Source organism: Cricetulus griseus, chromosome 2 (assembly GCF_003668045.3).
Source record: "Cricetulus griseus strain 17A/GY chromosome 2, alternate assembly CriGri-PICRH-1.0, whole genome shotgun sequence".
Classification (NCBI taxonomy): domain Eukaryota; kingdom Metazoa; phylum Chordata; class Mammalia; order Rodentia; family Cricetidae; genus Cricetulus; species Cricetulus griseus.
Genome location: NC_048595.1, coordinates 106,702,707 through 106,774,795, shown reverse-complemented (window position 1 = coordinate 106,774,795; position 72,089 = coordinate 106,702,707).

Sequence of the window (72,089 nt, the reverse complement as noted above, 5' to 3'; positions counted from 1 at the left end):
CTCAAGAAATGAGTTCTTTAGGCACTGTGAAAGGAAGACTCAGAAACAGATCATCAATATATTATGTTACACAAGCTTTGTCACAGAACTTCAGGTGACTTCCTAAGGTACCTGCAGGTATCTGGCTGATACCACTAATGGAAAAGGGACTTGTAGACCCTGAATGCAAGGAACTTGGATTAGCATGAGGCAGAAAGATGACCAATGCATTTTCTCATTGGTTAGTTAGAAGCAACAAACTTTCCAGGGATGAGGTCATGACTCCTAATGATAATCAAGTCATCTTAACCATTTCTTGTTCATTCACTTGATGGATTGCTTTGACGCCTCAAAAATGGTAAGGAACTATGCAAGTGATCTGCTATACAGAGCACACTGAAGGCCTGCTATTAAACACCTGGGGAAAAAACACATTAAACACTTGGGCAAAAAACATGTCAGAAGTAGAACCTCTGAAGCCAAAGAGCCCAGATGAAACTTAAAAGAAACCCCAGGACAATCCCTGAAAGGAAAGTAGGCCAGCAGAAACATGAATCCATAGCTTTCTTAGTTAGGGTTTCTTTTGTTATGAAAAGACACCATGATCACGGTAATTCTTATAAAGGAAAACATTTCATTGGGACTGACTTACAATTTCAAAGGTCTAGTCCATTGTCATCATGGTGGGAAGCTTGGGAGCATGCAGGTAGACATGGTGCTGGAGGAGGAGCTGAGAGTTCTATACTTTGATTCTCAGGCAGCAGTAGGAGACTGTGTGCCATACTGGATATAGCTTGAGCATATGAGAGCTCAAAGTCTGCCTCCACCATGATATACTTCTTCCAACAAGGCCACACCTCCTAATAGTGCCACTCCCTGTGGGACAGGTATTCAAGCACATGAGCCTATGGGAAGGCATACCTATTCAAGCCACCACATTCCACTTCCTGGCCCCCATAGGCTTGTAGCCATAACATAATGTGGAAATACATTCAGTCTAACGTCAAAAGTCCCCATAGTTTATAACAGAACCAACCCTGTTTAAAAGTCCAAAATTCAAAGTCTAAGATTCATGCAATCTATTAACTGTAATCTCTGTCAAATCAAAATGAAAAAGCAGATCACATAATTCCACCATACAATGGTAAACATGATATATTTTACTATTCCAAAATGGAGGAAAGGGAGCATAGTGAAGAAATACTGGACCAAAACAGACCAAAACCTAGATGCACAAATTCCAACTCTGCATGTCAATGTCTGTTATCAAAATGTTCTTCAGATCGCCAACTCCTTTCAGCTTTGTTGACTACAACATACTCTGTCTCTTGGGTGGGTTCCACTCCCTGTTACCAGCTTTCCTTGACAGGTATCCCGCAACTCTGGAATCTTCAACATTTTGGGCTCTCCAAGGCAATCCAGGCTTCACCTTCACAGCTTCACATAATGGCCTCTCTAGGCCTCCATGCAGGGACATCCTTGGCTTCAGTGGCTTTCTGTAGTCACAGATGAAGATGCCATAACCTCTTTCTTGTATCCCCAACTCTAAATCCAGAACTCCTTTGCTGTAGCTGCCAAGCTCAGCTGCTTGTTGCTGCTTGTTGGGGCTGAAACATGGTCCCCTTGTTCAATTACTTCTTCACAAGCTTTCTGTTTTCAATGACTTTCTTCACGACCTAAGTTTCACTACCCTGGAACTTGATATGTAGACCATGCTGGCTTCAAACTCAGAGACCCACCTGCTTCTGCCTCTGGAGTGTTGGGATTAAAGGAGTATACCACCATACCCAGACCTAAACTGTTTTTAATTCCTTTTCACAACTTGGAAGCCTAGTTGGGTAGAGTCTTACCCTGAGGTAAGACTTTATTCCATTTAATATCTTTAATCTGTTTATCTCCTTGAACACAGGACTTAGATCCATTCCACTTCCTGGAGCCCTTTTTCTCTTTGAACTGTAGATTTTGTAGTTTTCCTTGCTCATCTTATTCCTTTTCATTATAGATCTTATCAAAAATGAACACTAATAACTACACAATAGAGTCAATACTAGGCTGTTTTGAAATTTTTCTCTGTCACTGGAATTAATCCAAAACTCTTCACTTTAGCCTCACTCAGACTTTTCAGACAAGGGCAAAAAGCAGCCAGCCACATTCTTTGCCAAAGTATCACAAGAAGTCTCTAGGACACATACTAACATTTTTCTCCTCTGAAACATTTTGAGCCAGGCCCCCAGAGTTCAAATTATCCTCAGCATCACACCACTGTCTTCCATGCTCCTACTAGTATGGCTCATTAAGCAGCGCTTTAAGCATTCCCCTGCTGTCCTAACACTGTAGTGGGAAGCTTTTCTCTCTCTGGCCAGCTGCTCCCTGCAGCTGCTTATAAAATAATCACTCTGAGACTTAATATGAATTACACACTGTTTGGCCTATTATCTCAGGCTTATTATTAACTAGCTCTTACATCTGGAATCAACCCATTTCTATTAGTTTGTATTTTACCACGAGGCTCACCGCACATGTTGCTTCCACGTTGGCTGCTGACCTCTCCCTGTGTCTCTGCTTGGATTTCCCACCTGGCTCTATTCTGCCTGGCTATTGGCCAAATCAGCTTCTTTATTAACCAATGGTAATAAAACATATTCACAGCATATAGAGAGATAGCCCACATCATAACCCAAAGTCCCAAAGTCCAAATTCCTCCAATAAAAAACAACAAAACAAAACAAAACAAAACAAAAAACCACAAAACTATGGTCAGGCCCATCACAACAAAACCCCAGTCCCTGGCACCAACTTCTGTTTTAGTTAATGTTTCTATTGCTGTGAAGAGACATCATGACCATAGCAACTCTTGTAAAGGAAAACATTTAATTGGTGATGGCTTACACTTCAGAGATTTAGTCCAGTATTGTCATGGTAGTGTGTAGGCAAACATGTTGCTGGGGTAGGAGCTGAGCATTTTCCATATGGATATACATACAGGCAACAGGAAAAGACTGGGACATTGGGTGTGGCTTGAGCATCTGAGATCTCAAATCCTGCTTCCACAGTGACACTCTTCCTCCAATAAGACCACACCTTCTAAAAGTGCCATTCCCTATGGTCCAAGCATTCAAACACATGAACCTCTGGGGGAGGGGCATATCTATTCAAGTCACCCCATACATATATCCAGAACTTGAAAGGACCACAGATACTAGAAGCATATTCTTCACCATGCCATGGTGAAGTTGGCATGGCTGTCTCCTAATGCATTTTTGGAATGCTCATGTGATTCTGAGAGTGAGAACTTCACTTATTGTTGTCATTGCAGCAGAGCATCATCATGTTAGTGAGATGAATTATAATTGGAAAATGATACTTCATTTTTTAACTTTCTTTTTATTTGTGCTTCAAAATGTCTTTCACATCATACATTTTAATTCCATTCATTTTCCTGTCCCTCATGTCTATCTGCCCTCTGCCCTGAACCACGCTACCCACAATAGAATAAAATTTAAAACAAAAAAAAAGAAAAGAAAAAAAGGAAAAAAAAATCTTGTCATGGAAGTTACAGTGTGACAAAGTGAGTCATGCAGTAAATCCTTTTATCCATACATCTTTACTTGCAAATGGTCATTGCAAAGAGTCACTGGTCTGGTTTGAGGCCCCTGGTTTCTGCTACACTATCAATGCTGGGCCCTCACTGGGCCTCTTCTTGGTTATCCTGCTGTTGCCCTGTGTTGTGGAGACCCTGTAGCTTTGGGTCTGCAGGACCAGCCCCTTCACACACTCCAGCAGATCACACAGATGGGGTGAATGTTGGAGTGGGCCAACTCATAAACCTGTTCCCATCCTGGGTTGGTCAGCCCACCGGCTCTCTCCTGTCCTCACCACCAGTGTGAGCTCTCCAACATTGCCCTGGCTAGTTCACCCCTTGCAGAGAGGAGCGGGCCAGTTCTCCTGCTTTCATGTCCTCAGTGTCAGCTCTCCCACACCTGGACCATCAGGGACAGCTCTACCGTGTTACCCAGGAGAGGTGCAGGGGCCACTCTGCTGAGTGCTGTGGCTGGTGAGGCACAGGGACAGCCCTCTGGCTCTTATGACCTCAGGGCTGATCTCTCCCACATGCTACAGTTGGTGAGGGGTGCGAGTGTGGGGGGAGGGCATCTGGCCCTTGCCCACACCACCATATGGTAGATGAGAGGCGGGACCAGATCTCCTACACTCATGTTTTCGTGGCAGTTCAGAGTCAGCTTTGCTGCGCTTCCCAGGTGAGGTGCAGGGCCCACTTTACGGAGTGCTGCAGCTAGAAAGGGGAGAGTCAGCCCCTTTGCCCATCATAGGTAGCAGGGGTTGCGGGAGTGGGGGTGGAGGGTGGGGAGGGAGGGCATCTTTCCCTTGTCCTCACCACCACATGACAGACAGAGAGTGTGGTCTGCTATCCCACTCTCACACCCTCAGGGCCAGCTCACCTGTGCCTCTAGAAGGATTAGCTGTGAAAATGATACTTTAAGAAACTGAATAACATGCTAGTGTTTTATTGTAGTTATTATTTATGGTGTCCTATTCAGGAGATGGGAGATGGGGGCCTTGTAGGGTTCACCTCTGTCATTACTGTACTTTGATCATTAGAATCCCTTTGATATTGTGATTGATTTTACAAGTCTCAAAACATTCATTTACACTCATTGTTCTAATATATTATGCCATCCACTGTTGATCTCTTTCCATGAACAATAAGACTCGAGCGTCTGTGCCAAACCTTGTAGTTTCTTTTAGTGCCATTTTCTACTATATCCCATTCTTATTATAGAACCATTTCATACTCCTGGATACTGACTATCAATGCACTACAAGGAGACTGTATTTAAAAGCAACCATCAAAGCAAGGAGAGTTACAGGTGAGAGCCCAGCCTCTCAAAATATCCTAAGTTTGTCCCTTTCAGGGTGCTTCATCAGTGAGAATTTATTATTCCCAATTATAATGCTCTCAGCGTTTATGATCAGCTCTGGTCCCAAGCCAGGTGCAGCAAAAGTTTCACTTTGCAAAGGAATTTGAGACTACTTTCTCTGTAAACTGGGTTCTGTATCATCTTTATGTATGGGTTACGGTTTAATGTAAATAAATCTGGTCAGTAATAAAATGCAGAAATTCAACTAGCATCATGGATTTGTGCCTGCTAAGCAGCCACTGTACCCCTAAGGTATACCTATTGCCATAGAAATTTAACTTGAAATAGTTGATTCACACACATTAGTTGTGGAATCCTCTCTTTAAGCCAAATGTTATGTATTAAGCCAATGTAGGAGACATGAAAATGGAATCAGTTAGATTAAAACGAGGGTTGGAGGCAGGACCTTTGGAAGTGCTTCAAGGATTCTCAGAATATATAAGTCATGAAGCCACCCTCAGACCTGTGATTACCAAATCATATAATTAGTGAGTCTTTATGGCAGGAGACCCTTCCAAAGATCCCTTGTGGAAGGATAATTTTCATAAGAAAACAATGTAAGTTGTTATAGGTTTTAGTATTTCCCTCATATATAAAACAGCTCGGGCGTTGGTGGCTCACACCTTTAATCCCAGCACTCGGGAGGCAGAGGCAGGTGGATCTCTGTGAGTCCGAGGCCAGCTTGGTCTCCAGAGCGAGTGCCAGGATAGGCTCCAAAGCTACACAGAGAAACCCTGTCTCTAAAAACCAAAACCAAACCAAAACAAACCAAACCAAAACAAACAAACCAAAAAACAACCAACCTACCAAACAAACAAAAAGCCAGCTACTTGCTCTTGATGATGTGTTGTTGTGGGACACAGAGCTTTTGTACCAGGTACCTGTTGTTTTTGTCTTTCATCATCATCATCATCACCATCAACATTGCTGTAGTTATTATTTTAAAGCATTGAATTTTTCCTTTATTGGAATATGGAGCATAAGCACAGGTAGAAGAGTCAGAGGTTTTGATTGTTTGCTTGTTCACTTGAATGAGTCATTGGGGGGGGCGATAGTTTGACAAGCTTCCCCTTCAAACTATATTCAATTTCCTCCCTGTCCAGTCTCAGCAATAAATAGACAAATGAGCAAATTTTCATTCCAGCACACTTTATTTCCTCTGGCCACCTTCTGATGGAGGTTTGAAAAGCCAAGTTGTGTGTAGAAGGGAAAGGTAGAAATGCAACAAAGGACCCCACTCACAGAAGGAGCCATATGTGAAAGGCTCCAAGATGCTGAGAGCACAGACACAGTGTGGCCGTTTATTACTGTTACCAGACACCAGAATGTGTAAATTTAAAAACAGCAGGATGTCACTGCTCCATCTCTGCCTATCTCTCAGCTTCTGCCATTCTTCCTCTTCCATAACTGAAGCCTTCCTGGCTCCTGTGTACAGACTGTGCCCCGAGCCAAGCCAGCAGGGACATGCAGCAGCCTCGTGTTCTGATGTCTGCATTACATTTTTCTTCAAATTCCTGTCCTGCTTTGCTGAAGAGCCCAGGTGAGGCTGTCTAGGGTCCTGTTATTCTAAGCACGGCTTAGGGACCAGCGTGTTGGCATGCACTGCTATCTTGTTAGAAATGTACAATCTTAACCCTCAACCCGTACTTCCTAATTAGAATTTGCATTCCTTTTAGATTCCCATGCACAATGAATAGAGAAACATTGCTACAGAAGCAGCTTCCTGTTCTTCCCACCCTAGTGACTGCCACTAGCCCAAATTAGTCCCTTGGGGTAAATGCTTTCTTGATGGTAGCTGACCTTTGCCCGTCCACTTGTGTCTTTGGTCTTGTTTTACTGCCTGTTCCCAGGTTGGTCATCACTGTGCTGGTTTAACTCTTTCCAACTGTCATGTCATCTCAGATGGCCCCAAGCTGGAGTATCTCCTCCCATGCCTTCCATGTGTCTTCCTAAATGCTCTTTGGAAATTATGTATCTACTATGGCTTGAAGTGCTTCCCTGGGTCACATGAGAAGGTGGAACTTTTAGGATTGGGGCTTGGTGGAAGGAAGTTAGGTCATTGAAAGTGTGCCTTTGAAGAGGATGTTAGGAGTTCAACCTGTTCTGGTTTCTTTCTTTGCTTCCTTCCAGCCATGAGAATGAATGGCACCCATCGGCCACACACTCCTATTATTATACACTGTATTGCCACAGACCCAAAGGAACAGGACCACGTGACCCGAATTGAGACCCCTTAAAATTGTGATAACTGTACTTCTAAATAAGACTGCTTGTATCCTCTTTCTCTTTTATAGTCACACTGTTAGGAAGCCACACTAAAGAAATACACATGCACATGGTAAAAAATGCCCAAGGATGGGTGCTAATCATAGAATGGCTTTACATCATTTCAAAGGATTTATTTGTTTTTATTTTGTGTGTGTGTGATTATTTGCCCATACATATGTATGTGCACCACATGCATGCCTGGTATCTGCAAAGGTCAGGAGAGAGTGTTGAATGAGAACAGAGCTGGTGTTGCAGATGATTGTGAACTCACACATAGGTTCTGGGAACAACCCCAGTCCTCTGCATGATCAGCTAATGCAATTAACTGATGATCCATCTCTTCAGACCTCAGCATTTAAATTATTAAAAGGCAGGGAAAAAACAGCAGCCAGTAAAGATAAAAGCATCAGTTCTCACACTTTCATGTTCTCAGGGTCGGTTCTTCCACACCTACACCTTCAGGGCCAGCTCTGCTGTGTTGCCCAGTCATGGCATAGGGGCCACTCTCCTGAGAGCTGCAGCTAATGAAGTGCAGGACCAGCTCTTCTACTCCCATAACCCCAGGGCCAGCTCTCCCACTTGCCCCTGGCATTGATAGGGGAGGGCATTTCTTCCTCACCCATGCCACTACACAACAGATGACTAATGGGGACATCCCTCCCATGCTCACAATTTCAGAGCTGGCTCACCCTCCCATCCAACAAGATTGGTTCTATTGTGCTGCCCAGTGAGATGCAAGGCCTGCTTTCCTGAGTACCTCAGCCAGCTGGGGACAGGGGCAGCTCTCTCACTCTTAGGGCCTCAGGACCAACTCTCCCTCCTGCCTCACTGCAAGGGGAGAACTAGCCAGGGAAGTACTGGAAAACCATGCAACTATCCAGGCAAGAAACATTGGCCCACCCCAACATCTACCTCAGTAATGACCTGCTGGAGCATGTGAAGGGGCTAGTCCTGCAGACCCAAAACTGCAGGATCTCCAAGACACAGGGCAATAACAGGATATCCAAGAAGAGCCCCAGTGAGAGCCCAATGTTGATAGTGTAGCAGAGACCAGAGGCCTCGAACCAGACCAGTGACTCTGCAATGCACACTTGCAAATAAAGATACATGGATAAAAGGGTTTACTCCATGACTCAATGTGTCACACTACAGCTTCCATGACGAGATTGATTTTTCCTTTCATTTCTTTTTTTTTCTTTTAAATTTTATTTTATTTGGGGGGGAGGAGGTGGATATGAAGGGACAGGGAACTGAATGGAATAGAAATGCATGATGTGAAAGACACAAAGTATATATTAAAAAAGTTAAAGATAAAGGGAATAAATTAGCCCATTCATAGTTCAGTGTACTCTGAAAAATTTATAGTATAATAAGTTTTCTGAATATATTAAAAAGAAAGGTATATTAGAGGTGGCAGACATCAAGTCATCTTATATATAAATATATCTTTCTAAGACATGCATTGGTTGAGAAGCAAGTGATAGAAAAATTACCACAATGCAATTTCATTCACTCTTTTTAAAACTACATGTCTATACCTGTATAGTTTTCTACATATGTATGTATATATAAACATTCACATGGGTTCAAAACATTGAGCAAGACCAAGATCTTTGAGAAAGAGTAGCTGGGTATGATGGTAGACACCTGTCTCTTATTCCAAAAACTAAGGGATGTTAAGAGTGGAGCCCACCTGGTCTACATAGTAAGATCATATCTTAAAAATAATAAAAAAAGAATCAAAAAGAGCTGTAAGAATGCCAATGAGCTAAAGTGAGGAGACGGGGTTGGAGAGTGCAAGAATGAAGGGGCTCACACTTTCATGAGTTCTTGTATCATTTTTGTGTTGCTTACATGTTTACAGTGAGAATACATATGTGTAATAATTGTTTAATAATAGAAGGCAATAAAGAGAGAAAAATGAAGAGAAAAGCAGTAACACTAGACAGCTGATAATCAAGAGCCAATGTATTATTGCTTGGATAATAATTGTCATGGGAAAACTTTAAGGGGACACAGTTGAGCTTCTCTGTGAGTCACATTTTCCTCAGTTGGCAGTCCTCTAGGGCAGGAAGAAGAGGGGCAACATAAGCCTCGTTCCTCGGATTCCTCCAGCCGAGGTTTCTCCTCCAGCACAGCTGCTACTGGACTGTTCTCCAAAGCGTCATGCTGCTTTGCATTTCTGCCAGGGGCATGTGAAGGTTCAGACACTCTTTCCAGTGACCACCTGTTTCTTTGTGATTTTCTTATGAGTTCTGCTAGTGGCTAGTGATTGTGTACACTTGTATGTGCTTATCTGCTCTATGAAATTGATCAAAGGTCTCAATTCCAAACCCTAAATTACAGACTTTCTAGAAGAGAAATGTAGATAATTGTCTTTTTCATTTAAGCTAATCAAAGATTTCATAGGACAAGAAAAAAACCCCCACAAAATTAGCAAAGAGAATGTTGTAAATTGAACCCCATGAGAAGTTTTTAAATTTAAAATTTAAATGTAAAATTCTAGTCTTTTAAAAAAGCTGTTATTTGTATGTGAGTGCTTCAGCACAAGATGTATGTGATGGGGGGTGCAGTAAAGAAACAGCCCACATGACCACTCTATGTTATGCTTAAAGGGGATGTTTTTATTGTAGATATGATAGAGAACATCCAGGGGAGTCTGGAAGACTCCAGAGCAGAGAAAGTAAGAAGCAGATGGAGCATTGCCAGCATGCTGGACATGGACAAGGTTACCTATGAAAGAGGGGGTAAATAGAAGGGGATAGAGAATAGAGAGAGCATAGACAGCCCAGAATTGTGAGACTATCTGCGTTGTAGGAAGTGTGAGTGGCTGGAGTGTGGCTAGGGAAGGCCCAGGAAACTGGCATAGTGGTTTTGAAATGAGGAGCCTGGAGGCCAACATGGACCTTGATATGTTGATAGGAGCCACAGGTATATGTTAATTGGAGAACCATATGTCCCTTTTGCCAGAGGCAAGGACAATGACCCCTTTTGGCAGATGGTGACCAGCTTTACAAGTTCCTGAGGAATGCTGGCTTCTATCTAAACAACCAGAAATCCTCCTGTAGTCCAGTTGAATTCATTTCTGGATATTTGAACTGTCTATTGGAGTTTGGGGAATTGGACTTTGCTTTGGACCTGACACTATTAATACAATGAGAAGGCAAAATAGCAGACTAGAAGAATTTTTTACAGCATAATTCTTTATTGATTCTTTGGGAAGTTTTACATCATGCACCCCAATTCCACTCACCTCCCAGTCCCTCCATATCTGCTCCTCACCCCTATAGTGTCCCTCCCCCAAAAGAAACCCTCCAAAATAACCCCAAAAGAATCCCCAAATAAAAACAACAAACAAAAAACCACCTCTCTGTCTTTCCCACCTCTCCAACACCTTTGCATTCATTCTAGCAGCATTGGGAGCTGCAGTGTGCCACACAGCTTTTGTCCAATCAGCCCCACCTACAAAGTGTTTATTTCAGTGAATTCTGGTCTGGTTCAAGGCCTCTGACCTCTGGCACATCATCATCACTGGACCCTCACTGAAACTACTCTAGTATATTCTGCTGTTGCCTGGAGTCATGGAGATCCTGTGGCTATAGTTCTGTAGTAACCATCCTTTGGTGCTCCAGCAGGCCATAGATGGGATAGATGTTAGGGTGGGGCAACCCAATGCCCAGGATGTAGGCCTGGGTGGTAGCTGAGCTGGTCAGAACATCCAGACATGGTCTTTGGCAGCTTCTTACCTCGGATGTCACCCTGGCTCCCAGTGGCTCCCAGTGGCTCACATCAGTCTGTTCCTCACCACCTCCCTTTGTCTCTTTCCACAGCACACAAGCCATTCTGTTTCTCTTTCTTTCCCATTTCCCCATCATATATTTGCTCATCTTAATGGCACCTACCTACCTGGTACCTTGTGGCACAGGGTGGGCCTGTGGATGTCTTCAGACAATGTGTAGTGTGAGGGCCCAGGCTAGCCTTAGGAGAAATATTTTTTTTAATTGGGCATATTTATTATTATTATTATTATTATTATTATCATTATTATTTTTAAATTAGTAACAAGCTTGCTTCACATGTCAATCCCAGCTCCCTCTCCCTCCCCTCCTCCTCTGCTCCCCACAAATCCCCAACCTCCCCACCCCCCCTGCTCCCCAGGGAGGGTGAGGCCCCCCATGGGGGGATTTCCAAGGTCTCTCATGTCATCACAGGCAGGGCCTAGGCCCTCCCCCGTGTGTCCAGACTGAGAGAGCATCACTCCATGTGGAGTGGTCTCCTAAAGTCCATTTGTGTGCCAGGGATAAATACCCGAGGCCTAATAGATTGCCGAGGCCTCCTTGCTGACACCCATGTTCAGGGGGTCTGGATCAGTCCCTTGCTGACCTCTCAGATGTCAGTCTGGGGTTCCTGAGCTCCCCTTGTTCAGGTCAGCTGTTTCTGTGAGTTTCAACAGCCTAGTTTGACTCCATTGCTCATCACTCCTCCCTCTCTGCAACTGGGTTCCAGGAGTTCAGTTCAGTGTTTAGCTGTGGGTGTCTGCCTCTGCTTTCATCAACCACCGGATGAAGGCTCAAAAGACAAACATGGAATGTACTCACTCATATATGGATTTTAGACATAGAGCAGGGGATTGCCAGCCTACAATCCCACCGCCAGAGAGTCTGGGAAACAGGGAGGACCTTAAGAGAGATAAGCATGGTACCCTAGAGAAGGGGAATGTTACAGGATCTCCTGAGCAAATTGGGAGCATGGGGGGAGGGGAGAGGGATTTGGGAGAAAGAAAGGGGGAGAAGAGGAGGGGAGACATGGGGGAGCAGGAAGGTTGAGTCAGGGGAAGAATAGAGGAGATCAAGATAAGAGATATCAAAATAGAGGGAGCCATTATAGGTTTAAAGAGAAATCTGGCACTAGGGAGATTTCCAGGGATCTACAAGGATGACACCAATTGGCAACCTAAGCAATAGTGGAGAGGCTACCTTAAATACTCTTCCTCAATAATGAGATTGAGAAGAAATATTTTTTTAAAGTGTATGATTAAGGTTTTTGTTCGGAATATAAAAAGAAATTTTTTAACTACAAAAAAAGAAACAACCCTGAGTGGGGTGTTGGCGGTGAAGGCCTTTAATCCCAGCACTGGGGAGGCAGAGGCAGGTGGATCTCTGTGTGTTCAAGGCCAGCCTGGTCTCCAGAGCGAGTGCCAGGATAGGCTCCAAGCTACAAGCTACACAGAGAAACCCTGTCTTGAAAAACAAACAAACAAAAAAAAAAAAAGAAAAAAAAAAGAAACAACCCAATAAAACAGGACTTTTAAAAGATTTGGACATTTCCTCAGCTGCTCTGTTAGTGATGACTCAAATAAAGAGGCATGTCCTTTCTTTGGACGTACACTTAGCAAGTATCTGATGACCAGGGGCACATTCAGATGTAGGGTTTTTTATTTGTTTGTTTTGTTTATCTCTATAATATCATTTTGTGGTTTTTATCTATAGTTTATAATAAACAATCCATTACTTTAAAAAGACTACTATTTCACTATGAGTAAATAAATTAATAAATTTTTCCATAGATAAAGTTTAACTACGTAGAGATACAGTATACAAGTTGTGAGATAGTTCTGCTATTTTTTCGACTACAGAGAATTCTACCTAACATTTGGTGGAAGAAGACATTGGTAAGGTACACTTTTGCTCTCTCCTTAGCTTTTCAACTCCCTTTGAAGGGACCAGCTCCCCTTTTCGGCAGCCATAACAGCCGAACACGTGCTTGTGTGACCTTGCCTTAGTCACAAGGAGGTCAGATGCCTGCTCGTGGCAAGGAACCAATCAGAAGTTAGCTGGTGGCGCTATGCTTTATGGCTCTGGGTGTGCTTTACCGACAAGTGCACAGCAATGATGTGCAGAGCATAACAACCATCCTGGGAGGGTCTATGGGCCATAACGACCAGTTGACCAATCAACACAGGGCAAGCCTGGAGGCACACCAATCCTGAGCCTGTGCGTACCCCTAGACACTCCCCTTACGCTGCCCTGCAAGATCTCTATGCAGACTCTTCGAGCTGTCTTTCCTAGCCATCCACCATGGTGGGTGGATGAAAGACCCGCGCTAACATGGGGTTAGCTCGTTAAACAACTATAATAAAGCCACGTGCAGTTTGCATCAAGCTTTCGACTCTGCCTGGTGATTGGGGTGACCGAGGTCCTTGGCTGAGATCCTGGATGCCTGAGCTTCTGGGGGGGTCTTACACCTTGTATTTTATAAGGTAAGAAATTTAGCACATGGATCCATCATTTCTCTTTTATTTTTGTAACAAAGACAGTACCTTTAAACCAAGATGGTGTCATTGTGTGTGATAGTTGCTATGAAAAGCATCCAAAAACAGTTTAAAAGAAAAAAAAGGATCTAATTGTGTCATTATTTGAGAAGTTTTGATTCATGGTCACCTGACTTTGTTACTTTTGGGTCTTAGTTGAGTCACAATACCGTGACAAGAGGAAGGGTTGGCAAAGGAAGCCATTTACCTTATGGGATCTGTCTTAGGATTTTATTGCTGTGAAGAGACACCATGACCATGGCATCTCTTACAAAAGAAAACATTTAATTGGCGTTGGCTTATGGTTTCAGAGGGTTCGTACATTATCGTCATTGCAGACGATAATGGTGTCTCTCAGGCAGACATGGTGTTGGAGAAGAGTTCTACATCTTAATCTGCAGCCTGAGAGGGAAACAGACTCTGGGCCTGGCTTGGGCTTTTGGAATCTCAAAGCCTACCCACAGTAACACACTGCCGTCAAGAAGGACACACATATAGAAACTACTGTTCCATGAACTTCGTGAATATATGTGTATATATATATATATATATATATATATATATATATTGAGGTACTTATATTTTAAAAAGAATTTAATTGGTGTTATTCTAGTTGGAGTCAGGGCAACTAATGCTGTTCCTAGAAGCCATAGATTATCAATCAAAAAGCTCAATACCAGAATTGGGATATTTCCCTTTGAGTTGTTAATCAAGGGGGCCCCAGAGAACCCTCAAAATAATACAGACTATAGACAATGTTCTTGTTTGCATACCAGAATTTGATAATAACATCCTATTGCTGTAGACAACAGATATTTTTGGTTCTAGGACACCAGGAAGTAAGTTTGCACTTTAACACTGTTGAGGCTTTGTTGATTCTTTGTATGTCTATAGGCATATATTTCTTATTGTGTTGGCAAAAGGTATCTTTTTTAAAATGAGGTAGCTTTAAAAAATGATGCTAACTTCTTCAACAACCCTTCTGTTTTTGGTCCTAAGTTTAGGTATATTCCTTTACTGCCTAAATTGTAAGGCTTTCAATCCCCTTCCTCTGAGTTGTGCTCTGAATTCTTCCATCAAATCTGGCTAAAGCAGCCAGTAATATACATGACACAACAGGGTGCCTTGAGATTTCTTCTTGACATTAATTAGTCTGTCATCTCTAAATTTAACCTCCTGCAAAAATCTCAGAGCATGGGCAAAATGTAGATATGTGAAACTAGAATATGACCTAAGGGACCTTAGTCCAAGTCTCAAGAGCCTTCATTTCCATCAAAAATATTATATATAACACAGACTTTGGAGCTCATGATCCTGCTGGTATTCTGCTCTTCTGAGCTCCCACTAGCATTCGTTAAGTTCTGCTTATAACATCTGAGGGCTTCAGTAGCTTTCATCCCCCAACTTTCCCATACTCCTTCAATAGATCAGTTCAAATGTGTCTGACTCACATCATCAGGTCTAGTCACAGCACTGACACAATGTCTTAGCGCCGATTTTCTGTGCTAATCTGCTTCTCATCATTGCAGTGGTGGTGGTGGTGGTGGTGGTGGGGGAGGCAGGTGGCATGGTAAATCCCAGTCCCTACCAGATACCTAGAGGTCCTGTTGGGTCTGTTCCCCTTTCTGAGTTGACACAGAAAGGCCTAGATTTCCTTTTTCTTCTCTTCTGTCTTTTTCTGTCTAATGCTGACTAAGCTTAAGCATGCCTTTCTTGTACTTTGGGCTTTCCTAACAATTGGGCTCCCCTTTCTGCCACGGGGCCACTTGTCTGCCATGAGGCTGACCTTCATTCATGTTGGCTTAACTCAAACAGCATGTTGGTTTTTTGTTTTCCTTCTCTTTGTATTCTCTTCCTCTGGGAAGCTGCTGAGAGTTGCAGTTTGCCTGCCGTGGGAATTTTATTTTAAACTTTAATAAAATTGTCCTTGAACTTTGATTTGATTCCATCTTTAAATTCTTTTTTTGTTAATGAGACTAAGAACCACAAGAGGGGACTTTTCATTTGCCTGGTGCCAGTATGAGGCAGCAGTGGATTTGATAAGGTTAGTGTCCCTGTGATTCAATCAACTTTCAGTGTCACAGACTTTAACCAAACACATGAGTCTTGGGGGAGACATTTCATATCCAAGCCATAGCACAACACACCTATATTTAATAGGACCAATGCTTCATATGTGTGATGATTCTGGTGAGTGGTGTTTCTGAACTGCCACGGAGCAGCATTAACTGAATGTGGTTCCGTGCTGGGTCCAGCACTTCCAGGGGCTGAGCGGGATGGTAAGTGTCTAGGACCCAGACCCCCCTCCTAGTCATGGAGACCTGTCAAAGCACAGTTTCACTTTATTGTAACAGGCATGCAATTATATAGAGTTGAGAAAGTGGGTGGGGAACTCAGGATGGAGTGAGCTGTAAGGGCCGATAATATCTCATCATGCCAGCAGTAACTGGGCAGAGGCAGTTTTGCTGAGTCACTCCTATGCAGAAGTGATAGCTCAAAGACTATGAAAGCTCCAAACTCCCAGTTTCAGGAAATTCCACTAGGCCAAGTGTCTGGGCCTTTTAAGGCTCAACAGTTCCCTTCACTTGTTCCTGACTCTTGGGTCATGCAGACCTTGAAGTCATCATTATAGGGACAGAATTATCCCTGAGGCCCACTCTATTGCATCTCCTCCTTTCTCTCTTTTGAGCCAGGGTCTCACTGTGTAGCTCTGCTTGGCTTGGAATTCTATATACCAGGCTGGCCTGGAACTCACAGGGAGCCACCTGCCTCCCCCTTCCACATCCTGGAATTAAAGGTATGTACATTGTCCCAGCCTTCTCTTTCTTTCCAACATGAATCCCTTCTTTTATCAACCTTATTCTTTCTTGTGTGTTTTGTCTTCTCTTGAATTCAGTTTGGAGATGTTGGAGGACTAAGAGTTTGGAAGGGGAAGGCAGGAAAAATGGCTATCCACACAGTTGTTGTTTTTTTTTTTTTTTTTTTGTTTTTTGTTTTTTTTTTTTTGAGACAGGGTTTCCCTGTGGCTTTGGAGGCTGTTCTGGAACTAGCTCTTGCAGACCAGGCTAGTCTTGAACTCACAGTGATCCACCTGCCTCTGTCTCCCGAGTGCTGGGATTAAAGGCGTGTGCCACCACCGCCCGGCTGGCTATCCACACAGTTAAGTTTCACATGCACCTAATATTTGCAGATTTCTGGAAAGATTAAAGATGGCAGTTGTCACAAATTCTCATTGTTTTGATTTATAATCAACCCTCAATTAGTTAAAAAATGTGATGCTATTGAAATCTTGAAGGACATTTCCTTGTCGTGAATTTAATGAGACCATTTTTTCTTGTGTATTTTTGTTGTTTTGGTAGTAGTCAAATATTTACTGTATAAATAATATGTAGCATACTGTTTGAAAATCTTAAACCTGCCATGATTGATAGATATATGTTCACTTCTATTGTTTGTACTTTTTATGAATTTAAAAAGAATGCTTCTTTAAGTTTTTAAAATTTTCCTGAGGAATGAGTAATAAAAATGTGGTATATACACACAGTGTAGTACTATTCAGTCACAGAAGACTAAATTCTGTCATTTGAGACAACATACATAGAAATGGAGGTGACCATACTAAGTAAAATAAGCCAGACACAGAAAGATAAACACAGTGTTATATACTGCAAGAAAGCTGGAGCTCAGTACTTGGATGGCAGCTTTCTTTCTTTACTCCATCCCATTGTCACAGCTGCCAACACCCGAGGCACTCTCCCTGGAAAATGTCTGGCCACACTGGCCAGTTAATCAGGTAAGTAATCATCACTCTCTTTCCCATCCTCCAATTCTAATCAACCAGTCTTACCCCCAGTTTTGCAGCAGATCACCTGCTGTAGCCTCTCCTTCCTTTCTGCCTACATTCCCAGAGGACTAAGCAATTCTATTCCCACAGCTTTCCTTTCTCATGCATCTAAGATCCAGAGAAGGCAACAGAAACCAAGGAATGGGAAACCCAACCAACAAAGATAAGCACAGATAGCAACACCTTGCATTACCATCAACACAATCCAGATGCCTTCATAAAAACACAGTATGTTTCCACTAGGGCCCAGCAACCCTACCACACAAGGGTCTGAGAAATGCAGCATAGCTGAAGCAGAAGACAAGAACTCCAAAATAGCTATTATGAATATTCTCATGGACCTTTGCTGGTGGCCACGTCAGAGGAGCAGCAAGTGGCAATTGACTTCGGGGAATTGGCACACTGGGAAGCAATGCTGTGATAAGTAGATCTCAGATAGGCAAGGCTCTGAAAGCCTTTGTCCCAGAATGTTTCTTGCTACTGCTGTGAATTTGCATGTTTGCTCCTGCCATTTTTCTCTAGTATATAGGGAATGGGCATGAGGAAGTCCCCACTTCCCTTAATGTGGTGTGAAATACCCTATTATATTGGGCATTTTAACCTTCCAATTATTATGAAGATCATTTCCTCCCAAGCTGTGCTGTTTAAATGAATCAATGATTTTATACAATAATTTTGATGATTGAGAGTTTTTAATAAATATAGTAAGGGATTATGATAGAGGTTAGCTTAGTGAAAAAAATAACATAGGTAAAGGTAGGATAAAATGTTGCCCCTGCCTCTGATAAAGCAGATGCTACAGAGGATAGAAAAATAGAACAAGGAAATGTCACACAGCTAGTTTCTCTTGAGGAGCCATATAGACTGTGGCTTAGTTTACTGATTAAGAAAAACAATTAAGTCCCAGAAACTCAGCCAGATTCAATTATTTTACTCTTAATGTTGAGAGATGTTTTCACAGGTTTTTTGGAGTGCACTATAGCTAAAACAAAGTTTTAAATATGATCTAAGGTTATGTTAAGATGTTTTTGTTAATGGTTTTGAGGTAGAAAGTCTTGGAAAACAAACTAAAGTTTAGAAAGGCACATAGTTGAGAGAGGGACTCCTTAAGATCAAAGAACAAGAGCAAAGCAGCCCAATTATTATTAGCTGATGTGCCTTTCTTGGTAGGATTGCTTGGTGATCAAAGATGATGATTAATTACTTATATCTATTTCTGCCCTCAGTTTCCTGATACAAGAAACTGTTGAAGAGTGGGTATCCACCATGAGGATTTAAAATAGAGCTTAATGATTCTTTTTTATATATAAAAGTTTAGATTTGTGATTCTTTTAAGATTTCTTAAAAGATTAATAAAATGATTGGTCCTTTCTTTGTAATCACAAAATACATCCTGCCAGTAAAGGAACTGGCTGAGAAAAATACCTTGTTTGCTTATACTTTGTTAATCTATAACGAGTTGCTTGGGTCTGAATGTTTGTGGGTTCTTGAGACAACTTGTTTTCTACACCTGTAATACTTAAAATGTTTAATTATATAAGGGATATGGAAAACATATTTTTTACTTATATTCATTGTAATCATTCACTTGAAAAATAGTATATAACCACATTGTAATTTTTATATAGCTTGAAAGACTCTACTGGGGTATATAAACTGTAAGAGAAAAAATAATGATGCAAGAGAAGGAAAGCACCAGGAATGATGCAGAAGGAAAGTTAGAAGAAAGACTTCAATACAGACAGAAGGGAAACATCAGAATAATAGACTAGAACAAGTAACAGTAAGAATAATAAAATGCAGAACTAAGCTTTGTCCCCCAGAAAAGTCCTCATGTGTCTACTTGTCTGTACAGTAGTTTGCCTACTTTGCATCTCCTCTTCAGTTTCTCTGACCTGCTGAAGGCACCCTAGGTGAGATCCTGACATGTTGGAGATGTGTATGTTCCCCCCCCTTTTTGCCAGCCCCAGAGATTTAAGCTTAACTCCCTTTGCCAGCCCCTAAGAGTTAAGTTTAACCCCTTCAGATAGAAAAGTCAAAGGTCCACTGACTCTGTAGGGTCCTCCTTAAGCCACATGCTGCTGAAACCTGGTCCTCATGGCAGTGATAGACTTTAAAGAGGTTAAAAAGGCATCCATTAATGAGATCTATGAAATAGAAACCAACAATGGAATGAAATGAGACAAGTGTTCAAGACATAGGAGTGGAAATGGAATCACTAAAGAAAACCCAAACTGAGGGAAAATTGGAAATGGAAAACTTAAGAACTGTTAAAGAACTCAGAGAGAAGCCTCACCAACAGAACATAGGTCATGGAAGAGATAATCGCAGGCCCTGAAACAGGATGGAAGAAAAGGATATTTCAGCCAAAGAAAAATCTAAATCTAGAAAAATCCAGGCACAAAATATCCAGAAAATCTGGGAAACTATGAAAATACTGAAATTTATGAATAATAGGAATGGAAGAAGAAGAAATCCAGGCAAAAGGCACAAAAATATTTTTTAACAAAATCATAGAAAAAATAATTCCTTAAACTAAAGAAGGAGATGTCTATCAGAGAAGTACAAGGAGCATACAGAACACCAAATATACTAGGCCAGAAAAGAAATTTCCCATGACACATAATAATCAAAACAATAACTGTACAGTACAAAGAAAGAATATTGAAGGCTACAAGGGAAAAAGAACAAGCAATATATAACGGCAGACCCATTAGAATAATACCTAGCTTCTCAATAGAGAGTCTAAAAGCCCAAGGGGCCTGGATGGATGTTCTACAAACTTGAAGAGACCACAAATGCCAGCAGAACTTTCAATCACAGTAGATGGAGGAAGATAAACACTGCACAATAAAACTAAATTTAAGAAATGTCTACCTATAAATCCAGCTCTATAGAAGACACTAAAAGGAAAATTTCAACATGAAGCGGTTAGCCATTCCAAATAAAGCACAAGGAATAAATAATTTCAGATCAGCAAATCAAAAGACATGGGAAAAACCATACAAGAACAACAACAAAATAATGGGACCCAAGAAATACTGGTCATTGATAACTCTCAACATCAATGGTCTCAATTCCCCAATAAATAGATACAGGATAACAGATTGAATATGAAAACAGAATCCATTTTTTTCTGCTTCATCCAAAAAAATATACTCTACCATTAAGGATAGATATCACTAAGGATAAAGGATGAAAAAATATTCTAAGCAAATGAACCCAAGAAGCAAGTGGGTGTAGTTATTTTAATGTCTAAAAAGATAGGCCTCAAACCAAACCTAATCAGAGGAAATAGAGGACACATTATTCTCACCCAAGTTAAAATTCACCAAGCTGATATTCCAACTCTAAACATCTATGCACCAAATACGAGGGCATCCAAGTTCATCAAAGAAACACTACTACAACTAAAACCACATATTACCCTCACACAGTAATAGTGGGTGACTTCAGTACCCCACTCTTGCCAATAGACAGGTCATACAGATAAAAACCAGAGAAATGCTAAAGCTAACTGGTGTCATAAACCAAATGGACCTAACATATTTATGGAACGTTTCACCTGTCTTAGTCACTGTTCTATTGCTGTGAAGAGACACCACATCCAAGGCACCTCTTATAAAAGAAAACATTTAATTGGGGTTTGCTTATAGTTTCATAGGTTTAGCCCATTGTTATCATGGCAGGGTAAGCAGGTAATCAGGCATGGTACTGGAGAAGTATCTGGGAGGTACATTCTGATTGAGAGAGAGAGAGAGAGAGAGAGAGAGAGAGAGAGAGAGAGAGAGAGAGAGAGAGAATGTCTGGGCTTGGCATAGGCTTTTGAAACCTCAATACTTACCCCCTAGTGATACTCTTTCTCCCAAAAGGCCACACCTCTTAATCCTTCTATACCTTTCAAACAATTTCACTCCCTGGTGACTAAGCATTCAAATATATAAGCTTATGGGGCTGTGCTACATTTTTTTTTTTTTTGTCAACTTGACACCTGATAAAGTTATCTGAGAGGAGATAATCTCAATTTAAAAAAATGTCTCTATAAGATTGGGCTGCAGGCAAGCCTTTGAGCATTTCCTTAATTGTTGATTGATGGGGGAGGGCCCAGCCCATTGTGAGTAGTGCTATCCCTGGGTAGGTGGTCCTGACTGCTATAAGGAAGCAGGCTGAGCAAACCATGGGAAGCAAGTCGGTAAGAAGCATCCCTCCACCACCTCTGCATCATTTCCTTCCTCCAGGTTCCTACCCTGTTTGAGTTCCTGTCCTGGCTTCCTTCAATGATGAACAATGATAAGGAAGTATAAGCCAAATAAACCATTTCCTCCTCTACTTGCTTTGGCCATGGGGTTTCATCACAGCAATAGTAATCCTAAGACAGGGAACCATCCTCGTTCAAACAACCACATCATCCAAACAAAAAGAATATACCTGTTTTCTCATTAGCTCAAACTTTCCTCAAAATCAGTCACATACTTAGTTAGACTCAAAGCAAGTTTCAACAGATACAAAAAATTTGAAATAACACCCTGTATCCTATCAGAACATCACAAGTTAAAGCTGGGTATCAACAGCAACAGAAACAACAGAAAACTACAAACTCATAGAAACTGAACAACTCACTACTGAATGAAAAATGAGCCAGGCCAGAAATTAAGGAACAAATTAAAGACTTCTTAGAATTGAATGAAAATGAAAACACAACATACTCAAACTTAAAGGATATAAGGAAGGCAGTTCTAAGAGACACATTCATAGCACTAAGTGCTTACATTAAAACATTGGAAATATCTCATATTAGTAACTTAAAAGCTCTAGAACCTAAACAGTAACTAATACCCAAAGGGAATAGATGACAAGAAACAATCAAATTCAGGACTGAAGTCAATAAAACAGAAACAAACAAAAAAAATGAAATAAAGAATCAGTGAAATGACAAGTTCTTTGAGACAATCAGTAGGATTGCCAATGCCTTATTCAAATTACTTGAAAAGCAGAGGAAGAAGATCCAAAATAACAAAATTAGGGCTCAGAAGAAGGACACAACACAGACTTAGAAGAAATCCAGAGAATCATAGGGGCATACTTTAAAAACCTATACTTTACCAAACTAGAAAATCTAAAAGAAATGGATACTTTTCTTGCTATATACCACTTATCAATCTAATCAAGATTGGATAAAAAATTTAAACAGACTCATTACACTTAGTAAAAGCAGCAATTAGAAATCTCCCAACCCAAAGAGCCCAAGACCAGATGGTTTTATTGCAAAATTGTATCAGACTTTCAAAAAAGAATGAATGCCAATACTCATCAAACTATTACACAAAATGGAAACAGAAGAAACATTGAACAATTCTTTTTATAAGGTCACAGTTACTCTGGTACCTAAACTACATAAATACTCAATAAAGGAAGATATGTACAAACCAATTTCCCTTATTAAGATTGATGCAAAAATTCTCAATAAAATACTTGCAAACAACATGAAGACAAAAAAGTCATCTGTTGCAGGATATTTGATCACACTGTGCATTCTGCAATTGTGTTATTTACTGGAAAAACCTGTTTCTAGTTGTGGTGTGGCTCACTCCTAGTACATGCCTTTAATCCAAGAGCTTTCTGCTCGAATATTGTAAACAGGATTAAATAAAGTCAACCATAGGTCAAGAGGCAGAGTAAGCAATCAGTTGACAGGAAGTGAACAAGATAAAACCATAGACAGTAAGAAGATGATGGATAGAGAGATACACAGGAAGTAGAAGGGAGGGGCATTCAGTTTGAGGATTTTGTTTGAGATGGACATAGGAGAAAAGAAGTTTTTTTGGCAGGTGTCATCTGAGGAGGAAGGCCAGCTAGGTACTTTCTTTGCCTCTTTGAGCTAGTTGGCATTTCCCCCAGCATCTGGATCCCAAGTCTTTATTGGTAAAATCAAACAATTGAGATTTTTGTTAAAACAACAGTCATCTACCATGTTCAAGTAGGTTTCATCTCAGAGATTCTGGGACGGTCCAACATATGTAAATGGTTACATGTAATCCACAATATAAATAGACTGAAGATAAAAAGCACATTAGATGTTGAAAGGCTTTGATAAAATCCAACCCCCTTTCTTGATAAAAATTCTGGAGAGACTAGGGATACATGGGACATACCTCAACATATTAAAAGTGATTTATAGCAAGTCCACAGTCAGCATTAACCTAAATGGAGAGAAACTCAAAATGTGTTTCCACTAAAATTAGGAACAAGACAAGGTGCCCATTCTCTCTATACTTATTTAATGTAGTACTTGAAGTCTTATCTAGAGTAATATGACAACTAGAAGAGTTCAGGTGGATACAAATATGAAGGGAAGAAGTCAAAGTACCTTAAATTGCACATATAATTGTGTATACAAGTGACCCTAAAAGTTCCACTGGGAAACTTCTAGGGCTAATAAACACTTTCAGGAAAATAGCAGGGTACAAAAATTATAATAATCAGTAGAGCTCTTACATAGAATGAATGGATAAAAATTCAGGTAAACAATACTGTTGACAATAGCCTCAAAACATAATATCTTAGAGTACCTCTAACAAGGCAAGTGAAAATTTATATAATAACAGCATTAAGATACTGAATAAAGCCAGGAGATGGTGGTGCATACCTTTAATCCCAGCACTTGGGAGGCAGAGACAGGCAGATCTCTGTGAGTTTGAGGCCAGCCTGGTCTACAGAGTGAGTGCTATGATAGGCTCCAAAGCTACACAGAAAAACCTGTCTTGAAAAACCAAAAAATAAATAAAGAAGGAGCACATGGAACAGTCTCTTTCGCTTCGGCTGCCCCTTCTCTCTGGCTTCCCTGCCTTGCTGCCCCTGGGCATGCTCTGGCTTGCGTTTGGCTGATATTTATCTTGAATAAAGTTATCTTGAATCTACAAACTTTTTCCTTCACTTGGTGCCCAACGAAATCCACGGCCCATTCCAGCTCTTTGCAAGCCTGCTTGGCCTCTGCTTTCTGCCAGGAAAGGCCGGAACTGACTTCAATCAAGTTGAGGATTTCAACCTAGATCTTCAATCAAGCAAATCCCATCTCACATGGACTGGATATAATCCATTAGAAACTTTCACTATACTAACATTTTCTTCCCACAGGACTCCACAAGGCTACCATTGTCCCATTTCAGCAGGAAGTGACTTAGAGGATGCTACACCCCCATTTCCCATTATTGTCTATTAGGGTAGTGTAAGCCTAGTTAGGAATGACCTTCCTATTGTTTAGGGTTGGGATTGGAAGGAGGTGTTCATGTTGGACACCTCTTTCAGATGACTTTAGGGTTTAGCTGAAATATACATAGGATGTGCAATAATAGATTATTGTATCTTCTTGTATTTCACCTTGATGATTGTTAATTTTGGATATTTTACACTATTAAGTTTTAATCCTCTTTTAGACTAAAGGGGAATTGTAGGGAGACACTGTAACCATGCCTTCTAAGGGCTGGCTATAGGTGTGCCTGACCATGCCTGTCAAGGTGTGGTCAAGGTGAGGTCAGAGTGATTTGGCATGGGCTCTTAAGCAACTGTAAGCACACGGAACAGTCTCTTTCCCTTCGGCTGCCCCTTCTCTCTGGCCTCCCTGCCTTGCTGCCCCTGGGCAAGCTCTGGCTTGTGTTTGGCTGGTATTTATCTGAATAAAGGTATCTTGAATCTACAAGCTTTTTCCTTCAGAAATTGAGGAAGATATCAGAGGACAGAAAGATCTCCCATGACCACAGATTGGTACGATAAATATAGTGAAAATTACCATCCTACCAAAAAGCAGTCTACAAAGTCAATGCACTTCCCCATCAAATTTTGAACACAATTCTCCATAGAGCTTGAAAAGACAATTTTTAGCTTCATATGGAAACACTAAAAACGCACAATAGTTAAAGCAATCCTGAGTAGTAAAAGAACTAATGAAGAAGTCACCTTCCCCAATCTCAACTGGTGCTACGGAGCTATAGTAGTAATTACAGTGTGACATTAACATAATAACAGGCACATTGATCAATAGAATTGGATTGAAGACCCAGACACTAGTTCACACACCCGTGGACACCAGATTTTTGATAAAGAAGCTGGAAATACACACCAGGGGGAAAAAACAAAACAAAACAGTAACCTCAACAAATGGTGCTGCTCAAACTGTATGGCTGAATGGAAAAAGAGAACAAATAGATCTATACTTACCACCCTGTAAAAAACTCAACTCTGAATGGATCAAAGACCTCAACATACAGCCAGATACACTATTTCCCAGGGAAATCTATGCTTCCCACCTTGAGCCCTCTGTGTTACTTAGCCTCTCTGGGTCTGTGGATTACAGCATGATTGACTTTTTCTTAACACCTAATGTCCACTTACAAGTGAGTGTGTACCACGTTTATCTTTCTGGGTCTGGGTTTGCTCACTCAGGATGATATTTTCAGTTCCTTCACTGAAGTCTGTCATGGTTATAGGAGATGGCTAGTTCAGGCTCCATATCCCCTATTGCTAGGAGTCTTAGCTAGGGTCACCCTTGTAGATTCTGGGGAGTTTTCCATTGCACTAGGTTTCTGCCTCACCCCCTAAATGCCCCAATTCCAGTCATTTCTCCCAGTATTCTCTCCCTCCAACCCTTACCTGATTCTTTATGTTCCTATCCCTACACCCAGTCCACCCACTAAATCTAATCTATGTCCCCTTCCCAGGGAAATCCCTGTGTTCTGTTTTGGTTTCTCCTTGCTCCTTAGCCTCTCTGGGTCTGTGGACTGTACCATGATTATCCTTTCCTTTACACTAATATCCAGTCATGACACCATGTTTGTCTTTCTGGGACTGGGTTACCTCACACAGGATGATTTTTCTAGTTCCATCCATTTGTCTGCAAATTTTATGATGCCATTTTTTGATAGCTGAGTAATACTCCATGTGTAAATGTACATTTTCTTTATTCATTCTTTGGTTGAGGGATATCTATCTTGTTTCCAGTTTCTGGCTATTATGAGTAATGCTGCTATGAAAATTGTTGAACAAGTGTCCTTGTGGTAGGATGGGTATATGTGTCCTTTGGGTATGTGCCTAGGTGTGGCATAACTGAATTTTGAGGTAGATAATTTCTTAATTTTCTGAGAAACCTTAATATATTGATTTCCAAAGTGGCTGTACAAGTTTACACTCCCACCAGCAATGGAGGAGTGTTCCCCTTTCTCCACATCCTTGCCAGCACGAGCTGTACTTGTGTTTTTGATCTCAGCCATTCTGACAGGTGAGATGGGGGACTTGAGATGGGGAAGATTATTTGATATCACCCTAAGGGTCACAGTTGTGATTATGAGTCCTAAAAAGTAAGGGAGTTGTCCAGTTGAGTTTGCAGGACCACTAAGATGTGACATGAGGATTCAACCTGTCTTTTCTGGCTTTGAAAATAGAGGATAGATGCTATGATCAATGACTATGGAAAGCTACTAGTGAAAAGGATTGGACTCTTCCCTAAAGTCTCCAGAGGGGATGAAGCCCTTGATTCCAGCTCAGTGAAATCCATTTTGGAATTCCAACCTACAGATTGGTGAGATGGTAAATGTGTACTGTTAAGAGCCAATGAAAGGAGTTATTTATTATGAGAGCAAAGTAAAACTTAGCTAAGGGATTAAAGCATGGTTTTATTTAAAGATAGATTTTATGAAAATTTTAATAAGTATACACAATTTTTAGACAAAATGATTTTATCTATCATTTCAATTTTTCTAATACTAATTTTCCAATTACTTATTATCAGTCATACTTACTGTAAACATCAATTTACAATAAGTAAATGTAAATATTGCACATGAAATAATTTATACAAATCTGAACTTTCAATTTTTTGATATTCAATATTTTTTTTTATATTTTCATGGTAATAAAAGTATGTGTACTTCTCATATCCTGTGCCCTCCTAACTGCCAATATTTAAAATGTATTACATGTAAATTTACATACATGCATATTTAAGGCTGCTATGAAACACTTGTTATTGCAAACTGTATTTAAACAATTGTGGTTTTTTTTTTTTTTCAAAAATGAATTTAACTCAGTAGTACCTTCAAACCACAAAAAAGAACATGACAGCAGTGATGCATGGTACTCCTGGGAAACTAATTCATTATGCAAGCATCCATTGCATTCCTCTTATCTGAGAGGCAGGGTCTGACAAGTTAATTAATGTGTCTCTGCTCTTACCTGAGTGCTTCTGTCGCTCCAGCTCTCTTCACTACCTAAAGCAGTGTGTGCCTTTGGTTCACGCAACTCACAACTCACAACTCACAATCTTCACAGAACTCAGAGGCACTTGACTGTTGTCTTAGAGTCACAGGACAAGAGACATGGGAGCATTTTGGTACAGTGTGAATCCTGAAAGCAGAGGTTTATGGTGGTGAGCCACTGGTGCCACTGCTGAGCACTGGATCCCCAGGGACAGAGCCATCTGCCTCTCTAAAACATTTGTTTGTGTCAGTCCCTCTAGTGAACAGGAACCTTTTACCTGGGTTTCAAGGTCATTTTGAGATATGTAAGACTCCATCCAATCTCCCAGGCTATGAAGAGCTTTTGTTATTTCCTGCTGATCATACCAAATGAATGTCTGAGTCCTTTGGAGTTGAGTTATGAAGGGTTTAATTTTATTACTTCAGTGCCAGCCCCAGAAAAGGTGAGAGGAAGCTTTAAGAACACTCATTCCCTTCTAGGTGGAAGCCAGTGAGACTCATTTTCCTTGTGTTTCTTTCTAGTGTGTGACTAGGGCTTATTACATGTGTTTGTTGCTCTGTTGGTGCTAAATTTTTAAGGTTGAACCCCTCTCCCCCACCTTCTTTTCATAATCTCTGATTCTTTCTCTTCAGTGGTTTGCATTTACTCACCTCCTCTCTCCTTCTCTGTACCCCAAGCATTTACACCCCTGCTGCATGACACACATTTCTCCCCAACATGGCTGTGTCCTAGCTAACCTCCCCTCTTGTCCCATGGATAAAAGGTCTCAGAATTTTCTCCCTTTTTGTGTTGCAGTCATTCTCATTGAGTTGAGAAATGTGAACATCTCAAGAAGATCCTTGAGATCAAAGGTTTCATTGTAGCATTTGTTCCCAGTGATAGAACTAAAGTGAATGCAATAAGTTTTTGTGGGAGATGGTGTGGTGTTTGAAAGAAAATGACTCCCAAAGGAAATGGCACTATTAGGAGGTGTGGCCTTGTTGAAGTGGGTGTGGCCTTGTTGAAGTGGGTGAGGCCTTGTTGGGTGAAATGTGTCACTGTGGGGGTGGACTTTGAGTCTCTTTTGCTCAAGCTTTTCTCAGAATGACAGTCAGTCTACTTCCTGTTTTCTGTATATCATGTAGCAGCTCCTTCTCAGCACTATGTCTGCCTGCATACCACCATGCTCCCTTCCATGATGATAATGGACTAAATCTCTCAAACTATAGACTACCACCTCAATTAAATGTTTTCTATTGTAAGAGTTGCTGTGGTCATGATGTCTCTTCACAGCAACAGAAATCCTAAGACAGATGACGAAGGCAAAGCCTTGTCTGTACTGAAGGAATTTATGGTCCAAGTAATTCTTAGTGTAAATGGTCAACTGAACATGGTATAGCCATAACTCTTATTTCTGGAAGTACAGTTGGCATATTGCCAGTCACTTCTTATAGTCATCTACATTTTTAAACAGGTCTTGGTGATATCATGAAAATAAAATATGAGGGTTGCTGAAATACTGTAGAGTAAATTATGGCTGTAGCCCAAGTGTAAGTATAGCTACTGAATTTCTTTGTCCATTCCTTTGTGTCTGTATTGCTTCCTGACCTCCAATGTTCTTAGTTAGAGTCTGGCAAAACTTCCCATTTGCCCCTTAATAACACATGTATTTCATTGTTTCCCTCTGTAGAGCTCCTTACTCCTCATATTGACCTGTTTTACATTCCTAATTTATGTGGTTATTCCAGCTTGTATGTTCACATATGAAGATTCAGAGTTAGGAAGCAGGGCTGAGATTATTGGTGGATCAGTGCTCATGTATTAACCATGAGTGCCAACATGAGATCTATACCTTGATATCAGTATCAGACAAGCAGACATTTTTTTGTAAGATTAGTTTTACCTTCTTAGAGTAGAACATCTAGAGTGGATTACAGCTAAGGACAATTTGTGGTCTTCATCTACCCAAGTCAAGATAAAATCTACCCACAGATGATTTCAAGGGACAGCTTATACCAAGGTATAATCTCCTTCTCAGGTTTTTTTTCATATTTGGTTCCTGACTCCCTTCAGGCAATGATGTTTAGATGGTACAAAGTCTGGCCCCCACACACTTGAACCTGAAATGTGTGTAGGATAACTGATGGTCAAGGAACAACCCAGTCAGTGTTGATAACAGGATATGGCCTTTGCCCTGATGTCTGTTGTCAACACTGGAAACCATGTTTCGAGTCAAGATTGTTCAGGTATAGGGTTTTCCTGGCTCACAGGTGAGACCTACATGCTATCTAGGATTTGTTCAAGACAGACAGGGCCTGAAAACAGAAGAGTCTTATGGCTAACAAACCCTGAATGTTAGTTGTGTCTAGGTTGTTTGATGGTTAGGTGTGTCCTGGACTCCCTTGAAGCCATAATGTGAGAGCTTTGCTCCATTTAGATGAAGATGTTGTCTGGGCCCATATGAACACCTGTTCACCCCAAACACTTGAAGCTAAGGTCATCCCAGATTATTTTGTGATTATGGAGTGGTCTTAATGTGAATTCAGTGTCTCCCACACACCTGTCAATTCAGGATGAGCCCAGCTTCTTGACTATTTCTGAGATGGCGATTTCCCTGGCATTTTTGTGATCAGTGTTCAGTCAGAGTCCCTTGAAGGTCGGGGAATTGCCCAGGCTCAATAAGATTCCTGGTTTTGTCCCAGTTCCTCTCTAATGTAATTTTTGCTAGACCTTTTTTGTTCCCAGGAATTTTGAAGATAGAAACAGATCTGGAGGGCAAGAACTGGAATTTTGGCCTCTAAGACCATGGGTCTCTGCAATCTGAAAATGTGTTTGAACTCCAAATTCATACCAAGTTCTTAAAAACCCAGAGATATGATTTAGAAGTGGAACCATTGTGTAGGGTTTTTGTAATGAGTGTGGAGCCCTAACAAACTGACTTGGTGTCCTGCTAAAAGGACTCCCATGAGAAGATCCACTAATAACCAGGGAGCAGCCCTCAGAAGACACTGAAACTGACTGGGTCTTGACCTTGGATTTTCAGCCTTTAGAATTTGAGAAAACACTTTTTGTTGGTGAGAAGCCACTGGCCTAAGGTATGCTTTTATTGCATCTCAGGAGTTAGGATGATTGGAGAAACTTGAATTCCAGGCTAAGAGAACTTAAGGAAATGACCACCTCAGAGCAGCTGTCCAAGCAGAGACCAGCAGCCCTCTGTGCCCTCACAGTCATCATGGGGCTGAGGAGTGACTACTGGTGTGCTCCAGTTTATCCTGCAAATTCAGTTTATCCTGGCAGGACACCAGGCAGCAAACCTTCATGTTTTTGAAATATCTCCTAGTTTCATATGTATGTTTCAGTATGAGCTTTCTGTCCTATGTACATTTACAATATGCATGTATTGATCACCAGGGTAATAGCATCAAGAGAGTGTATTTGGGGAGATATTCAGGTTCTTGTCCTCATGGGAGGAATAAAGGGGTTATTGTAAGGTGTTACTGCAGTGAATTTGCCCCTGTCTGCCATGTAACAATATGGTGCTTATCTTTTACTTCTGTTCTATGGTTCACTATGTGAGATGTTATTGCATTGCTCAGACCATTGCTTATGCATGAAGACCATGTTGTTCTCTTGACACAACTGATATGAGAATGTTGCCTGGGTTTGAAGAACAGAGGGTACAGCACATAAACCCTTGAGTTTAATATGGTGGATGTCCCTCATCTGATTTCTAATTCTTGTTACAGCTTTTCCAGTTTTGTTGGAGTGCTTGGTAGTGGCTAACACACTGAATCTCCTCAAGCTGACATAGATGGGCCCATATACATCTTCTGGGTGCAGTCCAACACCCTTCATGCCTGAGGTTTCCAGATTATTTGATAGTCAGGTCTAGCCTTGATACTGTGAAGGCCAAGGTATAGTGCTGGTTCTACTGTGATGAGGATGAAAAGACGGTGCTTCCCATCCATCCTTATAGTTTAAATGGGCTCAGGCTATTTGGTGGCCAAAGAGCTGTTGGATTAGCATTGTCGGCAATCATGGCCTATGATCAGATGTCAATCATCAGTGCAGAATGGTTGTGGGTGAGTACAAGTTTCTTGGTGAACAGTGTGTGGTCTGGGTCACAAATGAGGTTTTGGTTTGTCCAACAAAATAAATGGAAGATAATGCTGGTGTTAGGCTCCTTTCACTATGTTGAGGCAAGGTCTATGTGGGCTACCATGTATTACAGGCTAGCTGGCCTATGAGCTTATTGGCAATTCTCTTATCTGCCTCCCATCCCACTGTATGGATGCTGAGATTACAGTTGCATGATATCACGTTTATGTGGCTTCTGGGGATCAAACTCAGACCATTAGATTTATGAACCAGGCACTTTTACCCTATTAGCTATCTCAGCAGTCTAAGCAGTGGGACTTCAAATTGCTCTGTACCCTTACTCAGAGCATCAGAAAGGAAAACTTCATCTTTTCTTATATTATGGATCCCTGATGTGGAATAGGTTGTCAAACTTCACAAAGATAAATATTAAGGCACCTGGGAGAGGGAGAGAACTTTTTCTATAAGAGGGCAGCCCCTGGTAAGTCAACCATGTTCACATGGAAGGACACATACAGAGTATTTGAGCAGCATAAATTGGTCTTTCTAAAAGGGGAGGATGACTAGAGTGGTGACTTGGTAGTTATGAGCATTGGTTGCTCTTCTAGAGGACCCAAGTTCAATTCCTAGAACCCACTTGACAGCTCACAAATGTCCATAGCTAATTCCAGGGTATTTAGCACTCTCTTTTGTCCACTGCCAGGCACTGCGCACATGTGGTTTTCATACATCCAGGTAAAAAACATCTATGAACATAATAAAATGAAATAAAATAACATATCTTTTACAAAGCTCACAAAGTTGGGTGGATGGAGAGAAGTGGGTAAATCTGCTAAAAGTTTTGGGAAGAAGGCAAATATGATTGAGACACATATGAAATGCTGAAAATCTAGTCAAAATAGAACAAATTTAAGTTTGAAAAAGATGACTATAAGGCATACAGTTGTATGTAAATTTCAGATAAGCAATGTAATTTTTGTGTAGTATAAGTATCCCAAGTATTGCATAGGACATGCATTGATTAATTTTTTGCTGCTGTTCATCTAAAATTCAAACTTCATTGGGCCTCTCATCCATTGGGGTTTCTCTGTGTAGCCTTGGCTGTCCCGGAACTCACTCTGTAAATTAGGCTTGCCTCGAACTAACAGAGATCTGGTTGCCTCTGCCTCCTGAGTGCTGGGATTACAGGTGTGCACCACCATCACCCAATGGTCCTCTCATCTTTACTGTGGTGCCTTTCATTTGAATTCTTCTTCCTATCAAAAATAGTGATAGACGAAATAGGATCACGGGGAACAGCAACCACATGACTGATATCTAACACTGACTTAAACAAATAGCACCTCCATGTGCTTTCAAGTGCTGAGCCAGATGGTCTCTCAAATCTTACACTCAAGGTCATCTTATGCCCTTCATATTCTCTGTCTTTATGTCTCAGTCTTCACTTCATACTTCTTTGAAAATGCTATCTCTTGGCCATGGTAGCCAGATCTAAAAGGGCTCTGCTTTCATTATAACATGTTTCTTTTGTACAAGTGCTTTTCCTCTATAATGACATTTCTATAGGGTGTGGACCATTGCAGGGGCAGCTGGGGATGGAATATGTGCAGTTTTTTATAATGATGTGTGCATTAGTTACTATTTTATTGCTGTGATAAAACACCATGACCAAGACAACTTAGAGAAGGAAGTTTATTTGTGTTTACAGTTTATAATGGCAGGGGTAGCATGGCAGCAAGCAGCAGACAGGTGGTTGGAGTTGGAAACAGAGATAGTGAAAGGAAAATGGCAAGTGGCTTTTGAAAACTCAAAGCCTACCCCCAAGAACATGTTTCCCCTAGCAAAGCCACAACTCCTAACCCTAGTCAAGCAGTGCCATCATCTGGGGATCAAGTGTTCAAATGCCTGATATTATAGGGGTGATTTATCATTCAAACAACCACAATTCGGATATCTGCATATGAAGACTTCTTTTGTGTCCTTGGCTCTTATGTTTGTAACTTAAAAAAGTGGAAATCATTCCACAGTTCGATTTCCTCTTGTTTTGTTTTGATCAGGTGTGTATTTCATTAATCTCTGTATTCCCTACATTTTTAAACTTCACTTTGTGTTGTTTTTGTTTCCTAGACCTTGCTTCATGGATCTTCTGGTTCAGGACATAGTACTAACAAAGCTCAGGGGGGAGCTTAAGGTACAAGCACTGTAAAGCATATGGACAAAGTCATATTGTTATTGAGCCAAGCTGACTACTCAAAATCTATGAGTATTTCTGTGCTCACTTGTTCCACAGGTATCACTGAAGTCCTAGGGATGAAGAGGGTAACTGATGTATCTAGTTCTTCCAGAGGAGACCAGTTATAAACAAACAGACAAGCAAAGGAACAATTCACAGAGGGATCAGTGTGTCCTTGGATGGGAAAGAGAGTGCATTTAAAACATGACGTCATCAGAGAAGAGTTGTGTAAGTTTGGTAATTTGACAGAGACTCATTGATGTGACTGAAAAAATTGTGTTGCTGTCTCCGAGACATCTAGACAGAGGGATATGCGTATAAGGCTTAAGCTCAAGAAATGCAGGAAGGTGGTTAGAACTGAGAGAGCAGAAAAGGGGTCAGTCAGGGAAGTATGTCTCTCAGGGCACCCTTACATACTTCACAGATTCTCACATCCCCAGCTGGGTCACATCTGTACATTTCTCCCACACCCCAGACCCCTCTCTCCACTATGGGTATCATCTTCACCTTCACAGTGCTCCACCAGTTTCATCAGGGCCCCATCAAATTGTCAATATCTCTCACTTTGCTAGGGCACCTCAAATTAGATGGTCATTTTGTTTGATTGTTTTATTCTGCGTATGGGTGTTTTGTTTGCATGTATACCTGTACAACATGTGCCTCTATTACCTACGGAGGCAAGATGCCTCTGAGACTGGAGTTAAGTGTGGTTGTGAGCCACTGTGTGTATGCATGCTTGGTGTCATAACCTGGGTCCTCTGGGAGAGCAGTGAGAACTTTAGCCACGGCAACATCTCCCCGGCCCCCGGTGTTTGTTTTGTAATAAAGCTTTAATTTTGTATTGTTAAACTTTCATAAGGTAGCACTACACATTTTCTTTGTGAAAAACAGCCATTGAATAGTACTAAAATATCCTGTGAATTCCAAGGATATGCTATATGTGTCGATTAATGGTATGATTAAAAGGGATGCTACAAAAGAAACAGGATACAACTATTCAATGACTGATGAGATGTGCATTCATGCTTAGGTTTGATTCTTGATATTATAATGATAACCCTATTATAAATAATTTGGATAAAAGAAAAATAACTACAAAATAACAATCTTATCATAGCATCAGACAGAAGGAAGAGAGGAAAAATGCTGTGACATGAGTTTGGATTGAAATCTATGTTTGTGAAATGGCAATATACTTTTTTACTAGAATACAAGGAAACTCTAAAGAGAATTTGCAATTGAGAATCTTCAAGCATCCAGAATGCGAGGGCTGTGATACTTGATGGGGATGAATCCTGCAAAACTCGCTGTGGGTTATAAAGACAATTTCTTCAAGAGACACTGCAGCTGAACAAGATCTTTTTCACCATGTAGCCTGGGGAGAGGGGGATGTATCTTCTGTTGAGAAGTGCAAAGGAAGTAAAAATTTCAAGAAAAGCAGCAAGTTTTGCTGTCAGCTGGCTTGCGCATCTGTTAATCTTTTGCAGCCAAGTTCCAAGGGCAGAAATGAAGGGAAAACAAACTCTTCCCTTGATTCGAGTGCAAAGCCAGGTGTGAACTCAAAATTGAATGCTGGTAAGGTATTTCAGTTGTAAACTTGCTTCTCTGCTAGAAATTTTCTAATTTGCACCAAATACACTGCAAAATAAGAATTTGTGAGGTTAGGGGGTAGATCAGTAAGTCAAGTGCTTGCACTTTAATTCCAAAGACCTGAGTTTTATCCCTGGAACCCCTATAAAAGAGTTGGGCTCTGTGGCACCCTTATAATCTCAGTGTCAGGGAGCAGACAGATAGATTCCTGAGGCTCACTGATCAGCCAGACTAGCTTACTGGCTCCAGGGCAGTGAGACATCTTGTTTTTCTTTGTTTCTTTTCTTCTTTTAAAGGTACATGGCACCAGAGGGACACGACCTGAGGCTGAAGTTGTCTTCTTGCTTCTGCACACATACACAAAAGTGCATGCACACCTGCATGCACCTCCCCACACAGACACAAAGAACCCTCGCCATCCATTCATTTTCTCTTAAAAAACACAGTGGCAGAACCAGAAAGACTTTTAATTTTCAGTTCCAGGATGAATGTGACAATGTACCGAGGCTCCGTCTCCCGCTATGTCAGGGTGAAGGTATAGGATCTGCAGAAGCTGAGTCAATGAAAGCAATTAAAGCACATGTTCTCCAACTGTGGCTGAATGCGAGCAGACAGTCTCAAGTTGTTACTGGCTGTGTCAGGACAACTGCTAAGCAAAGGAATGAGACTGAAGGACCTCTTTCTGAAGGAAAAAAGGAGGATATGGTACAGAAATAATGTCATGAAAGGGTGGGTTTTTCTTTTAAACATCTACTAGTCTCAAATAATTTACACTGGTATGGATTTTTGTATATAGTTACAAATTTAAGGTTATGTTTGTTATTCTGTGTATATGTTTCTACTTTTGTTTAAGGTATTATACCTATTCAGCTCATTTTAAAAAGGTTATGTAAAGTTTTAGTCTTTGAAAGCTATTTAAGATAATAAATGCAGGTTAATAGTCATCTGTAATAATCAAACTTATAGTCATGTTAGGTATGTTTTCAAGGTCATTAGAGAAGGTCATATGACCTACCAAATATATCATTTAAAATGTTTTAATAACATAAAGCTTTTCACGGTAGTGAGACATGTCTGATCCCAACAGCACCAATTTACTTTAAACATGGGCATGGAGTTTCTTTTTTATGACAAAAGCCATTGGGCAAGAAACTGCTCTTGCCTCTACCGCTGACAGTATGCTGTCCAATCTGAACCAGCAGGACACAAAGAAAAGTGATTGTTGACTTTGCCAAGACAGGGTAGGACAGTCCTTCAAAAGTCTTGCTTCACAAAAGAGTCTGTCAGATAGGCTAGGCCTGTAGGCCATAGATGGATGCTACAACATTGCAGGGGAAACTTGGGTGACTGTCCAGGGAGCCAGCTGCTTCTGTCATTTTTTTTTCTCAATTTTAGAAATGGCTTGCACTATACTTCCTGTTCACTTGTGTAATATTATATCCTTTTCAGGTGTTTGATGGAGTTGAAGACTAGGTAGTTATAGTTGCAGTTTTCCTTAGTTATGATAAATGATAAATTAGGTACAGAACTTTGGACTCATCAAGATAGAATAAATAATGTAGTATTCTCTCTAAATATGCCAAATACAAATGGACTGGGCATTGTAAGTGTAATTCTTAACTGAAAATTGTTCTTACTGTTTATAGTTTTATTATGTTAGTATTAAAACCTTTCCTTTTTATTTAGACAAAAGGGAAAATGCTGTAGAATATTCCTTTACACTGTGAAGATATTTCATTGTGATTGGTTTCATAAAAAGCTAAATGGCCAATAGCTATGCAGGATTTTCAGAGCAGAGAGAATGCTGGGAAGAAGAAGGGTAGAGTCATCGGGAGTCTCCAGCCAGATGCAGAGGAAGCAAGAGATGAATATGTCTTGCTGAGTAAAGGTACCAACACATGGTTAAGTGTAGATAAGAAATATGGGTTAATTTAAGTGGAAAGAGCTAGTTAATACGCTAAGCTATCAGATGAGCTTTTAGAATTAATAAATCTCTGTGAGGTTATTTGGGGAGCCAACAGTTCCAATGAAAAATGCACCTATAGCTTAGAAGTGAAGAGCACCCTTGCAGATGACTCGAGTTCAGTTCCCAGCTTCCATGTTCAGTGGCTCAAAACCACCTGTAACTCTAGCTTCAAGGGATCTGATGCCTTCTTCTGGTCTCACTTGTTACCTGCACTCATGTGAACATACCCCTAATAGACAGACACACAAATACACAGAGACACATACACACACACACACACACACACACACACACACACACACACACACACACACACACAAATATTTAAAAATATTTAAAAATTTAGGATTACATAGGAACCAACCAGCCCCCTGAATTCAGTGTCAGTTGGGAGCCTAGGCAGTCTGTGGGGCCTCTGGCAATGGAACCAGTATTTATCCCTAGTGCACGAATGGGCTTTGGGAGCCCGTTCCCTATAGAGGGATACTCTCCCAGCCTAGATGCATGGGTGGTGGTGGGGGACCTAGGTCATGCCCCAAATGATGTGACAGACTTTGATGATCCCTCATGAGAGGCCTTACCCTTCTTGGGGACTAGATGGGGTATGGGATGGGGGAAGTCAATGGAGGGGGACATGAGAGGACAGGAAGGAGAGGGAACTGGGATTGGTATATAAAATAAGATTGTTTTTAATTTAAATAAAAATCTATTTAAAAATTTGGGATTACAAATATTTTTCAATTTTCTTACATTTTTGTATTTTTCCCCCTAAAATAAAAAATATATGCATTCAGCAGTTATATTTTTCTTTTCACTGGGAAATAGCCATATGAAGACTGTGGATAGGCACAGTGTAGATTTCTTGGGTCCTATTGTTTTAGGGTCTTCATGCTTTGGATAACTCTAATTCCAGCAATTGTCAATAAGAGGAACAGCAGCTTCTATGTGCTGAGGAAGGATCTCAGAGATAAATCAAAATGCTACATTTTTGCCCTTTTCAACAAATTTGAGTCCTTATGCTATTTTTCTTAGGCTGCCCAGAAGTAAGTTTCAGGTGCACACAAAAATCAGTTCATGGTCTTTTTAAGAATTAAGAATCTGATCACATGTCCACACTATCTTGAGTGAATCGAGAAGGGAAAATACATAGTTTCAAACACCAGCGAACCAAATGTGCAGGTCGGCAAGGAACCATACACTGAGAAAAATGGAAGGGTCATCCACCGGGAGGATCGTACCAGGGACCACACTCTTTTAAAAAAATTAACTTTCCCTTCCCCAGCAGCCATCAGTTGCCAAAAGCACCTCATCGAGGGATGAAACCTCAAAAACACCTCAATAATCCATTCTGCAAGTTTTAACTGGCTTGACCTGGAACAGATCTTGAGTAGGTTACTCTATGCAAATTATGTTTGTGGTTAGTATCATAGGGCTTGTTATCAATGAAGACACACCCCGAGGCCCACCACAATTCAGACAGTGCCTATGGAGCAGTTAGGGTGGAGAGGGAGAGGATCCCATGGATGAGTGAGGGGATGACCCTACTGCAAATGTGAACAACTGTGTCGTTGCTACTAGTCATTACCTTTCTTGTACTCTAAGAAGCAGCCTTTTGCTACTTTGGGGTCAGCATCTTTCCACCACCCTATCCTGGCCTCAGCTAACTACTGCACTGCAAAATAATTTTGCCTTTTCTACTGTTTCTTGTAAATAGACTTATAATCTGTACCATTTAATGTTTGCTTGTTTTTAATTTCAGTATCACTATCATTGTTTACTTGTGTAATAAAAATTAGCCCTTTATTACTCCTAACTGATGAATATTATCCATTGCCTGTATAAACTCTAATTTTTGATGTATTCTGTTACTGATACCTAGATTTTCTCCAGTTTGGGGTCTTTCTGAATAAACCCCAAAATAACCGCCTGTGAATGATTAGCCATATATGGGACATCTACCATTTACTCCTCTCCACAACTCAGGGACTATCTAGAAAGAGGACGCAGAAAGAATGTAAGATCCAGAGGATGAGGAGGAATAAAATGCTGTTCTTTGGACATGGTTGTAAGGAAATTGTGTTGGGGTGTAGTGATATTTTGTTTATGATCTAACAAATGAAGGTTTCTTGAAGATCAGAGTGCAAAGCTAGCACACTAGTTAGCTGTAGAGGCAGGCAGTGGTGGTACACACCTTTAATCGCAGCACTTGGGAGACAGAGGCAGACAGATCTCTGTTAATTCAAGGCCACCCTGAACTACACAAAATTGATCCAATCTAAAAGAGAAACAGCTCACATAAACATGATCTCGGTACTTGGGATCCCACGCCTTTAATCCCAGCACTAGATAGCAATATAAGGCAAGAGGAGACAGGAGCTCAGTGCAGTCTGAAGTTTGGAGGAAACAGATGCTGTCTGGAGATGCACTCTGAGAACAGGATTACCCTTTTGGTCAGAGCATTGGTAGAGGTGAGAACACTCTAGTGGCTGGTTGATTTGTTTCTCGGATCTTCAGCTTTAACCCCAATATCTGTCTCTGGGTTTTTATTATTAATACCAATTAGAATTGGTGCTACCATGAGGTCCTAGTGAGAATTGAAGGGGGAAGTGAGGAATGGATATGGTTAAGATAATGTTGTATGGATGTACAAAAATGTCAAAGACTAAAAACATTTTTTAAATGAATAAAACTGTGGAATTTTTTGTACAATTTGTTGTGTGGGAATCTGTTCAAATTTTTCTTGGGTAAATCACATATAAATGGAAGTACAGGGTAAATATATTTTGTGTAAAATTTCTCTTGTGTGTTTGCTTTATTTATTTTGTTTATTCTAGGTTCAGTTAATTATCTTATTTGTAATTGCACCAGTTGATTAAGGTTTTTCTGCAGAAAAGAGCCATGGTCTAATTTTCTTTTTATCTTAGTTGATGTTTAACTTGTTAGAATCTGGCAGTAGTCCAGACCCACTGAGATTGCTTTTACAGTATTGCCTATATTTTTGGGCTTGGGAACTTGTCTAGATTATTTGAGGTGGAAGGAAATTATGCTCTTTTCAGAAACAGGGGACTAGAAACACGAGTGTCAAGATCATCAGCCTATGAATTGGGCAAAAAGTAAGGTTAACATAGGGAGACAAGTGCAGAGAAGCTGAAAATCTTTCGAGTAATTGCAAAAGTGTGGCTGTTGAGGACAGAACTAACGTCAAAGTTATCAAAGCCTTTTATGTTTTGGATTACAAACATGTCCTATTACTGTGTTTTTTATTTTTTAATCTCTAGGGAGTTTAGTATTTCTCATGAGAAGAAAACAGACATAGAATTTTTTCTCTTTGTTTCCAATATCGTATTATGCTTGGGTGTTATGTTAGAGTTCTGGGTCAGGATGTTCAGAAACTGTTCCCCCTTCTGAAACCAACCAACCAACCAACCAACCAACCAACCATCAACGCTGCTTGCTTTCCTAAGTTTTCATGCAAAGTAGTTCATCTACATCATCTTGAAGACATCCTTTATGTTCTAATTAGGATTCATTTGCTTAAAAGCAACAGAATATCAGATTGATTCAAGTAAAAAGAGATACATAAAATAATATATAAGGCCATGTTATTAAGTTGGGAAAGTACCATTCATGGGAACTGAGATAAGCAATGGGAAGCCCCTAAGGCAGTGGTTCTCAAACTTCCTAATGATTCAATCCCTTAATACACTTCCTCACATTGGGGTTACCTTCAACCATAAATTTTTTTTCACTGCTACTTCATAACTGCAATTTTGCTCCTGCTATGAATTGAAATGTAAATTTCTGATATGCAGATGGTCTTATGTGACTCCTGTGGAAGGGTTGTTTGACCTCCCCAAAGGGGTTGTGACCCACAAGTTGAGAAATACTCCCCTAGGGGCTCAGACTTCTCTTACTGACTATGGCTCAATCTGATTCTCTCTGTGGGCTTTTCTGTCTCACTATCTTTAATTCCCCTTTACTTTGTCTCTATTGTATAGTACAATATTTTCTTTCAACCCTGCCATTCTCCCAGTGTCCTTCATTGTCCTCTCAAGAGGCTTAACCTGTTGACCTGTACATTGTCTTGACACTAGTGGTGGTCTCAGCTCTACATGGCCTTTCCCCTTTCTCTGACACCATCTATGCATATGAAAGTTCTAGTTTTCAAGAAAGAAAGAACCCACTTAGTAACAGACAGGTCATTGGATTAAAAGGCCCAGGGAAAACTGTCTACTTTTTTCCTTAAATACTGTGGCTTGTGTGGGAAGGGTCATATACTTTTAATGTGGCTACCCATACCTTCTCATTCCAGTAGGGACCATATGGGCAAGTTAAATAGAAGTGAGGCATGGGAGGCAATTGAGTGTTGTAAATGGACTTCTGCTGACTAGATCAGGCAGATAGACCAGAACCAGCAAAGGAAGCAGTTGAACTTAAGTCATTTAGAAAAGACACCCTTTCTTCAAGTCTAATGAAAATTGTCTGGACTGCCAAAGGCCTGCTAGCTAGCTTGATTTAAAGTGAGCACATTTAATAATTTTGGGATTCCATGTAAGAATCAGCAGAGACAACTCATTTTAAAGGAGAGTGAGTCAAGAGCTGTTGCAACATTTAACAATGTTTCTGAATTTGGCTCTCCGAAGAGTCACTGCCATCATTCAGACCAACTTTTTAAAACTTAAGCCATGGACTTGAAGCCTGTATTTTGACTGGTCTAATATGTCATAATATTCAGATTTAATGAAAATCAACCAACAACTTTGACTTACTTTGTCTTTAACTCATCAGGGTATAAATGGGCTTCTAGGTAATTTTTAATCTATATGTAAATTAGCTATGTCTATAACAGCTGTAGTATGAATTTGAGGATGTGCAGGAAAGAGAGATTGGATGCAAGCAATATTTGAAAATCATGTCAAGAAGAAAGAGGCTGTACAAGCAATACATGACTTTCAATGAATTCGAATATAGTTTATATTAAGATATCTTTGATGAAATTATTGTCATTGAAAATTGTCTGGGGCCAACAATTCATGAAGCAAAATGTAGGACAGCTAATGAAAAACAAGATTTTATGGCAGATTGTTAAATTGTGTGAAAGGTCACACAGTTTTCCACTGGAGAGCTTCCATTTGGCATGTTTTATGTCAAAGTTGATCAGATCTTTACTGAATTAATTTTCTACCCAGGTAGTAAAGTAATTTAAAGTGATTAAAACTCTTGTTTGTTATATAAAAATGATGTGCTTTATGTACTATTTAAATATCACTTTACAAGTAAATATGCTGTGTTGTATTTTATTTATGACTATAGTTCAGGCACTGAAGTGTCAAGAAAATCTTACTTAAAAATTTTTAATTAGAAAGACAGTCCGGTGGGGGTGTGTGTATGTGTGGATGAGCTTTTAAGTCTTCCAGTCACTTGTGGCAGGAGGCAGTGCTCTAGAGGATGTTAATAGAAACCACAGGCTTAAGATTTCGTCATAAGGTTCTATGCTAGTCTTCATTGTGGTTTTCTGTCCTTTGGAACAGAAAGGAAAGGTGGAGCATGAAGTCAATTTTAAATAGAGCCTAGGACATACCACCTGAGCCCCTATAATTAATCCACTATGCTGTGAGTTTATTTCCAGAGGGAGCTTAGTCCATTTGTTAATGATTTGACTTGTTGCTGTTAGACCCGATCTACACTATAAGTCACCATTATCAACATCAGTTTTAGGTATCTATAGGAATAAAGAAATTCTATACTTGCCAAGTTACCACTTTGCCTGTCTAGAGAAATATCTAGTAGCCTGGTCCTTTAAATATCAACTCAAAAATTAAAATATTTTGATTTATTTCTACTTGTGTGCTCCCCATAGAATTTAACTACGGAGCTGGATGGTTCTCACTATGAGGCAACTCTCATGCAATTGCATTCATGCTGGGAAATGATTTTATTGCCTAAGAAAATGAATGCGCCAGAACCAGTCAGCTGTGTCTGTGCATAGGTTATAATTTGCAAACTGTGGTGTCAAAGCAGGGTCGAGATCTGTGACTACAGTTGGCAATTGCTCTACTGGGCAAGTCTGTGGCAGCAGGACATCATGTTATGCACATTCGTAAATTCAGTTTTTATACACACACACACACACACACACACACACACACACACACACACACACTATTAGTCATGTTAAAGACTACACAGTACTTGCCACAACAAAATAAGAAAATAATAGCTATTTTTAGCAATGAATAATTGTTTTCTGATTTTTTAAAAAATAATAAGACACATATGTTTTCTGCTAACTTGTGTATTATTTTAAAGTTCTCAGCCTTTCAGAGTTAGAACATTTTTGTATAAACCAAGCTGATTTGGTTACCTTCTGAGCAGACAGGCTCTTTTGCAGTTTTTTTCCACATTAGTAACTCTTTGGATATTTTTGGCAGCCATGTTCTTTTACAAATTATCTGTGCACTGGATCTCTCAAGAGACCATGGTACTGATGCTGTGAAGGATTTGGTACCCGTGAGCTTTGCCTATGGTAGTATGTTGCTGTAATATTTGACTTGGCCAATGAGGTTTTGCAGATGTAGTCAAGGGATAGGAAAGTGACCTGGATTATCTGCATGGGTAGAGTCCAATTGCAAGAGCACTGAGAAACACAGATATTTCTGAGGAACTTGGAAGAGGCAGAAATGAGAAAGTCAGATGAGCATCTATCAGGAAAGGAGCTCACTACTTGCTAGAGAGGACAACAGGGAAAGCAGGAGAAAGAATGCATGCAGCTGGGAGCAAACACCTTTTTCCAGATTGTAGGATCAGGGACCTCAGCTCTATAATTCCACGAAACTGAATTTCCCCAACAACCCAGAGGAGCTTACAGTCCAGCCTTTCTGTAAGACTTTTAGTAAAAGTCACCTGCTCAGAATCTGATCTGACACAGGAGACCCTCAGTGCAGTGTCTATTCCAGCACACCTGGGCTGGAGACATTAGGAACTGCGGTGTAATATATTTCAGTGGTTTAGGGCACTAAATTTGTTAAAGCAGTGGTAGGAAACTAATACAGCATTCACCTCTGAGAGGTCACTTCATGTAAGTTTGGAATCTCCACTGGTCAGATTGTTTGCCTCCCTGATCTATACCTCACTTTTAAATCCTCCTGATTCTTAGCCTATCCTATGGCATCCTATTCCATCATCTAACTCTTAATTATTCCTATTAATATCTTTTAATTTCTGTGATAATTAAACAATTTCAATTGCATCCTATAGTGCTCTTTAATTTCTAACAAGGCTGGAAGGATGGTTGGGGAAATCATTTGTCTGACCCAAGTATCATATCTTTGGAAAAAGTCTGAATAATATTAAAATATATTTTAAAAATATGCTAACTATCTCCTTTCCACTCTCATACTTTCTGCTGACAGTTTCATTCCTCCTAAGCAATTGATTTTTTTTGGGAGTCTGAAATTTAGAGTTGGAAAACCTGAATTTGTCATAAGGAACCATAATGTTGAGCTACTTCAAGGCTGTCATTAGCAAACTCTAGCACTACTTACTCAGTGCCTCTCCTTGGCCCACTTCAGCTCAGAGAGCAAATTGGCTCATTTGTTTGCTCAGGAATTTGCTCGTGGGGTTAGATGGGAAGAATATGAGTTTACGACAGAGTTAACTATGGCTACGCAAGCCCTTTGCATTAATTGCAAGTTATTCCAAGAAGTGTGCTATGCCCATTATTTCTGTCTTGTTTGCCAATTTATAAAAATACCCAGAGGTTTAATAATTGTGCCTTTGCATTTCAGAAATAAGCAAGCAGAACAGCCAATTAAAGTTACATGCATATAAATCAAAATTATTTTCCACATTTATGCTTGTGAAAAGGAAAAAAAATGATCCAGACAACATTTGTGAAGGTTTCCCCACACTGTTAGTGTTGGGAGGTTCTCTGGTGTTAGGAATTGCTACCCACATAGCCATCTGTCTTGGAGTCACAGAGCTGGACTTGAACTCCAAATCCATGTCTTCATGGCTATGCTGAGTGAGTTATTTAGCTCATTTTGCTTCTGTGAAGTACATTATGTAGGGAACTCAAATGACCATCAAAAAGATGTTGTCCTCATGGTGATTTAGAGTCTTTTTTTTTTTTTTTTTTCTTGAGACATGTTTCCCTATGTAGTCCTAGCTGGCCTAGAGTTCTCAATGTAAACTCAAACTCACAGAGATATACCTTCCCCTGCCTCCTGAGTACTGGGACTAAAGGCATGCAAAACCACTGGAGCCTGATCATGAATTTCTAAATATACAACAGACCCCAATTCCTATAAACACATAGTAACAATATTTTCCAAGGGGGAAATCAAGACAGAGATAAAAAGAAGAAAAAAATGAAAGAGCACATTGATTGGTGGCATAAGGAGTAATTCAGGTTCAGAAATGTTGAGGTGTGTGTGTGTGTGTGTGTGTGTGTGTCTTTTATTTTTTTTTTTAATTGAGAGCACGATCTCATGTAGTCTAGGTTGCCCAGGTACTTTCTCTGTAGCCAGCGATAACCTTGCACTCTGACTCTTCCTGCCTCAACCTTCCTCTGAAGACATGTGCCCCTACTCGAAGTGTATTTAGTACACTGAGGATCAGACCCTAGTACTCGTGCATGGGGAGTACTTGCTGGGGAGGCAAGCTGTTAAATGAGCTACAGCCCCAACCTCCAACTCCTCCAATAACAGTTTGGTGGAACTGGAGAGCAGCTCAGTGGTTAGGAGTGCTCATTGCTCTAGCTGAAGACTTGGGTTCTGATCCTAGCACTGGCATGACAGCTCATAGCCATCTGTCACTCCAATCCCAGGGGTTTCAATGCCTTCTTCTGCCTCTCAAAGGCACAAGCCACACACAATGTGCCCAGTCATTCAGGCAAATGCTCGTACACATAAGCACATTTTTTGAAAAAAATAGTTGTGTGCATATAATAGTACATTCTATGTAAAACACTAGCATGGTTAAAGGATTTTTCCTTTCAAAAGCATAAGAACAACAAAATGAAATAAGCAAGACAGGGGACACATGTGGAGAGAGACTGTAGAGAAGTCGAATTCATAGGGCGCTTTCCCATATGTACACTCGGAATAATTAGTGGATAAATGTCACACACATTTGCCCCCAGAGCCAAATTATTTTCAAAGACGTTTACATGTAATTCGAAACTGTTTAGTTTCTGAGGCACTACAAAGTTACTTTACGGCATCTGAGACTAGATCTGAAAGTTGTATGTGCTGTGTTTATGACGGTGAAAGGGCACAGAAGGACTGGTCTGGACAGAAGAAGAATTATTATTTCACAGTTATGGAGGATCCCTGAGAGGTAGCTGTCTTCCTGAATAGAATACTAATACTTTTTCCTTCAATGGAAATGTTAATTATAGGAAGTTCAGTTTGTTGCAGCTTACCTTCTCTGTTGTTCTGCCTACACTGATCCCACCAGAAGCACTGTGGAAACCCGTTCTTCAGCTCAGCGGTGGGCAGCGTGCTGCTCATTTACTTTTTTTTTTTTTTAAGAGTTTCGTTGTTTCCTAAACAGTAGTTTGTCAGAAAAGGCATATTATTATAGTCTCCTTAAAAGTAATTTAAAATGGGAATCGTGTCAAGAGAACTTGTCTTAGCTCACAGGGAGGCATGTTGTAGTCTGTGACAGGTAAATAACAGGATCTTCCCAAAAAGCTACAGCATGTTTCCATTAGAAGTGTTAAACTGGGAACCAGTCAAAATCATGAAACTCAGGATCTGTCCTCCATCCTCAAAATCATCCGAGAGTTCTGGGCTCTCTACCTTCTTAAAACAGAGCAAAGCAAAATAACAAACAAACCCAAGCCAAACCAATCAACCAAACAAACCAAACCCCAAACTAAAAGGGAACAAAATACATAAAAAATTCCTTCCATCCTTACCAGCTGTGCATTCCTTTCCCCTGTCTGCAGCCCCTGTCCAGCTTCCTACCTCAGGTCTCTCTTTGCTCTGGATGAGACCCCACACACCCCTGCCCCCTACTGTCCCCCCATTCCTGTCATTGCCCCTGTTAACACCCCCACCTGTTTCTGCAATCCTGTCAAAATGATGTGTCTGGAATAGATCTAACCGTGCTGTTTAGAGCTGTGAGGGCTTCCATGGTTTAGAATGAAGTTCAAATTTAGTTTCACATTTCAAGGCTCATTGTTTGGCCTTCAACTGTGATGATATCTTGTTTATATTCTAACAAATAAAGCTTGCCTGAAGGTCAGAGGGCAGAGCTAGCCACTAGCTAACCATAGAGGTCTGGAGGTCTGTACAGACAGACAGGAAGTAGGACAGTTAGACTGAGAGAGGAATATAGGCAGGAGCAGACAGGAGCTCTCTCACTTTTCAGTCTGAAGATTTCATCGAGGTAAGGGCTCTAGTGGCTAGCTGCTCTGCTTCTCTAATATATGACTCGGGGCTTTTATTATTAAGATCTATTAGAACTCATGTTACATATTTTCATTGAATATGGGGCACAGTGAAACAGAAGGTCCTCAGACCTTCAAGGATGAGACATCCTTTTAAGTGCTCCCAAGGTGTTGTCATGGAACAGGGGGAACCCAGCAACAGTCTCTCTAGGAAGAGACTCCAGTCTGGATATAGAATCACATGAAAACCATTCTTGAATGGATTTTCACATGTTGCTTCTAAGTCACCTGCTGTCGTAACCCAATATTTGACTCCTGGTTTTTATTAATACGACTAAACAGGATCAGCTTCATTTAGCCATTTCTATTTTATCAACATTATCTTCATGACCCCCCTTACCCCACAGCATTTGTGACCTACCAGAAACATCCTGCTTAATCAGGATTCTCCAGGCTGCTTTATTCTCCCTTTGCCTAGTCTGCTTTGACTCTATCCCTTAAAGCCCCACCATGCTCGTTACTTCTTTTTCAACCTGACACAGGCTAGAGTCATCTGGGAAGAAGAACCTCAACTGAGAAAATGACTCCATCAGATGGACTTGTAGGTAAGTCTATAGGGGCATTTCCTTAATTAATGGTTGATGGGATTGGGGGGAGCCCATGTTGGTTGGCCCTGGCTTAAACAAGAAAGGTAGCCAGGTAATGGTGGCTCCCATGCCTCCCTTGCCCCATGCACATGCTGTCTTTGCATTTGCTGAGTGAGTCCTCCTAGGGAGATGAGCCCTGCACTGTGCATGGCTGCTTGTTTCTCGTCCAAGGTCACCTCCTCAGAGATCCAGGCTGACCCTGCCATGCTACTCCTGTTGCACCTGCTTTTTGTTCATATTTGCAATACATTAGAAGTCATACATTCACATATATATGTTTTTCTCATGAATTCCAGGCTCGCCTGTAGCTAAGGATGACACTGAGTTTCTGATTCTCCTTCTCATGAGCACAGGTGTGTGCCACTGTGTTCAGCGTATGTGGTGTTGGCAACTGAACCCAGGGCCTCCTTGCACATTAGGCAGACACTCTCCCAATATTCCTAGGCCCTGAATACTTTTTTCCTTGGTAGCATCCTTGGTGCTTTTTGTTTTGTGACTCCATGTTTTATATTTATTCTTGGTGTAGTTGTCCCAACTAACTGGGTAGTTTTGCTTTCTACAGTTTCAGTTCCCTTCAGCCAAATGTGGTCAAAGCACATTATATAGAAAACATGAAAAAGACGTAATCCACAAATTTTAAGTAGTTTCTATTATAGTGTACTGTTATAATGTCTCATTTTACTGTTAGTTCTTGCTAATTTCTTTTAAAAAAAGATTTGCTTATTTTTATTTTTTTGTGTGTGTTTGCCTGCTTGTATATCTGTGTGCCACATGCATGCTGTGGCTGTGGAGGTCAAAAGAGAGCACCAGTCCCCTGGAACTGGAGTTCCAAACAGTTGAAGCCTCCATGTGGGTGCTGGGAACAAACCCATACCCTCTGCAAGAGCAGCAGGTATTCTTAACCACAGGAGACTTCCTAAGCCTCAGTGCTTTATCAATTTATTATTGTACTTAGTTATTAAATTAGATTTTATCATAGGTATATGTGTTTGAGAAACATATAACATATACAGAAGTTATCTTGTTCCCAGTTTGAAGCACACCTTAGTAGTGTTTGAATATTTCTCTGTGGAGAAGAGTGAACTACAAACTATCTTTGCTTATTTGTATGTCTATTTTGGTTTTATTTCTCACTGATGTCAACTCTAGAGGATTAAGTTCACATAGATTACGCATATTATTTATTCCTAGTGACTAACACATTAAAATATGGCATATAAATGTTTGTGTGTAGTTCAAATTAAAAGAAAAGGATGGGTCAATCAATTCTTTTTCCAAGAAAAGAAAAATTCTTTACAGAGTGCAGAAATATCTGTCTGCTCTGGGGAGGCCTAAAGAATGTGCACAAGGTTCGGGTACAGATAACAAAACAGAGAAGATGCATTAACAAACAGTGATTCCTGAATCAGAGCTGATCCCTGCCATGCCCATGTCATAAGCCCCCAAAAGACCACCAGGACCCCAAGTTTGTGTGCAAAAAGCAAAGGGTCTTTATTGCAAGCTCGAGCTTGGGCTCAATCCCTTCCCACAAATCGGTTGGATCAGGGAGCCCTGAGCTTAGTTGAGTAAGTTTTTAAGGAGTAAAGGATGGGGGATAAGGGAAATCTGGATTCAGATGGGAGTTAAACTCCTGATTGGGTAGAAGTGAAGTAACAGAAGTTTTGTCAAACAGTAATTGGTCCTGGCATTGCTGCCAGGAAATTGGCAACCTATAAACAAGTTAGGTAAGCTATGCTTAATGTTCTGGAGTATCTAGTACTTGTTTGTCTCAATTCTGATTGGTCCTCCACAGGGTATAGTTGGTGGAATTTCCTGATTATTGTAATGGTGAGGCCTACTCCCAATATTTTTTTTTTTTTTGAGACAGGGTTTCTCTGTGGCTTTGGAGGCTGTCCTGGAACTAGCTCTTGTAGACCAGGCTGGTCTCGAACTCACAGAGACCCGCCTGCCTCTGCCTCCCGAGTGCTGGGATTAAAGGCATGCGCCACCAACGCCCGGCTAGTCTCAGTATTGTTAACTGGCAACATGTCATAACTGCACTGATGTTAAATTAGGCTTCTTCAGTACCATCTGTGGGTGATAGGGGGACACACACACACACACACACACACACAGTCTAGTACAGTGTCTCAATTTTCTGATCCACTTTCTTGGCAACTTAATGGAAGAATTGTGTTCTTGAAATGTCTTCTTTGTTTGAAATAGTTTGAGAAGGGAAAATTTTGATTAGGCATATATAGTTATATATATGGAACACACACACATACACCAAGCTTAAATGTTATTCAAGATCCTTTTACAGCCACATCTTATAAGTTGTTTATAATACAACTTATAATACAAAATGGTATTTAGTCTGATCCCTCACAGTTGATGCTGAGTAGTTTTGATGATAAAAAGTTTGCATCTTTTAAAAGATGAAAATTTGAGAATTTTGAGGCTATAGCCTAGGGATGGTAACAGTTCTATGGATGGTTCCTCTCCTCAACACAAAACTTTAAACAATTGCAACATAGCTGAAAATACCTAGTCTTTCCCTCAAGGACATACTATGATAGTTTGGATAAGGACTGTGTGGACTTGCTTCTCTTTCACTTTTACAGAAATTGGAGTCTCTAAAGAATGACCACATGTGCCTCCAACAGCAAGCCCGTGCTCTCAGTGAGACTTTGCTATGCCTATTGCTCATCCATGCATCATCTTACCCTATGAGCGAGACTGTATCTGAATCTCATCCTACTCTGTTTCTGCCTTCAGAGACTTCATGACTATGAAGGTTGTGGTGTAGAGAGATTCACATGGTACTGGAACCAGAAGACCTGGCTAGGAATCTGGGTATTGGTCAAGTGAGGCCATGCTTTTGAAAGCATGTTCCCAGGGTCTGGCTCCCTCCTGGCCCTCAAATGCTGAGTTTGAACCATAAATGTTCAAGATACAGCTATAAAAACCACGACCTCCTGAATTTTATATATACAGTGTAACGATGAGAACAAATACACACCTGCCTGAAGAAGTCAGTGTAAATAATCCTAAACAGTAAATCCAGTAATCCTTAATAAAACAGTGTAAAAAGGACCGAAGCATTTAGCCTTTAATTATTCTGTCAGGTCATGAGTTAAAAGCAGGTAATTTTAGATTGTTCAATAACTATACTTTGTTGTGTTTAGTCAACATAGGTTGTCTTTAGTCACTGTGGTAATTTTTTTTTTTAGGTTTTCTATGGCCATATTTATTTTCTCCATATAGAAATATTTAATTCATCGCATTTTTGGGACAAATTAGTCATCTTTCCTAGCCTAGTTTTATTTCTTTTCATTTATCAATAGTCACCTGTAGCATAACACAATGTACACATTTTTTTTGCCTGGGGGACCAGCCTCCAGAAGCACAGGGCTCAAAGGGAATCCATGGAGTCCAGTTCTACTACTTTTTTTATCTGAGGGGGTTAAGGGAAAACACACTCACATTCTCTTGATGGTTTCCTTCAGACCTTATGTTTATTCTTCTTTTGCATTGTCTATTCTCTAGTCTTATCTCTATCCAGAAATGTCCCTTCTGTCTCTCTTGATGTTTTCCTTCTAACTCTTGATGTTTTCCTTCTCTTTCCTTTAACTCTTATCTTTATTCTTTCCCTTTCAGTTTGTATATCCTAGCAAAATCTTTCATGCCATGTAAAATTACTCTGTGGTTACACTCTACTTTTCAAGTGAATGATTAGAGTGAATACAAGTAAAAAAACCAGCATGTTTTCCATATCCCTTAACAAGATTAAACATTTTATGTATTACAGGTGAAAAACAAATGATCCCAAGAACCCACATACATTCATACCCAAGCAACTTGTTATAAACTAACAGTGTAAGCAAGGAAGATATTATTCTCAGTCAGGTCTTTTACTAGCAGGCTGCATTTTGCAGTCACAAAGAAAGGACCAATCGCTCTCTTACTTATCTTGAAAGGCAAGCTTATAAGGAATTATAAGCCTAAACTTTTATACATGAAAAACAAATCCATCAGCTCTTCTTTAAATCTTTAGAGTGTACTCCCACACCCAACCATCAATAGTATTTTATATCAGGAAATTGAGGGTAAAAATAGGTGTAAGGAATTAATCATCACCTTTGGTCATCAACCAATCCTAACAGGAAAAGTGCATCAGCTAATAATAATTGGGCTGCTTTGTTCTTGTTCCCTGACCTTAAAGAGTTCATCATTTAACTGTGTGCCTTTCTAAAACTTTAGATTGTCTTCTTGGGTTTTTCATCTCAAAGCTATTTGACAAAACATCTTAGTCTAACCTTAAGTTATTTTCAAAGCTTTGTTTCAGCTGTTATGCACTCCGAAACCCACGAACACATCCCCCAACATTAAGGTTAATAGAATTTAAGTTAAACTGTTCTACTGGGACTTAATTGTTTTTCTTAATCATCATCCCAAGCCCCAATCTATACTGCTTTCTCAATAGAAACTCATGTGTTCTGGCTATGTGACATTTCCTCATTTTATTTTTTATCATCAAAACTCTATTTAAACTAACATTATTATTATCCATTAGACAGTACAGTTCAGGAAGAAATCTTCATAATAATCCACAGGTAAAAATGCCCACTAGAACAGGATATATCCATGATAAAACATACTACAGTACAGACAGTGGGGATCTTCCCACACCCATTCACACCATGCCAGATACCAGAGAAAGTTAGCAGTGGCAAACATGTAAAGGGCACAGCAGAAGCAAAAGGCATTCTGGGGTCTGTGGTCTCCAGGCCTTGCCTATCTGAAATTCACCCATCAGGGATTCACCTCCTGGTGGGCTGACACCCTGAAGTCAATTGTCATCTGCTGCTCCTCTGACGTGGCCACTGACATGCACACATGCGTATGTGCATGAGAGTCACTTGCCGTAATAGACAATGTACACACTTGCATATATGTATTTGAGCACACACATGCTCTCTCTTTCCCTCAGCACATACAAATTAAGTCAAGCAGACAGAATGAATCACTTCTTGCCTTTTAATTCACGTTTTAGGGGGAACCAACTCTGCCCTATTTTTCTCATCGGAGAAAACTATGGAGGAACACATTAGCATTCTCAAATGCACTGGCCTCATGCATTCCCTTTCTTGTGCATGTTCTTGTCACCTTGCCAAGGTTTTCTAATATCTGTGTGTCAAACGCAGATTACAAGGCCCCTGGGCTGGATTCACACTGGCCCCTTGGCTTTTTACAGAACCTTACATAGCCTTGTCACTAGCTTGATGTTAAAGCAAATAATGCCAGACCTTTGCACTGAAGACTGAGGAAATGGGACCACAATAAACATGCCGAGAATGAAATCAGGCACTGTTGTAATTATTAGGTCAGAGGCAGGTAAGTGCAATTATTTCTTTACTGAACAAAGACAGATGGAGAGTAGCTGGCTCTGCAATAGGAGGCAAGGTTCACAAGGGCTGGAATGTTCAATCTGTAAGCCTGCATACATTCAACACCCACATATTACCTCTTACATATTTTTCCCTCTACACCATTCTTTCTCTTTGTTTTCAAGAAACAGTATTAAATTGGTTACAGTTTTTTCCCCTTCCCATACTTCTTTCTTTGCTTAAGACAAGGACAGGAAATTAAACATATCTAAGGATTTAATGTTCAAAATCACATTGCATAATTGGCTTGAAGGGTTGAGGCATGCTTTTCTCTCCATCTTTTAGTCTTAATGCCATTTATCCTCAGAGGGTTGGTCTGTCAATAATTAATGGCGTTTTCTTGGGTAAATGAGCTGTTTCTTGAGACATTATAAATAATATTTGTATTCAAGTTTATTTTCAAGCTGCTTTTAAAGTCCTGAAGCTGTGCTAACTGAATAGAAAATGCTAAATGTTTGAGGGCGTCATGCAAGCTCTCAAGTGCTAACGGCATGAGCTGGACTTAAGAAAACAAATGGAATTTACACCCTTTGAGAAAACGGGAACACATTTGGTTTCTCCCAGAAGCATGTAGATTTGGGAAGGATGTTTCTAGAAGGAAATATCATGTTTCTGCTACATGCTGGGCACTGTGGTCCACTGCTCATGTGGAATGTGTGGATCCTGACCTTCATCCATAGATAAGGAAACCAAGGTTCAGAAAAGTTGGTTACTTCTCCAGTGCATGAAGTGGACAATTTACAGGCTTGAAATTGGTATGAGTTTTATTATGAAGTTGTGGGCATTCTACTCCACCTAGAATCAGATGTCTCTATGACCTGGCTTCCTTCTGAGGTCTGTGGTGTTCTGCCAGTGGTGTCTTATCACTGAACCACTACTAGGTCTCTTTTGTGTGCTCCAGTCAGTATGGCTGTACTTGGGTCTGTTTTGTACAGAGGGCTTTAAGTGTGGGATTTTAATAGATGGTTCTGCTATTCAGAAAAATCTGAAAACCACATCTGGGTGAGGATAAATATCTATCTTTTAAAAGAGGGATACTAGTACATGCAAGAATATTTTCTCCTTTCTCTGCTCCCAAAAATAGAATCAAAGAAAATTCTAGAATGATCTCACTTAACTTGAGATTCAGCATCTTAAGTTTTCGTTTTGCTCAGTGATTAGAGCATACCATGCTATTATTTCCTTTCTCTCAGTTTCTACATCTGTGGGCTGGTCACTCTTTCCCACCAGACACTTGCTGTGTTGATCCAAAGATAAGGTAGTCTGAAAAGCCAAGTACTGCTAAATTATAAAGTATTGCCGTTATTGCACGTTCTAGTTTTTAGGAAGTTGGAAGATCATCAGTAATTGTTCTGAACACCACAGTTAGGACTTCAAAGGCAAAGCAATAAGAGTTTAGGCTGTTTTATCATGGGGCAGATGGGAATGTAAAAATGCATAAAGCCATTTCTAAAGGCTTGTTCAGAACAATTACTTCAGAGATAATGGCTTATTACTTTCATAATATCTGCCCTTGAGTTTTAATTCTGCTGCTGATTTTTAAACTTCCTAATGAAAGATATAATATAAATCACTTTGCCTACCCCTGCTCCCTACCTTTAATTGTCAGGGCAAATATATGCTGAGTTTAAAAGGATGAAATAGCTGACATGAGACCAGAGATGGATCCTGGAGGTCTGCCTACCATGCTTCCTTCCTCTTCTTCATGCTTAGTTCCTTTTTCTCCATCTACAACCATGTACATGTGAAGAAAATACACTACCAGTTCCAATGATTCTCAGTTTAGCATCCAAACAAACATACGCTTGAGTGTGCAGGAGATCAGCCTTCCCAATACTGATAGCACTGTGAACAGTGTGGACCCTAAAGGATGGAACGTTGTTGTTCCCCAGGAAGCCTAACGAGAATCCTTGATGAATACTGAGCTGTTTATAGCATGGGTGAGTTCAGCTCTACATTCCACTTGTTTCTAAGCAGTTATATTTCATTCCACTTGCAGCCTGCCTGCCTATTTTCTTGGACCCAGTTGGTACAAAGCTCTCCCTCTGATGAAATCTTTCTTTATTAACCTCATAGACCTTAAATCCACAGATGCCCTCCTCCCTGATTCCCCTTCCTCTCTTTTTATTATTTCTGTATTTCTCCATTCTTTCTCTACTTTTATTCCATTTCATTTACTTCTTGTTCATGTCCCTTTAAGAAATTCAGGAACTGTGGACAATAGAGCTAAATTAATTTGAGGAGATTTGGGGAAATGTAAGGGGAAGGTTGAGAAGACAAGTTGAGAGCCAATAGTGCAATATATGAATCCTCCCCCCAATTCTTGTAGAATCCTCTTGTGGTTTTTTCATGATACTTTCAAATTTGATTTTCAATTATTTCTGGCCGGAGATAAGAAGGAAATGGCTTACAAGTAGTGCCATCTGGGGCAAGCTCTTCTCTCAGACAAGACTGCAATGGATAGTGCTTCTCTGGACTGTGCAATTAATGCCACTCGGCACAACACTATCTATTTCTTAAAAATTCTGGTTTTGGAGGATTCTGTCTCTGTGTCTTTACAGGACAATAACTTTAACCAGCACCCCCTGTCCTGCAGCAGAGGCCACATCCACAGAACATTTAGGTGTTTACCTAGAATTAAAATGAGAATTAAGTTACAGAGAAAGACTGAAATGAAAATTGCAGGTGGTAATTTTGTCAGCCTACTCTTTTTCCAGCCAGCTAACTAATCACATTCACTTTTCCCTGTGGGGCTGTTTTCCCTTCTTGAATCCAGGTAGTGGGCCCACACCCATGTGGCAGGTCCTGATCAGCAGGAATGTCTCAAAGGGAGTTATCCGCTGGCAGTCAGCATAGGTAAACAAAGCCTACAGTCTCTGGAGCCACACTTAGCTGGTTAAAATTCAAGTTCTGTACTTAATTTTTATGTGAGCTTGGGCAAATGATTCATTCTATCTGTCTTTTAAAAATGTAAAACAGGACGAATGCAGTTATCTTTGTTCTAGGATTTTGTGAGCATTCAAAGAGGTGACTGCTAACTCTGTCTTACTCTCAAGATCACTTTAAAAGGAGAAATAGCTGCTAGAAGACTAGAACTATTATCCTGCTTCCCTGACTGAATCTATAAGGTATGTCCTGAAGCCAATAAGGTGACTTAGAGTACTGAACAATGACACCAGTTTTCTTGACTCATTTGCAGTTAAACAATCCTGTCTTGGGGATGGTCTTACCTTCTATCTCTGAGGCAATCACGGGCAAAGCAGTGGGCTGTATGTTTTGGGAGTCTCTTGAATAGCCCTAGCCATCAACTTAAAGGAAGGTTTCCTATATCTGGTATGGGGCTATCATTTGCTGGTCTTGGAGGGAATGCCATCACCCAAGATAAGAAAAGTTCATTAAATACATATACATATGTGTGTTTATTTTTATTTTTATATAGTGTGTATTATAGTCCTTTTAATACGATTTTTATTCTTTGGGAATTTCACATCATGCACCCTAATCCAACTCATCTCCCAGTCCCTCCATATCTGCCCTTCACCCTTGTAGTGTTCCCCATGAAGGAAAACTAAAAAAGAAATAATAAAGATGAAAAACAAACCAAAACAAAATCCACCAACCAACCAAAACAAACAAACAAACAAACAAAAAACAAAAAACAAGCAAACAAACCAGAAACCTTACTTCGTTCCTCCATCTTTCCCACCTCTCCATCACCTCTTCACTCATGGCATTGGGAGCTGCAGTGTACCATGCAGTAGACCCTTTTGTCCAAACATCTTTACTTGCAAATGTTCATTGTACAATGTGTTGTTGGTCAGGTTCAAGGCCTCAAGGTTCAATACTAGACCCTCACTGAAACTTCTCTTGGATATCCTGCTGTTGCCCTGCATCATGAAAATCCTATGGAACAGTCCCTTCACACACTCCACTAGGTCATAGATAGGGTAGATGTTGGGGAGTACCAACTCAAAGTTCTGGATGTGTGTCTGGGTAGCAGCTGAGTTGGTCATTGCTCAGGTGAGGGGTTGAGCCAGCTCTCCCACACCCTTGGTGAGGGATGGAGACATTTTTTCTAGGCAGGGGTCTTGGAGTCCATTATCCCAGGGCCTGTGAGGAGCAGAATGAGCTCTCTGGTAGTGGTGGGTCTGCTCTCTTCTGGCCAGTGAGGGGTTGGGCCCACTTAGCAAGGCCGTTGTACTTCAACACATGATTCACCCCATAGTTCAACCCATGATTCTTATGGGCCTCTGTGGTAACATGAGCAGTAGACATCAACATAGACCCCAACTGTGGCAGGACCATGGACCTAGACATGAGCAGCAGCAGCAGCAGCAGCAGCAGCAGCTTGGGCCTGGATGTTACTATGGCGCCTGGTGGCAGTTCAGGCCTCTCAGATTGCCATGGGCCCAGCAGCAACATGGCCCAAGGTGGCAGTTCAGACCCTGGGTGGTTGCATGGCCTTTGATGGCAACAGGAGGCATGGACCTCAACACAGACCCTGGCTGTGGCAGAACCATGGATCCAGATGTGGCTTCTAACCACAGCTTGGTCAGCATCAGCATGACCCTGGGTGGCAGTGCAGACCACACCAAATTGCATGATCCGTGGGTACCAACATAACCTCAGATGTCAGTGCAGATCCCAAACATCTGCACTGTCTTTGGTGGTAACTGGAGCAACAGTGCTCAACACAGATGCTGGCTTCAGTGGGATCATGGCCCCAGACATAACCCTTGGCTACAGCTCAAGCTCAGACATCTCCATGGCTCTGGATGACAGCCCTTTGTCAAACCCCTGTCTCCAAAAATATTTACATTATGCTTCATAACAGTACCAAAATTACAATTACAAGGTAGCAACAAAAATAATTTTATGGTTGGGGGTCACTGCTGTGGACTAATCCTTCTGTACACTGTGAATATGTATTGTTCTCATTGGTTATTAAAAAGTTGACAGTCTGGTAGCTGGGCAGGAAGTATAGGTGGGACAGTGAGGCACAGAGGTTGCTAAGAGGGGGGGAAGGTGAAGTCAGGAGAGATGCCTGACAGATACTGGGGAAACAAGATGTGCTAGAGGACAGTAAAGCCACCAGGCATGTGGCAAAAGATAGATTAATAGAAATGGGTTAATTTAAATATAAGAGCTAGTTAGTAATAAGCCTGAGCTATCAAATGAGCATTTATAAATAATACTAAGTCTCTGTGTGGTCATTTGGAAGCAGTGTCTGGGATGGGGCACAGGCAAATGGGACAGAAAAACTCCATCTACAGGTCACCACAACATGAGGACCTGTATTAAAGTATCCTTGGGGAAGAGGAGGTGAAGGACCTAGTATCACCAGGCTCTGGACCAATACAGTGTAGACCTAGCTCCCCATCAAAGTTATGATTTTCCTTGTCATGGTCCTGGTTTGTTCCCATGCTCATCCTCCAGATTTTGGAAATCTCCTAGTTCTAAGATGGCTCTTTTCTTTAGCTCCCTAACATTTTCATTAGGGGAGATGGCTAATTACCCTCTCATATTATCAAGTTCCCAGGAATGTTGTCATACAATGGGGGCTGAAATGGGACCTTCTTAGTACCTTGCTGTTGATTTCTGTCTGTTTTGTTTAGAACCAGAAGACTGGGGGTCTTGGGATGGTCACTATGGTCATTGTGGACAGTTTTGCTTCCTTCTGGTAAACACTTGTTTGGAGAGGAACTCATTGTGGTTCGAAGATACAAACTGATCTTCAAGGGATGATGTAGTACTCAAAAGTAGTTTCTGGGATAGAGAAAGCTCTGGGGAAAAATAAATCTGGAAACTTCTGTCTCAAGTACTTCACTCAGCTCTTTCATTGTTGGACTCTGAGGATCTGTTTGTACCACCAGTCTTCATAGGTGTTGGTGCAATGTAGAGTAGGAGAGCAGAGATCTTAATTCTGTGTTTGTTTAGGACTGTTTGGCTGTTCTGCTTGTAGGATGTGGTGATGGAGGGTTCTCCACATAGATCAGAGTGGGCAGATGTCTGCACTAGGGGTCCCCAGTGAGCCAGATGCCTGTTGTGTGGCAGAAATAGAGCTGGAACGAATGGGATTCTCTCCACTAGTGGTGTCAAGGAGGCCCAGTATGCTGTGACTGCTTCTGGGTGGATATCAGCTTGAGGAAGAACTCCAAGATTTTTTCTTTTCCATTGCTCCTTTGTCATTTACTGTGTTTAATGTTTCTTCAAATAAATTAATCAACAATCTCTCTTGAACTTGTGTCTAAATTATTACCCAAAGTAAGGATTGACTGAGGAAGTAACAGCTTACAGTGGTTTTGAAGCCTGTTCATTTTTATGTATGTTTGTATCCTCAGGTTCTCAGTCTTCCCTGGGCTGGACAAAGGCAATGCTCCATGTGTTGATAACAGACAGTCTGCTGCTTTCAATTGGTGGTAGCCTTGCTGTATCTCTGCTCATTTCTGGGACACCATATGCTTGGCTTTACCCACTAGGCTTAGGTTCACAGAAGAGCATTTGCTCTCAGCATGGTACAATGTATTCAGGTGTTTCATGTCTTACCAAAGGCCCTAACTCTGAGATGTTTCTTCTCTTAACTTCTTGAAGTGTGTTCACCTCCCCTCAAAGCCCAATGTTTCCTGAGACATCTGGTCTTGGAGATCAGATCTACCCCAATTTCCCTCTTCGTCAGGTCATTTCAATAGCATGAAACGGTAGCACACATCTTTAATCCCAGCACTCGGGAGGCAGAGGCAGAGGCAGATCTTTGAGTTGGAGGACGCACTGGTCTACATAATGAGTTCTAGGACAATGAGAAAGACCCTGTCTGGAAAAACAATAAGCAAAACAAAACAAAAAATCCTTTCAAGGTCCTAGAATCCCATACTGGCTAGTCTCGACTGCCCTGCTTTGTGTGATGTGTAGTACGTGCCAGAAACTACATATGAAGAAATTTACCCTAACAGAACAAGTGTGCCTCAAATCGCAGACCATTTAACCCCACCTTTCTGTTCATTGCCCTGTCTTACATTATTTAGTCATCTTGGCCCTCTTTCAGTAAACAATTATCTAAAAAAAAACTTTAAAAATATTTATTTTACTTTATTTTTTAAGTTTACAGATTATTTTTTTATGTGTATGGGTATTTTGCCTGTATGTATGTCTGTGAATCACTTCTAAAGATGGTGTAGTCAAAGGCCAGAGAGGGGGCTGAGCTCCATGAAACTGAAGTTGCAGATGGTTATGAGCAGAGTGGGTGCTAGGAATTAAGCCCTGGTCCTCTGGAAGAGCAGTAAGTGCTCTTAACAGCTGAGCCATTCCTTCGGCTTACTAATATCTTTTCAAAAGATCTGAGAATGTAAGTCAGTGGTAGACCATTTGCTTAGTATTCAAAGACCCCTGGATTTGATCTCCAGCATCGAAAGAGGTAGTGTACAGGGAAGAGTTGAATCCCTTCAAGATCTGCACTGCTACCAGCCTTAGCTATAAAGAAGGCTCAAGGCTAGCCAAGGCTACATGGGACTTTGTCTCAAGCAACCAACAAGCAAAATTATTTTTGTTTCCAATTTCTGAAGGAAAATTCTCGGCAGCTTTTGATTTTTCTGCAAACTAGGCCAATTTATTTATTCCTCTGTGGTGGTAGATTTGTATCTTTGTATTATTTTTAATATTTCATATCTCCTACTAATGTTTTTGTCTTCTCTGAATTTGATTGTATATTCATAATGCATAGCTTTTGTTTTAATTCATTTCCCCCCATCAAAACTCCATTTACTGACTGCTGCTTGGTTCTTTTCACTCAAACCTACTACTCCACCTATTTTGAGAACATTTTGAGCCATTTTTCAGTTCCATAAGAATCATGTTTTTGTCATTACTTAGAAAATATGTGAGCTTGGCTTATGTTTCCCTTTAACTTTTAATAGCTGTCAGTGTCAACCCTACTTCACAAGCCAGGGAATGCTGAAGTGGCTCCATAGCAACCACCAATTTGCTTATCCCTTTCTGTGTTGGATGACACTTGGCATCTTGGCCTTTATGCTAGAGAATTATAGGGAGGATGTTTTAAAGGCTACTGTTTCTATGTCTATTTTCACAAATTTTCATTATAGAGTGAAACAAAAGAAAGAGGCTGGGATGAGTTTCAGCAGTTACTAGTTCTCTCCGCTTACTCCTGCCGGGCTCAATGGCCCCTCATGTGTTGGCCATGCCTCCTAGAACCACATAGCTGTGATGCTGGCAACAATCTTCATGAAGCATGTAGAATTCACAGGGTACTTCCATTTGGGGAAATGAAGATAAGAATAGTGAGCATTGGCCATTCTCAATCATCCCTGACATTTCAATACCCAGAGGCTTTTTAGTTTCTCCTAGGTCTCAAAGAAGTGTCTCATGTCCTTTGTCAGTCTCATTCCTGCAGTTGGTGCTCTTGCCAGGCATTGGTTTTTCTTATGAACAAAATCCTAGATATGATAAACAAGATGGTCTGCTTCAGGTCTCCAAATTCTCCTTGAGTATGTGTTCTTTTTGCCTTGATTCTGAGTTTGGTCCATGAGCTATAAACAGATGTGATAGAAGAAGAATCTTGAATACTGTATATGTGGCTGAGCTCGCTCTTTTGCTCTCATGTTTTTGTTAATACAATGGAGACACTGCTCCAGCTAGGAGGAAAACAGCCATCTGTATAAGAATATCACACTTCTTGAAGCCAACCTAAATCACCCAGCAGCAAGGTGACCCCAGTTATGAAAAGAATTTCTGCAAAAATCTGTTGACAACTCGCTGATCCCACACAAATAATTAGACACATATATCGGATGCCTCTGAGGTTTTGATACTCACTGAAATTGTAGCAACAAAAACTAGGAATACTAGATACCATTACCATTGAGCTCTTGGCTTTATGAACAGTAGCATCAGAGACAGTGAGCCTGGGAAGTACCACTATAGGAGAAACTGAACATTCATGTTTAACAGTGGGTGAGGAAGGATAATTAAATACTAATAAATGTACTTTGAAATAGAGATTCTTCAGCATGAAAAGCTCTCTCTCTCTCTCTCTCTCTCTCTCTCTCTCTCTCTCTCTCTCTCTCTCTCTGTGTGTGTGTGTGTTGTGGAGTGTAGTAGGAATAATAAAATCCCAGAGATAGATACTGGGGGTTCAAGCTGATGATCAGATAAGCAACTAGCTCTTACCTCTACCTCAGACTGAAAGGGTGATCCTGGCTCCACGAATTCTCAGACTGTCAGGCTTCCCTGTCTCCCTTTGATTCTTTCTTATTTTCCCCTCTCTGCCCAGCCAGATCACTCCTGTCCACCTCCCTTGTGCTGGGATTAAAGGTGTGTGATTTCAAGAACTGAGATGAAAGGCCTGTGCTCTGTTACTCTCTACTCTTGTGTAGGTCAGGGTGGCCTTCAACTCAGAGAGATCCACCTGTCTGTCTCCTGAGTCCGGGATTAAAGGTGTGTGCTATCACTGCTTGGCTCTGTGACTAGCTAGTATGACATCTGGGATTAAAGGTGTGTTTTACCATTGCCTGGCTCCATGACTTGTGGCTAGCTTTGCTTTCTGAACCCTTAGGCAAGCTTTAATAAATCATAAATAATATATCACCACAGTGGAGTTGTATTAATACTTTTCTGTTGCTGTGATACAGCACCATGAGCAAGGTAACTTATAAAAAATTTATTTCGGCTTCTGTTTCCAGAGGGATAAGAATCCTTTATGGTAGGTATGGTAGGGAGGTAATTTATGTCATAGGGAGTGGTGCTATTAGGAGGTGTGGCTTTGTTGGAATGGGAGTGGCTTGTTGGAGGAAGTGTGTCACTGTGGGGGTGGGCTTTGAGGTTTCCTATGCTCAGGATACTGCCCAGTGTCTCAGTCAACTTCCTGTTGCCTGCAAGATGTAGCACTCTCAGCTCCAGCACCATCTCCCTGCAGGCTGCCATGCTCCCCATCATGATAACAATGGACTGAACATCTGAAACAGTAAGTTACCACCTCAATTAAATGTTTCCTTTATAAGAGTTGCTTTGGTCATAGTATATCTTCACAACAACAGAAGCCCTAACTATGGTGGAAGCATGGCAGCAAGCCCCAGCTATGGTGGCTGGAGAAGGAAGCTGAGAACCCACATGCTCAGCTGCAAGCACAAAGCAGAGACAGCAAACTAGAAGTGGCTTCAGCTCTTTGAGTCTCGAAGGCCTTCCCCAGTGATACACTTTTTCCACGGTCACACCTTCCAAACCACCCCAATCAGCAATACCAGCTGGGAACCAAGTATTCAAGTACCTGAGCCAATGGGTGATGTTCTCATTCAAGCCAGTATAGTACTCACCTCTCAAACCACATCAATGAGTAAAGAAAATGACTGAGGCAGTGTGGTTTGCTGGGGTGGATGGTAGCATTTAAACTTTCTGTTAGTCTAAACTGGAATGCCTTTTTTGTTGGGAGAGGGTTGAAATAAAGTCTCACTGTGTAGTCCTGGCCACTGTGGTATAATCCTTCTGTACCATGTGTAAATTATGCTGTGATTGATTTAACAAAGAAGCTGACTGACTAATAGCTGGACAAGATAAAGTTTGGTAATTTGTAACAAAAATAATAAAATCCAGTGACAGGTATTGGGGTTCAAACTGAAGATCAGAAAAAGCAAAGCAGCTGGACATAGCTCTTACCTCTACCTCAGGCTGAAAGGGCTGTCCTGTTCTCATGAATCCTCAGAGTACAATGCTGACTGCACAGCTCTCCACCAAGCCTCAGACTGCTATCCTGTGCTTTCCCTGTCTGGAAACTAAATCTCTTATGAGACCCTTTGCTTCTTCCTTTTATACCTCTGTAACAATAAGTCTTTCCGCCAAGCCGCCCAAGCCCTGCTGCCACATGGGCTCTTTCCTTCAGGCCACCCAAGTTCCACCCGCTGCCATGTTATGGTCCCAAGTAACACATAGATACTTATATTAGGTACAAATGCTGCTTGGCCAATGACTAGGATTTCTCATCTGCTAGCTCAGTCTTAATTATCATAAATCTATATATTTTATAAGACTTATTGGACACCAGCAGCAATCGTCCTGTTTTCCCAGCTCACATGGTGACTCCATGCTTTCTCCTACCTTTTCCAGGATCCTCCTTGACTCCTAGTCCCACCTATCTTGTTTTCCTATTGGCCAACAGTCCTTTATTTATCAATCAATAAGATAATCATATACACAGAAGGAGCACCCCCATCATACCTCCCTAGTTCTGGATTAAAGGCTTGAGCTATGTTATTATTTTTGGCTTATTCACTCTATTGTATCTCAGGGTTGTCTTGGACTCACAAAGATACAACTGCTTCTGTCTCCTGAGTCCTGGGATTAAAGGTGTGTATCACTATCACCTGGCTTTCTACGGCTGCTGGGATTAAAGGTATGTAACTGTCTGGCTCTATGGCTGTAGCTAGCTTTGAATTTTGATCTCCAGGTGCTTTATTAGATCATAAACAATATATCACCACATAGGTGAGAAAACCAGACGAATGACACTGGGAAGAAGAAGGGCAGAGTCAAAGGAGTCACCAGCGAAACACAGAGAGGAAACAGGAGGTGCAAGATGAGAGGGAATGCCATGTGGCAGAATGTTGATTAATATAAATGGGTTAATTTAAGTTGTAAGAGTTAGTAGTAACAAGCCTAAGCTATTGGCTTAGCATTTATAATTAACAATAAGCCTCTGTGTGGTTACTTGGGAACAACTGCTGGGATACAAAAATACTCTGTCTACACTTGACTGTTCTGGAAGTCATTTTGTAAACTAGGATAGCTTTGAGATCCACCTGTCTCTGCCTTCCAAGTGCAAGGGATTAAAGGTATGTGCCACCACACCTGGCTGGAGTGCTTTATTTCCTTCCTGGATTTTCAGCAGTATCAGCAAAATGATTGTGCAACTCACAGCTTTTGCACCTTAGCAGGTACATATTTCCCATGCCAGTTCTCTGGTCTACATATTGATAAGATAAGTGTGCTTGACTTCTCTGTGCAGCCTTCTTGTTTACAAAACAAGATGGCAATATGTGGGCGGCAGCTGATAGACAACATGAAATGTGGAAACTCAGCTGCCTCTACCAACTTCTATTTATTTTAAATTATTTTATTTACTTCTTTTGTGTGTGTGTGTGTGTGTGTGTTTGTGTGTGTGTGTGTGTGTGTGTGTGTGTGCATGTGCTCGTCTGCATGCATGTACATGCAGGTGCACATGTACCATGGAGTATGTGTGAAGGTCAGAGGATGATTTGAGGAGTACTTCTTTCCTTCCACTGTGGGTTCCAGGGGCTGAACTCAGGTTGTGGGGCTTGTGTAGTAAGTGTTTTTACACACTGAGCAATCCTGCCAGCCACCTAGTGACTTTCAAACCCACAAATCTGTTCAGTTATGTCAGAAGACCTGTAGGGCTGACATTCCACACTGAGGGTCAGGAGTGGAGTATTCTCAACTATGGAGTCTACAAAAGTCAGGTAAATGAAGGGCAAACCCCTGGTTTCTGAGGGGACAGGATTCTTCATTCCATGTTTTTCCTTGATCCTTCTCTATATCCTTCCATTGCCCAGATAAAGATTGTCCCTATTGCAGAAAAAAAAAAAGTTGGAAACTGATTAAACAGACAGTGGCTTTAGAGTTCTTGAGACCCCTTTGAATCAAATTCCAAGTGAGGGACTGGTGCTTCAGGGAACATTGTTATAATGCCAGAAACTTTGGCTCTGCTCCGCTTCTGGAACTCTGGAGCATTAGACTTCTTTTCCTTGAAGTTATCAAGGTCATATCTATAGATAGGCTGTGACTTCTTTTAGCAGGAAGGAATGAGTGAGGGTGCTAAGAAACGTTTTTGCACTGGGACATCTAATTGAAGGCAAACTTCTCATGCAAAGGATAGCTATCATGGAAAGTTCCCTGGTATTGTAATGGATTTTCTCTGAGTACAGAATGAATTTTGTTGGTCTTTCTACAGCACCAACCTATTAAGGATAAGCTTTTCATGTGGATGGCTGGAAGCAGAAGGCATCACAACAAACATTCTCATGCCTCTCAGCTCAGAAAAGTTGGGCTGGATGGTCCCAGTGGCTCAAGGACACAGGGGGTCCTTGAGCAACTAAACCTTCATGACCCACATAAGGACACATATTTCTGTGGACAGAGGCACCATAAGGGGGTGTAACCACCAGTGATAGTGCAGGCCCTGCAATCCAAGACTAGGTAGACTGGGTGAGGGATACAACACTTCAGTGGAGGCCAGTTGGAGAGGCCACAGCTGTAAGGGCCAGGTGTTCCGGTTGCATTTATCAGTGGAGATCAACTCTCAACAACTGAACACTCCTTCACATGTAGCTCTGTGTAATCCCTGGAGTTTGACTCAATCCCAGGGAGGAAGGAAAAGTCCATGGGCAGACTTCACATACTAATGAAATAAGTAAGAACTTATTGGAATGCTTAAGCTTACTTGGATGTGGCCAGATCAGTTTCCTATCAGGATGTATGAACAGCTTAAGATAGAAATTAATTTTGATTTTTAAAGAAAAACTCTGCATCTGCAAATATAAGTTTTTGGGTATGGAAATGATGCATGCTTCATTTTCATTAGTGACCAGAACAGAACTTTTAGATTAGAAAGTGGGACAAATGATTTCATGTAGAAACACAAAGTCACACTATTGCATAGTCATTTGGTTATTGCTGGTGAGGGGTTTCTGTATTCTTTCTGTTGCAATTCTGCTGGGGAATCTGGACTTTACCATTACCACGGGACTTGTGACTATTTTCTACCCAGCTGCCCACATATGACACCTCTGTGCTCAGGCTCCCAGGCCCTGCTTGCTGTAGTTGTGGTTAGGAGAGTCTTCAGCCAAGTGCTGGCTACCTCAAAGCCTAAATCTTGGCATCAAGCCACTTTGCCAAATGGCCAAAGATGTCTAGGGAGTACTTTTGTTCAGTGGCCCATATATTTGACATTGATATGCCACATTGTTTCATGGGCTAACAACTTCTTTATTGATTTAGAAACCTTGGAAGTAAAAGTACTTAGCATACACAGATAAGATAGGATGCCCAGATAGATACAGAACAATGTAGCCATTCATATCATGACACACATGGTACAAGATATTGCTCATTAGAAAAATAAAATTACAAAACAGAACAAAGAGCCATAATGGTGCACACCTTTAATCCCAGCATTCTCAGCCTGCAAAGGCAGGCTGACCTCTGTGCATCTGAGGGCAGCCTGGTCTACAGAGCTAGTTCTAGGACAGCCAAGGCTATGCAAAGAAACCCTGTTTCAAAAAAACCAAAACTAAATAAGTAAAATTAATTTGCAAATATTCTTAGATTAGCTGGTTAAAATAATCCTTTAGGGCTGGAAGATGGCTCATGGTGTAAAACTCTTTTGCCTTGTGAGCTTGAGGACTTGGGTATTGATCCCTAGCACCCTCATAAAAGCTAGATACAATACCATATACCTATAATTCAGTACTCTTATATTTAGATTCAAGGGAGGAGAGACAGAAGAATCCCCAGATGCCCTTAGGCCAGTCTGGTATATAGAGTGACAAACCACAACAGATCCTGTTTTTAAACAAGGTGGAAGGTAAGGACCCACATCTGAGGTGCACACATGCAAGTTAGCATGTATACACCTGCACTCAAACACCCCCCCACCCCACCCTTCAAACTCACAGAGTTTCCAAAGTTTTTCAAATTTGGGGAATGTGGGAAGGAAAGAAACCTTAGATGTCCAGAGTACTGTAAACATATCTGGGAAGAGTTAAAATGTCCCCAAACTTTCCTAAGCATACTATTAAGGACCTTCATTAACTCAACTTAACAGCCTCATGAGAAATATTTAAGCATACTTGACATGTGAGAAAATTATGATGCAGGCAACTTCTTCCATCCACATGCTAATCCTCGTTGACTGTGCTTAGAAATCAGACAGCAGATAATGGCTTCTCCAATATTATGTAACTAGTAAGATTATAGAGTTGTTTTTTGTTTTTAACTATCATCTCTCAGTTCTTTCCACTTTAACAGCTTTCTTTATAGGCTTTCTAACATCTCGTTGGGTAGTTTGGATTTCTTTCTCATTCTTATTGGTGTTGTTGATAAAGCTTCATAAGATAGATTTTGATTGAATTACCAAAGGGTGGTGATGGTAGGAATACAAAATCCTCATGCAGGTTTGAGTCAGCTAGTGCTTGCCAGCTTTGACTGCACAATAGAATTAATGAGACAGCTTATAAATCATATAGCACCCCGGGGTGGAGGGGGCTAGAGTCTGGGCACTGTTCTTTAAGAAAAGGATCATAGGTGATTTTTCTATGTAAGTAGGACTGAGAACCACTGGCTGAGGCTAACATTTCAACACACTAAGAATCAGTTTGTAACAGGATCAGGCAATTAGCACAGGTGCTATGTCAATGCACTAAGTACCTTATCAAAGCAGGTTATCACCAGTGGGTGGTAAAGGAAAGAACACTAATCAGTCATCAGGAAGGGCCACTGGGACCTGCAGTTCAGGATGCTGTTCCGGGACTTGAGAAATGAATGAGCTCTCAGCTGTATAACTGGCATTGAGATCTCATATTGCTTCCAATTTTAAAAATGAGGAGAGGGAAAATAAATGATGAGACTCTGTGGGGACTGAAGCTCTGAGGCTTCCCTATGCTTTACTATTTGTGAAACGGTCTTTGATCAAGAAAGAGATGTCTGCATATCAATAGAACTGCAGCCAGAGGAAGTGGTGGAAACAGGAGGAAGCTAATCCCCACCCAAGAGGAATTGGCGTTGTTATTGTCCAAGACAGCTTATATCCAGAGGGGCCTTAGTGTGAGGTGGCTGAATCTACAGTGTATGTGTCCTGATTTGCTTTCTGTTGTAGTGATAAACAACATGACAAGAAGAATGTGGAAGGAAAGGGAACATGACTTATACTTCTGGGTCATAGTCCACCATTGAGGGAAGTCAGGGAAGTACCTCAAGCAGGAACTGAAGCAGAAAACATGGAGGAGCACTGCTTTCTCCTCCTGGCTTGCTTTGCCTGCTTTTGTATACAACTCAAGCCCATTGGTGATACTGCCCACAGTGAGCTGGACCCTCACATCAATCATTAATCAAGACAATGTCTTCAGTTTTTAGGTACCTGACATTCTCTGGACCTTAGAAGTAGTCTTGTGCCTGCTTCTAACCTGAAATCTGGTCACCTTCAGGCTACAAAAGCCATAAATGCCCCGCACCCCAACTTCTACTCCCACTGGAAGGAAAAGGTATAAGATCTATAGAGTGGCATAAGACCTTCCTCTTTCAAATGCTGCTCTGTGCTCGCATCAGAAATGAAGACTCACAGAGGCCCCACATCAAGCCTGTTGAATCAGAACCCACATTTCAACAGGGTCTCTGATGATCTGTGTAGATGTTAATATTCGAGGAGTGGTTTTATGTCCTAAGAGTCTAATCTGGTTATATATTTCTCTTTTTGGGTAATTTTGTGTTCCAGAAATATCAAAACTAACCCCAGAGGACCCTGCTCCATACTGTTCTCTTGACAAATGCCAATTTCTTCTTTGAAGACTTCTCGTTGGAGTAATCCATTTAGTGACTGTTTTCCTTGTCACTTCCTAAACAGTTAATCTTGCCCTTCTCTGATGGCTGTCTGATGACTGTTGAAATTGCTTGCTTGCTCCTAAACAAACACCCACCAGAAGTTAAGTGCCCAAAAGAGAGGCATGTTTTTCTCACTCCAGTATTTCTGGTTTGTTGAACAGGACTAGTCATTTGATGCCCAAACACTTCCAATTTATTGCTTAGTGTTTGGTTCCATAATTTCTTTTCTTCACATGCATGTAGTTCTGGATATTCATGACTGAAAAGCCTTTTAAACTGTTCCAGCCTGAAGTTGAAGTTTATTATTAATTTCCCTCATTAAAGAATAGTAGGTGGCAATCCAAGCATTCTGGAGGCTGAAGTAGGATGATTGTAGTGAGTTCAAGGCCAGCCTGAACAACTTATCAAGACCCTATTTCTCAAACAAAATAACAAAAATTCACCCTTATAATATAATAGTAGTAACAGCAATTAACCCTGTTTCATGCTCATATTTCAAATGTGGTAGTTTATAAATAAAAGTCTACAGACTTTTAAAACAAACCTTCCTAAACTGGGCTTGAATCTTAATTTTGTCATTAGTTCTTGCAGTGTGGCATTTGATGGTACCAAGAAGATGAGGAATGACAGGTCAAGAAGAGCTGTTGGAGCTAGAGAGATGCTAACAGCACTGGCTCTTCTTTTAAGGGACCTCGGTTTAACTCTAAACACCCACACGATGGTTCATAACTGTCTTTACCTCCAGTTTCAGGGGATCTGATGCCCTCTTCTGACCTCTAGGGTCATCAGATACACAAATTGTGCATAGATGTACATGCAAGTAAAACACCTGTACAAATAATTTTTTTAAAAAAAGTCTGTGTCTTCATAATCCTTTAAGATTGGCAACTCTTTGTTTTCATATCCTGGATGTGGATGACTTCCGTTGTGCAGCTTTTCAAACTACCATATGTCTGCAGGAGATATTTGCAGTGGGTATTTCCCTGAAAGGATTTACAATGATCTTCGGATTGTTCCGTTGTGTGTGTGTTTTAGCTGCTGAGGGGCCTGTGGAAGACACTCCTCCTAGCTCTTGCTCAGCTCACGCATTATTAAGCCATGCCTTCTGGCTTCTCCTCTCTTTTACTCTCCACAAACTAAATTTTCCTAGAGATAGGCCTACTGGGATTAGGAAATAAAGAGGATGCCCAGTTAAATATGACTTTCTGATTAACACAAATCATTTGTTCAAAACACTACATGGAACATATGCTAAGATGTGAATAATTTGAAATTCAAATTTCACTGAAAATCTGGTATATATGTATATTTTTAAAAAATCTGGCAGCTCCTTTGAAAGCTCAGCCTTTGGAAAACTCAACCCTGTTTCATCTATGAAGTAACAAGTAGACAAGTTATTAACTTGAAAGAGAAATGAAAAAACATTCCAGAGAGAAACATTCATATGTTAAAATCATGTGGTATTATCCAGTCAAAATAACTGTGCTGCATAAAATACTCATATCCAAGTGAAGGAAAAATCCCTCGTGGTGTTATAGACATTTTGTTCAC